At 38.3% G+C, this 71471-nt stretch overlaps 4 protein-coding genes across 6 annotated transcripts; 1 reads left to right on the top strand and 3 right to left on the bottom strand.

Annotated features, from left to right (window-relative positions):
* Window positions 1–8376: 8376 nt before the first annotated feature.
* LOC126709381 (protein LIFEGUARD 2) lies at window positions 8377–11191 on the top strand. The gene is made up of 4 exons (XM_050409594.1): window positions 8377–8842; window positions 8949–9062; window positions 10519–10676; window positions 10800–11191. The coding sequence occupies exons 1-4, from the start codon at window positions 8593–8595 to the stop codon at window positions 11004–11006; spliced, it is 729 nt and encodes a 242-aa protein (XP_050265551.1). The 5' UTR covers window positions 8377–8592; the 3' UTR covers window positions 11007–11191.
* A 25543-nt stretch (window positions 11192–36734) lies between these two features.
* On the bottom strand, window positions 36735–41723 carry LOC126708943 (VAN3-binding protein). Its single transcript, XM_050408972.1, has 8 exons — window positions 41033–41723; window positions 40611–40736; window positions 38538–38970; window positions 37619–37849; window positions 37498–37547; window positions 37357–37414; window positions 37025–37228; window positions 36735–36990 (listed from the first exon to the last, which is right to left on the bottom strand). The coding sequence occupies exons 1-8, from the start codon at window positions 41435–41437 to the stop codon at window positions 36980–36982; spliced, it is 1518 nt and encodes a 505-aa protein (XP_050264929.1). The 5' UTR covers window positions 41438–41723; the 3' UTR covers window positions 36735–36979.
* Window positions 41724–44220: 2497 nt separating this feature from the next.
* LOC126708944 (uncharacterized) lies at window positions 44221–47264 on the bottom strand. Its single transcript, XM_050408973.1, has 2 exons — window positions 46922–47264; window positions 44221–45581 (listed from the first exon to the last, which is right to left on the bottom strand). The coding sequence occupies exons 1-2, from the start codon at window positions 47174–47176 to the stop codon at window positions 44487–44489; spliced, it is 1350 nt and encodes a 449-aa protein (XP_050264930.1). The 5' UTR covers window positions 47177–47264; the 3' UTR covers window positions 44221–44486.
* A 565-nt stretch (window positions 47265–47829) lies between these two features.
* Window positions 47830–66561, bottom strand: LOC126708635 (serine/threonine-protein kinase Nek2). 3 transcript variants are annotated; one of them, XM_050408463.1, is made up of 16 exons: window positions 66337–66560; window positions 63945–64262; window positions 61459–61599; window positions 61308–61374; window positions 60824–60889; window positions 60633–60679; window positions 60472–60517; window positions 59924–60004; window positions 59789–59831; window positions 59614–59663; window positions 59444–59525; window positions 59314–59363; window positions 50329–50402; window positions 49993–50044; window positions 48937–49401; window positions 47830–48734 (listed from the first exon to the last, which is right to left on the bottom strand). In XM_050408463.1, exons 3-16 carry the CDS (start codon window positions 61542–61544, stop codon window positions 48102–48104), a joined length of 1842 nt encoding a protein of 613 aa, XP_050264420.1. In that variant the 5' UTR covers window positions 61545–61599; window positions 63945–64262; window positions 66337–66560; the 3' UTR covers window positions 47830–48101. The 3 variants fall into 3 exon arrangements, with proteins under 3 accessions (XP_050264420.1, XP_050264419.1, XP_050264421.1); XM_050408462.1 differs by lacking the exon at window positions 63945–64262 and having other exon boundaries at window positions 66337–66558; XM_050408464.1 differs by lacking the exons at window positions 49993–50044; window positions 50329–50402; window positions 63945–64262 and having other exon boundaries at window positions 66337–66561.
* Window positions 66562–71471: the final 4910 nt, after the last annotated feature.

Below are 71471 nucleotides of genomic sequence, written 5' to 3'. Positions count from 1 at the left end.
AGCAAAGCCTAAGAAATCCTTGGTCCCAACAAATCTGAGGAGATCCTTTATTCCAGCAAGGTTGAGTACATCTTTAATTCCAGCAAAGTCTAAGAGATCCTTGACTCCAGGAAAGCAAAGCCTGGGAGATCCTTGATCCCAACAAAGCTGAAGAGATCCTTGATCCCAACAAGGCTGAAGAGATCCTTGATCCCAACAAGGCTGAAGAGATCCTTAATCCCAACAAAGCTGAGGAGATCCTTTATTCCAGTAAGGCTGAGTACATCCTTAATTCCAGTAAAGTCTAAGAGATCCTTAACTCCAGGAAAGTAAAGCCTGGGAGATCCTTGATCCCAACAAAGTTGAGGAGATCCTTTATTCCAGTAAGACTGAGTACATTCTTAATTCCAACAAAGTCTAAGAGATTCTTGACTCCAGGAAAGTAAAGCCTGGGAGATCCTTGATCCCAGCAAAGCCTAAGAAATCCTTGGTTCCAACAAATCTGAGGAGATCCTTTATTCCAGTAAGGCTGAGCACATCCTTAATTCCAGCAAAGTCTAGGAGATCCTTGACTCCAGGAAAGCAAAGTTTGGGAGATCCTTGATCCCAACAAAGCTGAGGAGATCCTTGATCCTAACAAAGCTGAGGAGATCCTTTATTCCAGCAAGGCTGAGTACATCCTTAATTCCAGCAAAGTCTAAGAGATCCTTAACTCCAGGAAAGTAAAGCTTGGGAGATCCTTGATCCCAACAAAGTTGAGGAGATCCTTAATTCTAGCAAGGCTAAGTACACCCTCAATTTCAACAAAGCCTAAAAGATCGTTAGTTCCAGCAATGACGAAGTATTTCCACGAATCCAGCAAAGTAAAATGGTTGTGAAAAAAAAAAAATGGAGGCATCCGGAAAATGGATAGAACTTCCATAATAGTATCAAGAGAAGGTGGATCAAGCATGATTCAACAATCGCCTCATGTCTTGGGGGCTAAAGCCTATTATGCAGTGGACCTTAAATATATTTTGAAGAAAATCAATAGAAACACTATATTGCAAGTCAGTAGCAAAATCAACATTATTGAAAGCTCAACAACTATACAATACATCTATCATTTCTTACAGCTCAATAATTGGGCTCACCTATGGAAATAACAAGATTTGGAGGAGATACAGAGACTATTGGAAGACACCTACAACTAGCTCTAAAGGCCAACCATGACATCACAACTATTGCCTAATCCTCTCAATGTATCACTAGTATGTGAAAGAGGGATTGAATGGGAAGCCCATAAAAGTCACTGCCAATCTTAGTCATTTCATCCAGCACAAAGTAAACTTTGTGGAAAATATACTTTATGATGAATCGGCTCCAGCTGAAGAATATCTCATTGTTAGGATCCCGGGGAGCTCTCATATTTGGGATCCCGGGGGTTCCTATCGCAGAAGAAGAAGAAACCTGGAGGGAAAGCAGAATATTGCTTATGAAGGCATGCGGGACCTGAATGTAGCCTACAAGAGGATCTCGGACCACCATCTTACATGATAGCCCAGGAAGAGATCCTGGAGGAACCTGGGGATATGATGAGTCAGAATTTCCCATCTCCAGGATCCCGAGGGGTGCCCATCCTAGAAGAAGGAAGCAATGCCCATGGTTTGAGGGATCCCTTGGACAGAAAAAGAAAGAAGGAGGAAGGCTAATATACTGTTTACGAAGATCCTGGAGAAACTTACAGATATGAAAAGAAAGACATAAATCCTACCAAAGGAAAAACTAGAAAATGTGAACTTGGGGGCTGACGCAAGGAACCCAAAGCCCATCCTAATCAGCAGTTAGTATAGGAAAAGAGCAACTGGTGGAGCTATTGAAAAAATATGAAGATTTATTGGCGTAAACTCCTTCAAATTAAATAAGGCACATCCAAAGGATAAATTTCCTTTGCCTAACATCGATCTCCTCATAGATCCAACTAAGGCAACAACAATATCAACCATGAAGAGGCATACCACGATCAGGGAACTCAAGAGCTTCTTAGAAAGAGTTTCTTACATTAGGAAGTTCACACCAAGACCAACCTTGGTCATTAGTGGATTATCCAAACTGTTGAAAAAGGAGAATGTTTTTATATGGGGAGTTGAGCAACCAAATGTCTTTCATAAAATTTCAACAGATCATGAGTCATTTGCCTACTATATGGGTACTAGTCCATGGCAAAATCACTATTGTTATACCTGAGATTTTGATCCCAAGCATACAAGGCATTGAAGGACACTGAAATGAGGTATCCCAACATAGAAAGGGCATGTATGGCAGTCATGCATCTCAACAACTGAATCATTACTTTTCATCCCACCAAATTCTATTGGTGACAAGCTCTCATCCAATAAAAGCCCTCCTCAATCAACTCCTGCAATCTTGAAGAGTAGCCCGGTGGTTAATATTAATTTCCCAATACAACATAGGTCTGAAGGATCCCCAGAGCTATCAAGAGCTAAGCTGTAACAAACTCACTGGCCCAGTTCCTCGAAGATGAGAAATACCTATTAAATGAGAAGATCTCTGAAAAAGTAGTAGCGGCAGAGATCCTTGTAAAGAAACAGACTATGAGGTTTGTGAAGACAGCCTTCAACGAGCATGCCTAGAGGAAGCCATCCTCTTCCAGGATCCCCGTAAGAAGATCCCCCACTTGAAGAAAACACCATGACAGAATCATTTTGGTGGAGCTCCTGGCCATCAGTCCACCAGTGAGAGCAACCTTAGATGACTCATAAAAGAAGATTATTTCCATAAAGGATTTGTTCACAACTAAGAGAGGATATTTTAGAAGATCTTCGGAGAAGAAAACAAATCCTCAATCCTTTAAAGAAAAGAAAAGAAATCAGTTCAGTGAGCCCACTTGAAAACGAGGGGCTATGAAGGAACTTTTTCTGAAGATCGAAAAATTCAATGGTCATGAACAAATTTTCCAAGTGGCATGGCCTAGGACTTGGGAAAAGGCAAATTTTCCATGTACCTAGCCCAGAACTTGAGCAGAACAGAATTTTTTCCAAATAGCATGGCCTAGGACTTGGGAAAAGGCAAATTTTCCATGTACCTAGCCCAGAACTTGAGCAAAATAGAAATTTTCCAAGTGGCATGGCCTAGGACTTGGGAAAAGGCAAATTTTCCATGTACCTAGCCCAGGACTTGAGCAAAATAGAAATTTTCCAAGTGGCATGGCCTAGGACTTGGGAAAAGGAAAATTTTCCATGTACCTAGCCCAGGACTTGAGCAAAACAGAATTTTTCCAAGTGGCATGGCCTAGGACTTGGGAAAGGAAAAATTTTCCATGTACCTAGCCTAGGACTTGACCAAAACAGATTTTTCCAAGCAACATGGCCTAGGACTTGGTAATAGCAAATTTTCCATGTACCTGGCCCAAGACTTGGCCTAGAACAATTTTTCTAAATACATGGCCCATAAATTGGCCGAGAGCAAAAGTTTCCAAGTACGACCAAGAAAATGGTCAAAAGCAAAAGTTTATGGGTACAAGCTGTAGCACATACCAGTGCAGATTGTAAGCATATCCCAGTCTTGGCTACAACTTGTAGCACATACTAGCACTGGGTACAAACTGTAGCACGTACCAGCAATAGGTACAAGCCATAGCAAGCATGTACTACAATGCATAGAATATCTTTGGCAAAGTTCATGGGGGATCCCTTCATTCAACCTATTTTGTAAAACAAACAAAATCTTGTTGATAAAGCTGTGCTATCTTATATTAAGATTTAATATGCATTCAACATGATTTTTGTATGCTACTTTCAAAAAAAAAAAAAAAAAGCATATCCTAGAATTGCTAGCAAAAAACGTTAGTGTTAGAAATATACTCTTAGTATCAAATGCGATACCAATATAATTTGGTTATACATATATATCTGCATATATTATTGATAGTTTGACAAAGTTGATTTATTGAATACCAATCTACAGCCTAATACTAATATGAAGGTGAATTCTAATCTTTCGCAACATGTTAGTACATCCCATGAAGGAAGTGTAGCAATTCCTTTGGAGTTTCCCTCAAAGAATTATTTGATTTACACATTGATTCTACAAACCAGAAAAGTGTCCAAAAACAATTTATTTTCTCGCGCGTGGGCTACAGGTAACCCATGAGCTCAGGGGGCTAATGTTGAAGGCCAAAATTTCACAAGAATGCCCATTCCATGAAAAGTAAAGAAGGCCCAATTCAAGCAGCAAGAAGAATCAACATTAAGGCCCTATTTATGTTCAGATTTTCAGCAAAAAGGTCATTAAAAAGGTCATTAAAAAGTCCAGCAAAATTCAGTGAAAGAACTAGGCCGGGATACCCAGAGGCTGCCAGAGGGCCGGGATACCCAGAGGCTGCCAGACACTCGGGATCCTCAGGTAATGCAGGACAGCTACTGTAGGATTGAGACAATTCAAGAAAGGTACTACGAAATACAAGAAATGAAGAACAGAGATGTCCTTCTCAAGTACCCACTGGTGCAGCAAAGAATTAGAAAGTATAAAGCAAACATTCATGAACAAAGGAGCTGTATCACAGGGAACCAAGAATGAGAAAATCATACGTAGAAGCAACTGGAAGAGAACTTTCAACCCAGCAGTAAAAGATTTCAACTATTTGGGAATAATGACAACAAGGAAATAACACCGACAGCTAAGTCTGAAAAATGAGAAACCTTGAAAGAAGAGAGATTGAAGGCTAATTGTTGAGGATGCCCCGGAATGGAAAGTCAGTAAATGACTTTTAGAGAAACAGTATTAAAAGATGAAAACCATGAGAAAAAAGGGAAGAGACCAGCCCTTAAGAAAATGTCACAACCCGAGCTCTAAGGGGCAAAAGAGAGAAATCACTAGTACCTCAGAGCCCTAGAAAACACGCTATAAAAGGAAGAGAAAACCCATGTTGAAGGGGGAGGATTTTCAGTAGGAAGAATATCATAACAGAGTCATTAGAACTCTGTAAAATTTAAGAAAAATAGAGGAATGTCTCCCGGTATCCCAGAAACAGCCACTATAGCACATACTTGGATTCAAAAGGATTCAAACTTTGCAAGTCTTAGAGGCTTGAATAGCCATCAAAGTCTGTAATTTTTGAGCTTATTTGAACCTTGTATCACGTCTTAGTGAGCACATTTGTAATCCACAATCAAGAAAAATAATGAAATATCTCATATTGATTTGAGAATTTCTAACAATTACTTTGCATATTTTTTTACTGCTTCTTGCTGCTCAATACATATATATTCTTGCTTGAAAAGCTGAATCCCTGCCCAAGCAAAGCCACTCAGACTTGAGTTCCAAATCCCACAAGTCTTGTGCAAAAGCATAAGTCTGTGAGAATTGGGGCCAGGATCCTCGTGGCTGAATCATTCTTATGAAATTCATTTACATATATGTATATGTATTAATATATATATATATATATATCCTAATCTAAGAAACTAACAATTATTTGAAGATATGTGCATTGTATAGTTGTTCTTGTATAGGACCTATAGAGGTAAAAGGAAAGGACAAAACTTCATTGCATAACAAGCATGGAGAAAGATTGTATAGTGCATAGAACCAGAGATTCTGGGTTCTTACAGGCCTAATACGCCCCGGGATCCCACGACAGTACGTCTTGGGATCCCACGACAGTACGCCCGGGGAGGAATCGTATTTTTGCCTTGAGGAGATTTATGTGACTTGTGCACAATTTGGTTCGTAATCAGCCCCCATTTAGCTGTGGTGAACCAAGCCCAGTCCACCAAAACACAACTATTTGGCCCAGGATCCTTGGGCCTGTGTGCTAAAGAAAAAAGCACTCTCACAAACTTCAATCATGATGCTAGGTAAGTAATGAAAGCTTCAATGATGCTAATGGATGTGTGATTTTTATTTTCTTTTCAAGTAAGCTTTTTTTTTTTTTTAGTGGTTTTCATTTTATAATGAGACATATTTTTATATAAAATTTCTTTCTGCTTTCAATTTGATCTTTGCTTCGTTTTACATAGGATATACAAATGATTTTTTATTGATTTTACTCATTATACAAATTGTTGTTCACAATAAAAGCCTAAGAAGGATGCACTTTTAGCATGCAAGACCTCGCCAAAAGGTATTACTACTCAATTCTCATCTTATGTTATTATTAATGGAGGTGTTTTTAATTATCCATGAAAACTTATTGCCAAAGTTATAACTCTTAATAACATGCTTGCAGTTTCGAGTGATTCAATTTTTGGCTATGATCTTCAAATTTCAGGTAACATACTACAAGTATTGCAACCCTTCTCTATTTTTTCTTATGTCATTAGTGTTATTTCTATATAGATATAGAAGTGGGACACTATGAAGCTTTGGGTTAGAATACTTGGTGCACTTATCAATGGTTTTGCTTAAAGGGTTTGGATGCTTATTGTTCGTAGTTTGCTTCTTCATTTTGGTATTGGATGTGCCAATTAGGTAAATTAAACTTGATCTCTATCCTTGATTTTCATCATACAAAAATCACTTTGTTTTAGTTTCTAATATTTAGATTTGCATCTCTTAGTGCATTGCCATTTCTTTTTAGAAAATTTAGGTAGATTTATGCTAAACATAAAGGTATGGTGTTTCATAATAAACCCTAATAAAATAAAAATTCTAATCAATAACAACCAGAATTATTGTCATGTTGATTAGGTTTTGTGCATATAATAAATTTCATGTAGTTTGAAATACTGGCTTAACTTTCAAATTTGTTTATAAGAAGTTATTTCTATTTTGATATCTTCATTCTTCTTCTTTTTTAGGTATTTTAGTTTATTTCATGCAATTCATGCTTTGTGAATTAAGCCGCACGAGAGTATATATATATATATATATAGGGTTTAGGTATTTTTTTTATTCATTTTGCTCCTCATTTATTTTATTGATATTTATAAATATTTAATTTTGCAAAAACATTCGTAAAGGGTTCTATGAAGCCAAACATGTGGAGCATAAAGGCGAGATATTTTTCATTTTTAATTTTTTTTTTTAATATTGGATATGTCATATTGCATTTTTTTCCTCCATTTTTTGGGGTATATTTTACTTATTTGATCATTACAAGTTATGGGAATTTTTTTTCTAAATAACAATAAATATTAAAAAATTTAGTTTATTGTCACGTTTCAAAACAATGTTGAAAACTAGCATCTCGAGTGTCTAAAACTCGAGTTCCAAGATAAAAATCGAGTTTTTAAGTCTCGATTTGTAAGTGGATTAGTGTAAAGCGGAAAAAAATTAAGCTGAAAATCGAGTTTTAAAGACTCGACTTTTATAAATTGAATAAAAACGCCGCTATAGGTCTATAAAACGTCACTATAAGGGTTAAAAACACCACTTTAGGACTCCATAAATCTGTACTTAAGAAAAAAAAATTTCCAGGAAAACGCCGTTGTAGGGCTTTAAAACGTCACTGAAAGGCTTAAAAACGCCACTATAGGTGAAATTTTTTTCGCATAAAACTCGAGTCTTAAAGACTCGAGATCTATGTGGCCCTTTTCTAATATGGATCTCGAGTTTCTAAAACTCGAGATGCTACTTTCCTTTATTGTTTCAAACGTTGCCTAACTAACTATATACAATTTTTTTGCATTGCTGTTTTGCACATTACCTCCAAGTTATGGAGTCATGAAGTTTCTAAAAAAAAAGTTACGAAGTCATAAAGTGACTCAATTATATTTATAAATTAATGTGGTTTTATTCCTATGGTTCATTAATTATGATTTATTTACATATAAGTTTTTAATTAAACTGTGTATTGCATGGGTATAAATACTAGTATTTTATAATAATTAACGAGGGGCCAAAAAGGCATTAAAGAAACCAATTTGTTTTTTTTTTGCTGGAAAGTTGAACAGTCCAAAGCATTTTGGCTGGAAAGAGAGTCCAATCTCCAAAAGAATATGCTATTCTCTAGTATCTCTCCTATATTCTCGTTCTCTCAGAATATATACCAAGTGCTCAGCGATCGAACTTGGCCCCGAACAATTAAGTGTTAACAAGATCGTCAGTTTATTCGTGATAAAATTATGGTATACATAATATTAGCCTATAAAATATTATCTTTAATTTATAACCATAACCAGCCATGGAAACTAATTTCTTAACAAAGTTTCATCGTACTTAATGCATAAGACTCTATCTTCGACATAAAATTTGAATTTCATAAGTCAAACTGTAAATAGATTTACATTGCACCAAGCTTCAAATAAAAGCTTTTTTTGTTTGATCTGAATTAAGTAAAAGTTTGTTAACCAAGTTAAGCAATAGCTTGCGTTTCCTTCTCTACGAAGTCTAGAACATTTCGGTTTCTTCCACTTCTCAAAAGTAAACTCTCATCCGAAAATCAGAGTACACGTGTCACTCCCTCCTCCAATTGCCATATAAAAACCACACGTGTAGTCCCGACTCGTCACGAACTTTCTCTAACCCTCCAAAAAATTCGAAACGCCCATTTTTATTAACCAAACTCCCTTATTCAAACCCCCCAAAAAAAATCAAATTCCCTCACTTTCCTGAGAAAATCCTTACAAATCTAACTAAAATTCTTGTTTCTTGAGAAAAAAATAATAAAACATGTGGACCAGGCCATTTCAGAAGAGTGACGTGGAGGCCGGAGCGAGGCCTCTATACCCAATGATGCTTGAAAGCCCAGAGCTCCGGTGGGCCTTCATTCGCAAGATCTATTCGATCTTAACCGTCCAATTGTTAGTCACAATAGCCGTTGCCGCAACAGTCGTTTCTATCCCTCCGATCGCTCTCTTCTTCGTCAGCAGTGGGGCCGGCCTCGCTCTCTACATCGTACTCATCATCACTCCCTTCATCGGTATGTTTTACTGTTACTTTTTCAGTTATTCTGTTTTTCAATCTTTTCTTTGGAAGTACTTTTGATTTTTTACTATGATTTTTTTTTTTTTTTTGGTTGGTGTTAGTGTTATGTCCCTTGTTTTATTACCACCAGAAGCACCCGGTGAATTACGTATTACTTGGGGTTTTTACCGTCTCGCTTGCCTTTGCGGTTGGATTGACTTGTGCATTTACCAGTGGTAAGTAATTGGGAGTTTTTTTTTTTTTTTTTTTTGTGAATTGAATTTGAAACCCTAATTTTAAGTTTAGGATCTTCTTAATTTTGGTATTAGGGTGAAAGTTAAAGAATTGGAAATGATATAATTGTATGCAGTAATGTAGGGACTATTTTGAGTGGGGTTTATTGCATTCTTGATGCATGACACATATGGTGTTGAGTAATTTGGCGTCAGCACAATGTGTAAGATGTAATCGTTATTATATTAAAACATGAAATTATGATAGATGATCGAAACAATTAAGTAAATAATCAATTTTTTAAATTATTAAAAAAAATCTTTAAACTTTTGTTAATAGAATTTTAGTTGGAGTGGAGTGGCATTTTATATTTTTTGAAACATAGGGTAGTTGAGTTTTACGAGCTCTTGTTCAATCGGCATCTCCTCCTCTTATAAGTTCTAGGTCTAGGTGAAGGGTGAGGTCGCTAGTTCAAAACCTATTGGGTCGTTGGATGTGTGTATAACGTACCAATATTAATAATATGTTTTTTTAGAGTAAACTATATTAACAATTAATAAACTACTTGATATTTTGGTAGTAGAGTTTATTTAAAGTAAATTATCAAATATCTTGATAATGAGCAATATGGTGAATCCTATTATTTGACATGTAAGCACATACATGGGCCATTACAACCACAGATTTAATGATTCAATTTTTATTATGTGGTATGTAGTTCATGGCTCTAGAAGTATTATTCTAAAAAGGGTAATTAGTGGCAAAGCTTTTTTTTTTGGAAGAAAAAAAAAATCAATTTTAGGAACTCATTTGATCTGATTTAAAACCTTGCAGAAGCAGGAGCCTTTGTGCATTGGGTAAGACTTCTATTTAGTCCAATGCAAAGCTCTTAGAGCCTTTTAATTCCTGCTAAAAATTTAGCAGACTAGACTAGATGGAGACTAATGCTATCTCACCTCTTATCTCATTTCTTATCTCTTTAAATTATGGTTACGAAAACTGTATTGTTCCAATTGTCAAGTCATCAAACCATTGTGCTGAATTTGGCTTTGGCATTTTTGAATCATCAATGCTCAAATTGTTGAACTGTATTAAGTTTTGATTCGATGGGAAAGAAGTGCCATATTTGCAAAACCCTACTAAACAACAAAGAATTATTTGTTTGCTATAAAAATACAGCCTGATTATTATTCAACGAGCAATGACTCAATAGTTGAACTAATAAACCATTCTGCCTGTCCCTTAATTGTCTGATGCTCAGTACCCTTTTTATAATTATGTGTATTTATTTTTAATCATTTTTAACAATTATGCTTTGAATATAAATAAAATAGTAAGCACATATTGCTCGTGGTTTCTACCTAGCAAGACTGGTGTCTACTGTCTAGTTGATAGTTGATTTACATAATATTTAATTTGTCTAATCTTGTGAGATCTTTGATTTTTAACCACAAACAGGGAAGGTTATATTGGAATCCGTCATTCTAACAACTGTGGTCGTTGTGAGTCTCACTCTATACACATTCTGGGCAGCAAGGAGAGGCCATGATTTCAACTTCCTTGGACCCTTTTTGTTCGGTGCTGTGCTTGTTCTTATGGTCTTTGCAATGATTCAGGTATGTGGATTATCCGGCATTAGTTACCTGTATATTTAAGACACCATTTGCTATTTGTAAGTGGAAGTGAAAGTATTTGTTGCATTTGGTTTTGTGGGTTGATATTCATATATCTGGCTGCAGATTCTGTTTCCGCTGGGTAAGCTATCTGTGATGATCTACGGGTGCTTGGCATCGATCATATTCTGCGGGTACATTGTTTATGACACAGACAACTTGATCAAACGCTATTCCTATGATGAGTACATCTGGGCTGCTGTCTCCTTGTATTTGGATATCATCAACCTCTTTCTATCTTTGCTAACTATTTTCAGAGCTGCTGATAGCTGAAAAATTCATGTTTACTTGTATATGTTTTGGAATATCTCTGTATGGTAGAATGTCAAAATGTTGTAAACCACTCTACTCTGTAAGTTGGTAAATATTTAATCGAGTGGGATTTTGTTCAGTTGCATATCTGTTTCTTGTTTTCTGTTATTTGCCCATTTTGCTGATAATGGAAGCAATTTGAATCAGTTGTGTATTGCTATGTATGAATTGTGAATTTTTTTTTTTTTTTTTTTTGGGGAGAAATATGAATTGTGAATTTCGATTTCTAATAAAAAGTGAAAATTATGCCATCTGGGTTTATATTGACCTTGCTAGATAATTGTTCTATGTCGTGGACTAATGAACATTCTGTTTGCTTCCATTCTATGAGTGGTCATTTGGTGAAGGGTCTGACTGAACCTTGAAGTAAGAAGATTTTTCTCAATAAACTTGGGGAGACTTCCGTATAAGGTTTGCTTAACTTGGTTTCCATCTTCGCTGCAATCCGTTAAGTACCTTATCAAAACTTAGGGTGTGCAACACCTCTCTCTATATGCAACATTTCTGTCTGATGTGTGCTGGGTAACGTGTTAATCAACTGAAAGGATACCATACTTCCAAAAAAAAAAAAAAAAAGTTTCTCGGAAATTTAGATCCCGATTGATTTAAATTATCCGAATTGATTATTATTAAACAATACTTTACTAGTTATTATTATTATTCAATAGGTAGGGGAGAGGAGGATAAGGGCGGCCCCCCCCCCCCCCCCCATATTAGGGGCTCAAAGCACGTCGCTACTGATGCCAGGCATTGTTTAAAACTCTTTGTACACAAAACACTACTATCAAAAATTATCATCATAAATATTGTCCAGTAAGTATTTAAATCACTAAATTGATGAACAAGTTACTGATAAACTCGAAGATATTCATTACCATATCTTTGAATTCATTTTGCCTATATATAAACCAGCAACCTTCTATCCAGATAACAAATATTCATTCGTTACAAATTCTGAGAAAGTCTGTAGGATCATAGGATATCTTTTGACAGCTAAAAAACCAAGTACACCCACAATCCACTAAGGAATATCCATATAACTTGTTTATTATTTAGTCAAAAATATCCCTTTTTTTAACTTCAAGACCAGTTCGTTTAACCTATGTATCCTTTTTTAGCTTTTTTGAGATAACAAAAAGATCATCTAAATTAATTCATTGAGTGGATGGAATTGATAAAATCTGGTAGGATTTGTGTTAAAATAAGAGAATGGAAAATAATTATAAGTGGATCAAAACTTTTTAGTTTCTAGACTTGTACAACCACGCAAGAACTAACGTACTCCCAACTCTTAGGTGGGCTATATATCATATCATATTTTATTTTATTTTATATTATATATAATAAAAGTTGGGTTTAGACGCTGTGATTGTGCTAAGTGGTGACACCAAATTGTAGAAATTTTATTAAATTTTTAGATTTTTAAAGAACTAAAAAGGAATAGTATACTACCAGGACTCTAATTCATTCTTATCATTAAGTAAAATTAGATTAACATTATTTTTTTTATTTGTTAGAATATATTTCTTAAATTAAGGGATAACATTTTTCTTTTTGTTAAATTTGTCATCTTTGCAAGTTGTCTTTTATCATACTTAAATAAATATTAATATTATAATATTAATATTGTAAATGACATTAATGGAGTGTTTGTATCCTAATACTAGCTAGGAGGAGAAGTCTGCCACGAAATTGCCATTGTCTTTATCAGCTTTACAAAACAAAAAAAAAATGTACCTAGGATGTTTTATCCAACGGAGTCCTTAGTTGTTTGGTCCTTTATTTTAGTTTGAGTCCATGATTTTAGGATCTATTTTTTTTTTTTTTTTCCCTTGAAAAGCATCTGATTGTTGTCAGCTGATAAGTAATAGTTGATTTTAGCTTTTGTACGTTACTAGCATATAAAGCAGGTCAGGTTGTTAAGAATTATGAATTATTATCATCCCAGATAAACTTAAGGGGGAATGATAATTTAATTATACTCTGAAAACATAACATTATTTATGTTTTATTGGTCAATCATTAATGAATCCAAGTGTTTGAATTCAATTAAAACAACAAAATGTACGACACTTAAGGTGATGTAATGTATATAAGTCTCAGATTACCTCAGATCAATCCATCTATCTTCTAGTCTATATATACCTCAGGTCAATCATTATATATTCTCTCTCTCTCTCTCCACTTCAATTGGTCTCCCTCCATCTTGCTGTCCACACTGTTATCGGTATTTTTTATCCAAGCGTATGCAATCTTTTTTTTTTTTTTTTTTTTAATCCAACATATGCAATCTTTTGCAAGGACAAGCTGAGCACTTTCATTCTAATGCTTGCTCTGTTGCCTACGTTTGCTTCCCTCGCTTATGTCTTTTGTGTGAATCTATAAAGCAAGCAAAGTTGATGACGAGAAGCACTTGAATGCTTTCCCTGCAGTTGTGGCGGTATTTTTTTTTATCTAGATTATGATTGAATTTGTTTTGATTTAGGCTTTGGTTTGGGCATGTGATTTTTTGAAAGAACTGTTTTCTCTTTTTTTTTCTTCTGTATTTTTCTTTATAGAACAGTCAAATAAATAGTACTGAGACTAACGTAATGTTCTTCCCTTTGATTTTTGAATTTGATTGCTATTGTCAATTTTTCATATACTTATTGATATATTTTGGTAGTAAGTGTTCGATATCCTTGATCTCTTATGAAACTTTTCGTGAAGCAATTAGGATAACTATTCCATCTAAGGAATATGGTAAGGCACCTTTTAGAATTGTAGGTTCATGCAATGGCATCTTGTGTCTAAATGTTACAGAAATTGGAGACAAATTTTTTATTTAATCCTGCCACTAGTGAATTCAAGGAGCTCCCAAAACCTGATTATCCAGTACATGAACTTAAGGAAGATAAAGTAATCTGTAATGGGTCTTGGATTTGGTTATGAACGGGAAAGTAATGACTACAAGTTGGTCAGAATTTCTTTTTCTAAAAAGTTAGGAAAATCAATTTTATTCTGGAGTTGATGTGTATTCATTGAGGGCTAATTCTTGGAGAAGAAAGAATAGGCTTGTGCTTGGAACTGTTGTGGTGAATTCTTTTTCCAAGGTATTCATATCATTTGATATACGAAGTGAAGTGATTCAGTACATAAAGATACCTTATAAAATTGACATGGCTACAGAAGAATTGTGGCCTTTTGTTAGGAATGGATCACTTGCTGTTGTTATTAGATCAAAAACTACAGAGTATCGTTATACATTTAGCATATGGGTGATGACAGAATATGGGGTTAAGGAGTCTTGGAAGTTGGATCAAACAATAAACTGTTGGACCTCTATGTGTTGCAAAATTGGTGGAATGTGGCATGAATGAAGAACTCCTCTTTGCGACTCACACAACTCTGTACCTTTATGATCTACAACGGAAAAACCTCCTCATGATGAAATTATATACGCTGATGTTATTGGTGATAATTTTATACCCAACATTGAGGTGGTTAATCACATTGAGAGCCTAGTTACAATTGAAGGAACAAAAGTCCAGGTCAAAAGAGAGCGTAAAAAATCTTGGTTCGGGGAGGATTTTATTTACTTTCTAGGCCTTCCTATTTTGCTAGTTACTATATGTTTGCTCCCCTTAGTGTTCGAAAGGTATTCAACAAGTGCAAGCGAATAAAGAAGCTGGTGGCTGCCGCTTAATGTTCTCCTCTCTCTTTCTGACATTATGTTTTACGTGAAAGCTTTGTCATTCAAAAGAATGAATAATTTATTTGTTTCTGTTTTTTCTTTTGTTGCCTATTTCACCCATCTTATTCAAGGAAGAAAATAGAAAATATCTTTACTTTTTCTTTGTTCTTATGTATACTTTTCAACGGTGGGAGGAGATTCTTGATATACTGTGTAGTATTGGAAGTTGCAAGTTTATGCAGGACAATTGGCACTCAAACCAGATCGGTGTAAATTCTTCTAACTATTTGCTTCATGCAAAATCTTTGAATTGAATCCATACATATCCTATCATGTAGGAGAATTATTAGGAGTAATGCTTTTCTCCATTCACATAATAAAGTTTTATGTTGAATTTAATTAATGAGATTTATTAATAATAATTCTTCCTTTTATATGAACAAGTATTGTAGTGATAAATGCAATAAAATAAGATGGAGAGAGAAAGGAGCTCTGAAGAAAGCGACGCGCTGGAGAGAAGTACCAAGAAATTCAAAGACAACCATTGTGAAGGGGAGTACCAATCTGGAAACTCTGAATCAAATGCGAATGCATTTAGGAGTTATAAGGATAAGCTGGTGGGGGATATTCCAAGGGCGTATGAACAAGCATTTGGTTTTGATGCTTTCATGGAGGATGAAGCAGACTCGGACTGTGAGGAGTCTAGCCTATGTGATGGTATGGTCGTGATATCTCTGTCAAAAGAAGAAAAGGTCAGAATCCGTGAGCCTTGGGGGAATGCTATCATTGTCAAAACGCTTGGGTGGAAAGTGGGTTTTCTTTTCCTGTCAACCAAACTGCGGACTATGTGGATGCCTTCTGGTAGAATGGATATAATTGATTTAGGTAATGATTTTTTTCTTATCAAGTTTGAACTACAAACGGACCTAGAAGTGGTTTTGAAAGGGGGCCCTTGGTTTGTTGGTCAACAGTTTCTTGCCATTAGGAAAAATGGGAGCCGGAGTTTAAAGCGGAGGAAGCTTCTCTTTCCTCTGTGGCTGTTTGGATTAGGTTGCTTGGTTTACCCATTGAGTTCTACGAACCCACCATTCTCAAGAAAATTGGTCGGGCCATTGGACCTGTTCTGCGTATCGACTCCTATATAGCAAATGGTGTTAGAGGCCGTTTTGCTAGACTCTGTGTTCAGGTTAATATTGAACAACCTCTCATCAATACTGTTAAAATTGGTAAAATGGTTCAGCTTGTCCAGTATGAAGGGATCAACATGCTTTGCTTTGCTTGCGGCCGGTTAGGTCATCGTAAGGAAAACTGTCCTGCGTTGATTCGAAGCTCTGTTGAGACTACCAAGAACTCCTCTCCGCAGTCATCACCGAGGAACCAAAGCTCCTCTGTTTCGTTGGAGAGTGATCAGGCCGGTGATCTTTTGAAGGAACGTTCTATTCCCAGTGCTGTTATGACGTCGGAACATGTGGGAAAGGCGTATGGTGAGTGGATGGTTGTGTCGCGTAGGAAAAAACCCAACGGGAAGAATAACGCCCACTCAAATGGAACTAGAGTTGATGAGACTAGGGGGCAAGATGTGCCACCGCAATCAAGGGATCCCTAGGCAATCCCTCGAGATGTGGTCCCTGACAATAGAAAAGATATGAAGCGTAAGGCTTCTACGTCTAGTGCTGGGAAAGATAGACACAACGGAGGAAACAGCCAAGAAAAGCCAATATCTAGTCAAGGTCTTCTCAAGGGCAAAAAGGGGTTTTCCTATAAAGCAGCCAATACTTTATCTAAACCAAACCATAGGAAAACAGTAGTTGACCGTGTGAGTAACCGTAGTTTGGGTTGGGAACAAAACAATTGGCTTCCTAAGACCCCACTCAACACTAACACTATCTTCAACTTTGGTGCTGGATCCTCTGAGAATGACCTCTCAAGACTTCCTCTGGGTGAGACTTCTGAAAGGGAAAATAATCCCAATGGGGAAATCAACTATTGCAGGAATTCAAAGGGACCCAACGGAGATCATGGGGTGGTACAACACAGAGGAAATGGAGGCGTGGAAGAATATCTTCCCTTTAACGAAGGTCAGTGCACGGCTGGGTTACCTTCCGATGATGGACGAGGCATGGTTCACCACTCCGAACCCATATTGGCACTTCCTGACGGATTAGCCAAAGTTTCCTCCATTGATGTCCCAACCGCAAGGGAATCTATTTAAGCAACCCCTTTGCGAAAAATCTCTAAGTGCCCTGGAGAAAATATTCTTGGAACCAGTGATAACGCAAAGGAAAATTCTTCTGGAGAAACCCATCAAAATGGCCATCATGGGAAATTTGTTCAAGGTGAAGCTTCTGCAGTTCTCAGTCCCTTCAATAGCACTCACTCTTAATATTTGCAGTAGTCTGGGTTTGTTGGGTGTACTGAAGCATGCGGTGAATCTCTTCTCGGAAATTATTCGGGTGAAGAGAGAGTTGAAACAAACATGGAAGTTGAGGGAGATGAGTGAAGACCCTTCCCCGACTTATTTTGATGCTCGATCCAATCCAAATCCCATTATGAATATTTTAATTTGGAACTGCAGAGGGGCTATGAAGCCCAACTTTAAGATAGCTTTTGACTTTATTGAATGGCATTAACCAGCTATCTTTGTCATTACGGAAACCAGAATTGATGGGCCGAGAGCGAACTACATTATCAGGGGCTTGCCTTTTGATGGGGCTTACTCGATTGAAACTATTGGTTTTGCTGGGGGTATATAGCTTTTATGGTGTTCTGATCTTGTTGAAATGGACACCCTCTCTGCCACCGAACAGGAGATTCATGCCATTGTTCAGGTTAGATCCCTTTCTCATTCTTGGCTTCTTAGTGCTATTTATGGGAGCCCCCGGTTTCAGGAGCGTAGCTTGTTATGGAATAATTTAAAAACTCTTTCAGTTAGACATAATCTTCCGTGGGCGGTGATGGGGGACTTCAATGATGTTACCAAAGAAGAAGAAAAATCTGGGGGTAATGGGATCAATAGTAGAAGGGTTTTTGCTTATAATGAGTGTATGGATTTTTGCGATCTTATTGATTTAGGTTTTTCTAGTCCTAAATTCACCTGGTCAAACTGCTGAGATGTCTCTGATTTAATTCAACAAAGGCTTGACAGAGTTTGGGTTAATTCTGGTTGGAAGCTTTTATACCCTGAAGCCATTGTTTCTCACTTGGCCCGTATCAGTTCGGACCACTGTCCTCTTCTCTTATCATTGCAATCTAACCTTGGTCAAAGGGGTCTTCGCCCGTTTCGCTTTCAACCTATGTGGTTAAGTCATGATGGTTTTCCTGGTATTGTGAGGGAAGCCTGGGAAGGATACAGTCAAGATATCTGCCGTGCAGTTGAAAATTTTACTCTAAAGGCTAAGGTTTGGAATAAAGAAGTATTTGGAGATATTTTTTGGAGAAAAAGGAATTTGACTGCAAGACTCCTTGGTGCAGAGAAAGCCCTTGCAAATAACCTGTCGCAAAGATTGATTGATATTCATATATTTCTCTCTGGGGAAATGGAGAAGATTCTTGGCTTGGAAGAGGAGTTATGGGGGATGAAAGCTAGGATCAACTAGCTGATTCAGGGTGAGCGCAACACCACTTTTTTCCATATTACTGCCCTGAATAGAAGGAGCCGAAATCGCATTGCTGGCATCAATGATCCTAATGGAAATTGGATTGTAGATATTGATAGAGTTAAGGAGATTTTCCTTATGGGATTCAAAAAACTCTATTCTTCTGAACAGGTTTGGTGTGAGAGAACCTTATTGACTCCCCTTCCTTTTGAAAATTCCCTTTCGAACTCTGAGGCTCTTAACTTGTCCCTGCCGCCCTCAGATGCTGAAATCCTGTTTGCCCTCAATTCTATGAAGGATTTTAAAGCCCCTGGACCTGACGGTCTTCATGCTGGGTTTTTCCAGAGATCTTGGTTAGTTGTGGGGGCCTTTGTTAAATTAGAAGTGAAGAAAATTTTTCAGACTAAGAAAGTTCCCCCTTGGCTCAACAGAACTCTTATAGCCCTGATTCCAAAAAAACTGGGCCCTGAAACAATCAGTCACTTTAGACCCATTAGCCTCTGCAATACACTGTATAAAGTGGTGTCCAAAATTCTTGTCCTAAGAATGAAGCATCTCATGCCTAATCTAGTTTCCCCCTCATAAACTGCCTTTGTTGCGGGCAAAAGAGGTACAAATAACGTTATCGTGGCCCAAGAACTTCTATATGCAATGGAAAGGATGAAAGGGCGGACAGGCTACATGATAATCAAGATTGATCTTGAAAAGGCCTACGATCGTTTGGAATGGGGTTTTGTGAGAAACATGCTTTCTAGTCTTAATTTTCATATGGACACGGTGGAGTTGATATTGAGTTGTATTTCCACTACATCTGTTTCACTCCTTTTTAATGGAGAACAACTTGGAGAATTCCAGCCTTTGCGTGGGCTGCGGCAAGGGGATCCACTATCTCCCTACATATTTATCCTATGTATGGAATTTTTAAGTTCTTTGATTAATAAAAATTGTGATGATGGTGTTTGGGGCAGGGTCAAAGCCTCAAGGAACGGACCGGGGTTCTCGCATATATTTTTTGCAGACGATCTTTTTTTTTTTTGCCAAAGCTACTCAAGAAAATTGTGAAGCCATTTCAGAGGTTTTGGAGGAGTTTTGCTTGGTAATGGGCCTTAAAATCAACTGTGAGAAGTCGAAAGTTTTTTTCTCTCCAGTAGTGTCAGTTGAAGATAGGGCGGAGTTAACTCACCAGCTGGGTATCTGTGAGACAAACAATTTGGGTAACTATCTTGGGTTCCCCCTTAGACATAAAAGCATGAATAGAAATGAGTTCCACTTTGTTATTGACAAAGTTCAAGCCAAATTAGCTGGTTGGAAAACTAACTGTCTTTCCCCTGGTAGACTTGTTCTCCTCAAGGCTGCGGTCACCCCCATTGTTGAATACTACATGCAATGCTGCAAACTACCTGCTAGAGTTAGTGAGTGAGTTGATAAGCTCACCCGAGACTTCCTCTGGGGCTCAAACGATGAGAGACGGAGACTTCACATGGTGGGGTGGGATAAAGTGACCAATCCTACCTGTACTGGGGGACTTGGCTTATTCCAAGTCAAAGCTAGAAATGATGCCATTCTTGCAAAACTATGCTGGTGTATAGCTTCAAATCCGGATGAGGCCTGGTCCCAAATGCTTTGTAGAAAATATTTGACTCCAGCTAGATTGAGTGGAAGGGGTAGAAAGTATCTTGCTTCTCGTACTTGGAAGGCTTGTAAGGTAGGGGGAGTAATCTTTAATAAAGGCTTGAAATGGGCTATCTCCAATGGTGAAGGAGTGAATGTTTGGAACGATTTTTGGTTGCTGTCGGGTCTACCGAGATGTCAGATTCAAGGACCATTGGCGGAAGGGGAAGAAAATTGTACTGTGAAGGATTTTCTATCAGATGAGAAAAGCTTTTCTTTTGTTCTCCCTGAGCTGATTGTGCAGGAAATAAGAGGCATACCCCTCGCGCTAAATTCTGCCTGTGAAGACATTCTTATTTGGACATACTCAAAAGACGGTAATTTCTCCTTAAGCTCAGCTTACTTGCTTGCAAAAGGTTTAAACCCTCTGAATTTTGGTACTTCTAAACTATGGGCTTGGAGATCTAAAACCACACCTCGCATCAAATTTTTCTTGTGGCAGTGCTACCATGGCAGTATCCCTACTAAAGGTGTCCTAGGTTCACGGGGTTTTAATATTGACACTACCTGTGAACTGTGTGGTTGTAATTCTGAAACTATTATTCATCTATTACGTGATTGTGGTGTTGCGAGGAATGTTTGGACGAAATTGGGTATAAAAGATGCTGATAAGGAGTTTTATAATACTCCTCATGCTGAGTGGATGAGGAAGAATTGCGAATCATCTATCTCTTTTGCTCAATATCGGATTCCATGGAGTTTCATATTTCCACAAGCTGTCTGGATCATTTGGCTCCATCACAATAACTATGTTTTCAGGAATAAGAGAATTAATGAGTCTGTACATTTGCAGTGTATTAAGAAAGGTGTTTAGTTTTATGCTATTGTTCCCGGTACTTCAAACAAACCTCCCAGATCCCAAATTCAAGTCAAATGGACCAAACCTAATCTGGGTTGGGTGAAACTAAATACTGATGGGGCAATTGGTGGCGTCCCCGGTAAGGCTGGTGGGGGTGGAGTGCTACGTTGTAGTAGAGGAAATTGGATCGCTGGTTTTTCTAGAAATCTTGGTGCGGTGTCTAGCACTATGGCAGAGCTCTGGGCATTTAAGGATGGACTTTTACTAGCTAAACAACTTAATCTAGGGAATATTAACATTGAGCTGGATGCTGAATTTATTGTTCATTTACTTTCTAACCCAAACATTGTTAATCTGATGCTAGAACCTCTCCTAAATGATTGCAAGACCCTGATCAACTTGATGCCTAACTGCACTGTGACCCACATATTCCGAGAAGCTAACAGATGTGCAGATAATATGGCTAAAATGGGAGCTGATTTAGTTTCTGACTTCCAAATTTTGTATGAACCACCGCCTGTGGTGGATAATGCGCTAGCTTTTGACAAAGCTGAGCTATTTTGTAATAGACTGATTGTGTAATGTTAATTTCCTCCCGTTGTTTACCAAAAAAAAAAAAAGAACAAGTATTGTAGTTTTTTATTTTATTTTATTAGATGAGTATAATTATTTAAGGGTTGACTAGTATTACTAGTCACAGACTCACGCGATGCGTGGAAATAAATAATTATTTTGTATTGTAATATAATGTTTGGTTTTTTCTCTAAAATTTTTTGAAGATAATATTTTCTTCCTAAAAACTAAATAATTTCTATTCGATCCAATTAGGTCTACTTTGGTTCAATTTGGTCCACTTGGTCAATTTGGTCCCCCTTCAGTTCATTTTATACTAATTAGGCCTTAAATTGATTCTTTTTGTAGGTTTTCTTTTCAAATTTAGCTCAAAAATTCTTTTTTTTTTTCTTAATTTTTGGATCGAAAAGTATGAAATTTTATTATATTTAGAATAAACTCTAGTTTTGTATTAAAAAATACATTCAAAATACTAAAATAGACATTAGAAAATAAAAATATGAGCCCTAAAAATGCAATAAAAATGATAAAGATTCAAAAGTCTTATTCGGTCCACATTGGTTCTATTGATCTATTTTGTCCTTTTCGATCCAATTTGGTCCTATTCAGTCCATTCGGTCCTATTTAGTCCATTCTATGTACTAAAGTTATATTCAGTTCAATTTAGTCCATTTGGTCTTATTTAGCCCACTTCAGTCCACTCAGTCCACATTGGCCTTTTTGGGTCCTATTCTGTCCACATCGGTCCTATTCGGTCCACTTTGTCCTATTCGCTCAATTATGTCTACTTTGGTTCTATTTGGTCCTATTTGGTCCATATTGGTCATATTCAGTCCATTTTGTCTACTTTGATCCACTTCAGTCCTATTTGGGCCATTTGGACCACTTTGGTCCTATTCGGTTCATTTTGTCCACTTAGGTTCTATTCTGTTCACTTCGGTCCTATTCAGTCTACATTGATTCTATTCAGTCCAGTATGTCCACTTCAGTCCTATTCAATCCTCTTTGGTCCTATTCTATCGATTTGGTCCACTTTGGTCCAATTTGGTCTATTTGGATCACTTCAGTTCATTTTGGTCCACTTAGATCTATTTTTGTGCACTTACATAATGGGAAAAGACTTGTTTGAGTTGAAAGTACCTAATCTAAATCCAAATTTATTAAAAAAAATATATTGCTGCTACGCTTATGCGCTTGCACTTATTGTTGCTACGTCTTTGTTGGAAAAAGACTCGTAATATCTAACTTAAGTATAACATTTATTATTGTTACGTTTTTGTTAAGCCACATTAATGTAATATTTCAGTCCACTTTGATACGACTAAATTTAACTAAATTCTTTCTAAACATAAAGGCTATGAATATACAAATGTAATTTTAGGGCAATTATTCATTTATTTTAACATTTTTAATTTTAAATGAATTGCACGGAGTTGATTATATATTTAAGCAAAATAAATAAATAACTATACTATATATAAGAGAATTCCCCTCTTTGAATTAAACTTTTAAATGGTTCAAAAATAATCTTATTAATGAAGGGTAACTTCTTTTAGAAATAGAGTCATAAATGTCAAATAACAAATTTAATTTTGAATTCAAAAAGAGAACTTCTAAAATTTAGGATTTTTTTCCCTTCGCATTCATCTTTTTATTCCCTAAAATTTAGCTTTTTTTAATTTCTTTTTTATAATAGATGCAAATTATTAACCTTTACTCAAAAAAATAGAAGAGCCTCTAGACATGCACAACGCACGTGCTTAGAGACTAGTATACATATATGTGTATGTATAATTTTTATTTAAATAAATTATTCAAATTATTCATTCTTTTAAAAGAGATTATCATGATAATAAAAACTCATATCAAACTTATACTAAATATGTATACTTTATTCTCTAATTTTTATTGAAGAGAGAGAGAGACTATTTGTGATGGGGAACTAAAAAATATAACACCAAAACATATGAACCCAAATTACAAAACTTAGAGAATATCAAACTAAAAAAAATACAAAAACTTATAGAATATTTTAACAAAACTCTATTTTGGGTTCATACATTTTGGTGTTATATTTTTTAGTTCCTCATCGCAAGCACTCTCTCTCTCTCTAATAAAATTTAGAGAATAAATTATATGTATTTAATATAAGTTTGATATGAGTTTTGATTATCATTATAATCTCTTTTAAAAGAATGAATAATTTATTACAAAGTTAGTTTGAATAATTTGAATAATCTCTCTTTTAAGAGAATGAATTGTGGGGCTCGGCCCAAAAATGATGGGCTATTCCAAACTCAGGCCCGTCCGAGGAGCGTACTGTCCGAAGAGAAGCCTCATATGAAGCGTTACTCAACCCAATAGCGCCAAGGAAACCTGTCCGAGGAGTAACTCCTCCTCGGACATCACGAAGTCCAGACGAGGAACTTTCCCCAGCCATTTCAGCTCATCTTCCCAACATATAAAATGAATTAAATCCAAAATATCTCATGGAAGGCTACCACCACATTAATTGCGCCCCAACCACCCTCTTGGCCGCATTAATGAGGAAAAGACTCCTGAACAGTACCGCCTTGGCCTCTGCAACTCATAAAGGGTCTGATGAGGGCGTCTGATGGGACAGATGCTCAAGTGGATGCTTGGATGATTAACAGGTGTAAGGTTGAGATGAAAAGAAGAGAAATATATAATGTAGTGGAGTCCCTCAAAGAAGGGGACGGGAGAACTGTATCAGGAACAAAAAAAGAAATAAAATCAGACTTGAGAAAGGTCCATTCTGGTGTTTTTATTTTCTTTTTGCAAACAATATTGTCCATGCATTAGACCGAACAAGTTCACTGAGGCTAAGCTCTTTGACCCATCCTCTACAAATAATTATTGTGGGTTGCGCTTTGGGCCAGGGCCTAATCAACATAAGTTGGGCCAGGAAAATCGTGCGACTACAATTGGCGCCGTCTGTGGGAAGAGCTAAGGCATCAGCTAGCGCAACGGTCGAGCATGGAAGAACTAGATCCGCACCAGGAGGATCCTCACCAAGCTAACTCCCAATGGACACGACCCGCCGAGTCCCAGAGGCAAAATAACCCAACCAACCCAGGCGGCAGGGGGAATCGTGAGGGAAGTGTGCATACTATCCGGACGAGCCAGAGTCACACTCAGACAGGAAGTCACGTGTCTCAGAGGCGAAATAGTCACCAGGCCATGCAGCGAGAGATAGATGACTTAAAAAGGAAGTTACGACGTGTACAGCGAAGACGATCTCCCTCTGACTCAGGCGAGTCTTCTAATGCGGAGGACATGAGTTACAAACGAAGGTCAAGGACCCCCCTAAGTGAGACATTTTCTTACGAAAAGGAACCACGCCCAGTACGGAAGTATGAGAGCCCATCCAGCAAAGGTTTGGGGAGCGACGCCATGAAGAAGGCGTTGGATCAGGTCTCAAGGTCACCCTTCACGAGTAGAATCGAAGGGGCTAAGCTACCAAGACGCTTCAACCAACCGGTATTCGCCATCTATACCTGCAGAACAGACCCGGTAGAGCACGTGAGTCAGTTCAACCAAAAAATGGCGATCTATTCGCAAAACGAAGCCCTAATGTGCAAGATCTTCCCATCCAGCTTGGGATCGATGGCAATGAGGTGGTTCAACAGCCTGAAGACAAACTCCGTAGGCTCCTACAAGCAGCTCACTCAAGCTTTTTGCTCCCGTTTTATTACAAACACCAGAGTCCCTCGACCTCTCAGTTCGCTACTGTCCTTGTCCATGCATGAAGGAGAAACTCTGAAAGCATACTCGGATAGGTATTGGGAGGTGTATAACGATTTAGATGACAACCATGATAATGTTGCTATCAGCACGTTCAAAAGCGGCCTCCCCACCGGGCATGGCTTAAGGAAATCCCTCACCGGAAAACCAGTTACTGACGTCCAACAGCTAATGGATAGGATTGACAAGTACAAAAGAGTGGAGGAGGATCAGCTGCAAGGGAAGGGAAAGAAGAAGGTTGTCCCCCTTAAAGCAAATGATTTCAGGACGGAACGTCACAATCCTGGTCAGCCGAGGAGAGATTTTCCGCGACAGATGGCCGGGAAAGATGGCCGGGAAAGATGGCTGGAGACCCTGCCAGACGTAATCAGAACTTGTATTGCCACTATCATCAGGACCACGGGCATACTACTGAGGACTGCAGGAATCTGTGGAATCACCTGGATCAATTGGTCCGAGAAGGAAAGCTACGTCACCTGCTGCACCCATCGAGCGGCCATCCCGGCCAAGCAACACAAGAACCTCGAAGGGACATGTCTCTAAAACCCCCCACCGGGACGATACATGTCATCTTCGCTGCACCGGGAAGAACTGGGCCACCCATCCCCAGGGCATTAGCCGTGGATCGCCTTCCCTCCGAAGGCAGGCAAAGGGAGCCCAAAAAGTTAAAAAAGGGAAGCTCTTTGATACTGGGGTTCTCGGATGAGGATAAGAGAGGAACAATTCAATCTCACGATGACGCCTTGGTGGTCACCCTGCGGATTGGGGGTTTCGATGTGAAAAGGGTATTAGTAGACTCTGGAAGTGCGGTGGAGATAATGTACCCCGACCTATACAAGGGGTTGAATTTGAAGCCGGAAGATTTGACAGCTTATGACTCCCCCCTTCTCAGCTTCGAGGGGAAGCTTGTTACGCCAAAGGGGCAAATCCGACTGCCCGTACAGACTGGGGCGGAAGTGGTGGAGGTGAATTTTATTGTGGTCGACGCTTATTCACCCTACACCGCGATAGTTGCAAGGCTATGGATCCACAGCCTAGAGGCCGTGACCTCCACACTTCACCAAAAAGTAAAATACTCATCCAGAGGACGAGTGGAAGAGATCCGAGGAGATCAGGCCGTGGCCAGGAAGTGTGTGGTGGCCGCCATTTTACATCGGCCCTTGGACGAGTCCTCGGTCCCAAAAAGCTTATAGCAACCAGCCTCCTCGGCAAAGCAAGACGAGGGGCTGGCCGAGGAGATAAGGTGTGAAGGTTTAGATAAGGTTGCTGTCAGCGATGACCCGGAGAAGTTCTTTCAGGTCGGCTCTGAATTTCCCTCTCAAGAAAAGGAAGAACTGGTCAGATTTCTCAGAGAAGATTTCGACGTATTCGCTTGGGACGCCTACGATGCCCCTGGAGTTGATCCCAGCCTCATCTGCCACCACCTGAACGTCAACCCCTCTTCCACTCCGAGGCAGTAGCCACCCCGATGCCCTTCAAAGGAACACGCTAGTGCCGTAAGAGACGAGGTGGCCAAGTTGAAAAGAGCAGGGGCTATCAAAGAGGTCTTTTATCCTGAATGGTTGGCGAACACAGTGCTGGTAAGGAAGAAGACGGGAAAGTGGAGGGTCTGCGTGGACTTCACGGACCTGAACAAGGCGTGCCCCAAGGACCCATTCCCTCTACCCAAAATCGATCGATTGGTGGATGCAACCGTGGGGCACCCTCGAATGAGCTTCCTGGACGCCTTCCAGGGCTATCATCAGATACCCCTTGCGCTAGAGGACCAAGAGAAAACGGCCTTCATGATGCCCATCGGAAATTATCATTATAAGGTGATGCCATTCGGGCTAAAGAACGCGGGCTCAACCTACCAAAGGATGATGACTCGGATGTTCGAGCCACAACTGGGCAAGATCATTGAAGTGTATATAGACGATATGGTTGTGAAGAGTAAAAGGGTGTCCGAGCACGTGAAAGACCTTGGAACAGTCTTCGCTATCTTAAGGGAGCACCGGTTGCGGCTGAACGCCTCCAAATGTTCATTCGGGGTCGGGTCTGGGAAGTTCCTAGGGTACATGGTCACCCATAGGGGAATAGAAGTAAGTCCCGACCAAATCAAAGCCATTAACAGTCTACAGACTCCTCGGAACCCGAAGGAGGTGCAGAAGCTCACTGGCATGATTGCGGCATTAAACCGGTGGAAAGAGTTTAAATGGTCGGAGGATTGCGTTCAGGCTTTCCAACAGCTTAAGGACTACCTGTCCCGACCACCCATCATGTCCAGTCCGGAGGCAGACGAGGTGCTGTTTGCCTACATCGCCGTAGCTCCCCACGCCGTAAGCCTGGTACTGATACGGGATGATAATGGGGTGCAGCGACCGGTGTACTATGTGAGCAAATCACTACATGAGGCCGAGGTGCGATACCTACCCTTAGAAAAGGCAATTCTGGCGATAGTGCATGCAACCCGGAAGCTTCCTCATTACTTTCAGGCGCATACGGTCATCGTTCTAACTCAGCTTCCCCTTCGAGCCGTGCTTCGAAGCGCTGACTACATAGGAAGGATCGCCATATGGAGTGCTCTTTTGGGGGCTTTTGATATTAAATATATGCCCAGACCCTCCGTCAAAGGACAGGTCCTCGCAGACTTGGTAGCGGAGTTTGCTGAGCCTTCTATAGAAACGATGACCGAGAAGAAAGACCTGGGTGGAAAATTGGTTGGCGCAGTTTCAGCCGGGGAGACCATGCATTGGAAGGTCTACGTGGATGGCGCGGCCAACCAGAGAGGATCAGGAGTTGGGATAGTGTTAATATCGCCGGACGGCGCTGTCATTGAAAAGTCATTAAGACTCGGATTCTCGGCTACGAACAATGAAGCCGAATACGAAGCCTTACTTCAAGGAATGGCAATGGTTCAAAGATTGGGTGGAAGAGTAATAGAAGCCTTCTCGGACTCCAGATTAGTGGTCGGACAAGTGATGGGAGAGCTAGAAGCTCGAGATACTAGGATGCAAGAGTATCTGGGACAAGTCAAACGGCTACAGGCGAGCTTTGAATCCTTCAGTCTGACGCACATCTCCAGGAGCGTAAACACTCATGCAGACTCGCTGGCCACTCTTGCCACGTTCTCGGCACGTAATTTGCCACGAATGATCCTAGTCGAAGATCTAGTCAAGGCCAGTCCCACCAGCGGAAACCCGACCCAAGTCCATCAGATTAGACAGAGTCCCAGTTGGATGGACCCCATAAGGAATTTCCTCCAAGACGATATCCTACCGGAAGAAAAACTAGAAGCCGAGAAGATACGTAGAAATGCTCCTCGTTTCTGGCTATCAGAGGACCGCAAACTCTATCGGCGCTCCTACTCTGGACCGTATTTGCTCTGCGTACATCCAGAAGAGTCCGAGTCTCTTCTTGAGGAATTGCATGAGGGAGCATGTGGAAGTCACACCGGAGGAAGATCGCTGGCGCACAGGGCACTCACCCAAGGATACTGGTGGCCGAACATGCAGAGACAGGCCCAGGAATACGCTAAGAAGTGCGATCAATGTCAAAGGTTTGCCCCGAATATCCACCAACCCGGAGGGGTTCTCAACCCACTCTTCAGTCCATGGCCGTTCGCGCAATGGGGTCTTGATATTGTCGGGCCTTTCCCCAAGGCTGCGGGGAACAAGCGATACATAATAGTCGGAACCGATTACTTCACTAAATGGGTGGAGGCTGAACCTTTGGCCAACATCAGGGACGTGGACGCCCATAAATTCATCTGGAAGAACATTATCACCCGCTTCGGAATTCCGAGAACACTCATTTCCGACAATGGTCTTCAATTTGACAGCAAGAATTTTAGGGAGTATTGCCGTGAGTTTGGGATCATTAATCGATATTCCACCCCCGCATACCCCCAAGGAAATGAGCAAGTCGAGGCCGTAAACAAGGTCATAGTGAACGGATTGAAGAAAAGACTGGATGAGTCAAAGGGGAGATGGGTAGAAGAACTACCGCACGTCTTATGGACCTATCGGACAACGCCGCGGCGTTCAACCGGTGAAACCCCCTTCTCAATGACTTATGGGGCTGAGGCTGTGCTTCCGATCGAGAACAATTTCCCCACGTTGAGGTCTAGCTCGTTTACCCCAAGCGATAACGATGAGTTGCTAGGAAGAAGTCTGGACCTAGCCGAGGAAAGAAGGGAAAAGGCCACGATTCACATGGCCTATTATCACCAGAAGCTAAGACAAGGGTATGATGCTAACGTCAAATTGCGGCCTCTGGGTCCAGGTGATCTCGTGATGAGGAAGATTCTTGGCAGCGCAAAGAACCCCTCTTGGGGCAAGTTGGGGCCCAATTGGGAGGGACCATACCGTGTCACATCCGTGGCCGGAATAGGCGCCTACTACCTAGAAGATTTGGATGAAAAAGCTGTACCTCGACCATGGAATGTAAATAACCTCAGGAGGTATTATTATTAATAAGAATGGCTTAGCATACGTTTTCTTCTATGACTATTTGCCGCTTGCCAGTCTACATTACAATTATTTATAAGTTTTAAACAGAACCTAAGTCCTGCATGGCTCCTCGGACCACAGACTTTTGGGGAAATTATTACTCATGACAGTTCATAGTTTTAAACAGAACCTAAGTCCTGCATGGCTCCTCGGACCACAGACTTTGGGGAAATTATTACTCATGACAATTCATAGTTTTAAGCAGAACCTAAGTCCTGCCTGGCTCCTCGGACCACAGACTTTTGGGGAGATTATTACTTGTGATAGATTGGGAGATTATTACTTAAAGGAAATCATTTTAATGCGTGCGCGCAGTTTAGTACCATCGCAATCGTCAAATGCGCAGCGCCAAAAACCCATTTTATTTTGACCGATTACCCATATCCACATCGATCGTAAATGTTTAAAGAAGAGTGCTACTAACGCACATCCGTAGTAGGCAAAACGAACATTTTATATTAATATTCCGAGTACATTAGAAAGAGAGGTCCTTACAAAAAAGGGAAAAGTAGGATAACTCTCATTTAAAAGAAAAATAAAATAAAATAAAAAATAAAAACTATTTACAGAGATTGAAAGCCTAAAAGGCTAAGCTTGAGCAGGAGGATCTTCTTTCTGCTCGGGCTGAGGAGGAGGAACCTCGATGGTAGAGTCTGCGGCGGGATCCTCCGCCATATCAGGCACAAGGACGGCATCAGGCACCGCCAGGTCCTGCTCCGAGGCAACTTGGGCGTCTTCCGGATTCGCACGGATCTCCTTAGGATAGAAGATGCTCTCGGGCAGTCTTAGTGCCGAATCCGCAGGAACTCCTGCAGCGTCGAGAGCATGAGCTCATGAAATGCCGCAGTACTCCCTACATACCTCGGGAATCTCCTCAGACAGCCTGGCCTCCGTCTCTTCAGCCCCGAGCTGGCGAGCAGCATTCTTCTCGGCCTCTGTAGCCTCTCGGATCAGCTGGGCCTCCTCCTTTACCTGCCTCAGCTCATCCTCTACTTTTTGCAGGGCAATCTTGAGATCCTACATTGCCTGCCTCTCGGTGATGAGGTTAAGCTGCGTCGTGTACAGCTCTTTGCGCTGGTCCTCCGCCTGGGTCTCAGCACTCTTTAAACCAGCCTCTGCACTTTTGCGCCGGTTCTCCGACACCTTTTAACTCGTCCGTGAGTTTAAGGTGCTCGTGCTTGAGGGACCCCAAGGCTTTCTCCATCTTTGCCCAAGCCTGGGTCTCAGCCTCAACCCGACTACGGCTATCGCGGCAAAACTCATCAGCCACGAACACCTGCTGGGTAATCTGCGAACGAAACAAAAGTGTTAAAGAAATCTAGCAGGGATAGGTAAATTAATAAAACAGTAAAAGGATTACTTACCAACGGGAGATCCCTTTTTAGGGATAGGAAGAGCTCGTGTTGAGAGAACCGCCTATAAGCCTCCATGTCTCGAGGAAGGAGTAGGGGTTGCTCTAAGGCGTCAGCCACGTACCCTGCTCGGCCTCGGTTATACTCTCGGACCGAAGCATTGGAAAGGATGGCCACCCCATCCAGTTCCAACTTGGGGTTCCATGCACGAGGGGCAGCGCGCACTTCAGCAACGTTCTCCTCATCCCGGCTCTCCGAGGAGTTACCCCTTCTGCTCCTTGGCGCCCGCGTGGTCTTTCGCTGCTTGGTCGGCTGGGCAACCACCTCACCTTCCTCAGTAGTGTCAACCGGCCTCTTCTTCTTCAGGTCCGGATTAACCTTAAGACCAGGGTCCGAGACGCCCAGAGGGACCACAGGGGGAAGGGTTTTGACCTGTGGAGGAGTTGGTCCCTTCGATGACTGACTCTTCGATGACTGAGCTTTCCCTCGGGAGGACATCAGCTCTTTTAGAGTCTTTCCCTTTCCTGCCATGGGCTCTATCTCTTCGTCTGAAGTATCGTCCGAGCAGATAACGATTGAGGGAATACCAACTGCGGAATGTTGGTCCTGCTCTGCTTCGGGATTAGAAAGCTCCACCAAGGGGTTTTGCTGAATTTCCTCCTCGAAGTAAAACTTATCTATCTCTTCCTCAAGGGAAAGACGAGATGATTCAGCCTCTTCTTCAACCAAAACAGCAGCGCCAGGCTCGTTTACCGGAGGTAGTTGCTCTGCTAAGTAGGGATTTCTGACACCTGGCAACACAACTGGTGGCAAATCGTGGTCAGCTAGGAATCCATCCTGGGACACGTCAATTCTAGCCAGCCTCGGACTGCCAGCCCTTATAGCGTGACCGACTGCCTGAAAAGCGCTGCTCAGAGGTTGGTAACCCAGAACCAGATGGGCCGCATGCAACTGTCCGTCCTGGGCGACGTAAATCTCCAACCTGAGAAGATAGTTTAGCGCTGGCACGTTCACAAGGCTTATCCGAGGAGTAACGTGACTTTTGTCTGCAAACAAACCAAGAAAAGTGAGGTTAGACCATGAAATTTTCCAATTACAAAGAAAGCAAGAAAAATAACCCCTCAACACTAAATCCTTTCCCCAAAAAGGATCAATCCTAAAAGCGCCGCACCTGGGTTTCCTGCCCGAGTTGGACAATGAATACCGTCGAACCACTCCCCAGAAGCAATGAGGAGGTCATTCTTCACGGTCTTATTGGAAACTGGAAGACAAGAGATCAACCTAACGTCCTCGTTCCGGGATTTAAGATAATACCCATCATCCCCGAGGCGGTGACATTCGTACAGATAAGCCACATCGTGCCAAGTAAGGCCTAGATTCATCCGCTCGTTTAAGACATCTACACAGCCTAGTATCTTGAACATATTCGGGGCACACTGATACGGCGTCAACCTATGGTTGAACAGGTATTCCCTCGTGATCCTACGCCTGGGAAGTGTCATCCCTCCCTCTATGAAAGCAATCATGGGGATAACGACTTCTCCCACAACTCTATCTGTCAATACTCCTTCTAGAGGACAGTACCGCAGCCCAACCCCAGGGGGAATGTGATATTTAGCCCTAAAGGCCTCCATAGCGGCTGGAGTTTTTACTAATTTTTCGAATCTACCCATCTGAACTGAAAGGGGGAAATGAAAGTAGAGACCACGAAGAAAAGTAAAGTCCGAGGAGGGAATTGAAATGGAGAGAAAAGCGAAATGTACTGGTACCTTCACAAAACGCTCAAGGGGACGCCTGGAAATCTCTCTTGGACAAAATGCTTCACAAAAACGGCTACGGCGGCGTAACGGACGCAAGTGTTCGTATATCTCTGGGATTCGATGGAGTTCTCTAGAGTCTTTTGAGGTTTGTGAAATACAGATGAAAGAAGGAACTGAACCCCTCTGACGTCTTATATAGCCGGGAGGAGAGAGAAAAGATCATCCCTGCCTAAAAATACGGGAAAAAACGATGGCCGTCCGATCCACGCCAAGCCGTTGGATGAAGGGAACATAACGCCTCCAGAAGTTAATGGCCACGCCTCGTAAATTGTAGCGCGTCAAAAGTAACGGTCCGCACGCGCGCCCCACGATCTCCTTATTTCCCTCCACTCACAAACATCAAAACCCCGCTTTTCCCCTCGGAGGGAGGTAAAAACCGGAGTTTTGAGGGGCTATTGTGGGGCCCGACCCAAAAATGATGGACTATTCCAAACTCAGGCCCGTCCGAGGAGCGTACTGTCCGAAGAGAAGCCTCATATGAAGCGTTACTCAACCCAATAGCGCCAAGGAAACCTGTCCGAGGAGTAACTCCTCCTCGGACATCACGAAGTCCAGACGAGGAACTTTCCCCAGCCATTTCAGCTCATCTTCCCAACATATAAAATGAATTAAATCCAAAATATCTCATGGAAGGCTACCACCACATTAATTGCGCCCCAACCACCCTCTTGGCCGCATTAATGAGGAAAAGACTCCTGAACAGTACCGCCTTGGCCTCTGCAACTCACAAAGGGTCTGATGAGGGCGTCTGATGGGACAGGTGCTCAAGTGGATGCTTGGATGATTAACAGGTGTAAGGTTGAGATGAAAAGAAGAGAAATATATAATGTAGTGGAGTCCCTCAAAGAAGGGGACGGGAGAACTGTATCAGGAACAAAAAAAGAAATAAAATCAGACTTGAGAAAGGTCCATTCTGGTGTTTTTATTTTCTTTTTGCAAACAATATTGTCCATGCATTAGACCGAACAAGTTCACTGAGGCTAAGCTCTTTGACCCATCCTCTACAAATAATTATTGTGGGTTGCGCTTTGGGCCAGGGCCTAATCAACATAAGTTGGGCCAGGAAAATCGTGCGACTACATGAATAATCTCTTAAAATTTTAGATATTCTCTCAAGTTTCTGTTAAGTTTGTTAAAATTAGTTACAGAGGTAGTTTTAACTGTAACAGTAAATTGAATTAGTTAAAATGGTAGCCAGAAGCCAAAAAGAGAAGATAAAGAAGAAAGAGAAGATAAAGAAGAAAGAGAAGAAGAAGCCAGAAGGCAACAACAGCTTAAATTCTAAAGTTGAGACGCTATTTTTTATTTTATTTTTTTGGGTTAGAGATTTGGGTAAAATTGGAATTAAAAAAAAAGGGGTAATTTAGGGATAATATGCAGAACTAGCAATGGTAACAATGCAAGCTTGGAGAGCGTTTTCGTATTCCATCTCAGATGGTCCATTACCAAAATGTGTTTTTGGGTTGATTGCTAGGGATGATAATTTTTCCCTGTCCTGCCCCGCCCCACCCCGCACGGTTTTCCCCGCCCCGCAAAGGTGGTGGGGCGGGGATGAGGCAATATTTTGTCCCCGCACCCCGGGGTGGGGCGGGGATGGGTTTAGTATTTTTATCCCCGCCCCGCCCCATCCCCGCCTCACCTCGTCCCTGCCCCGCACTAATAAGGACTATAATTGTAAATTTAGTAAACCCTAAAGCACTAATATTTAAAGTGAAACACAAGACATTAGATAAAATATTTTTTTATTCTAAACCTACTGCTATTGCCGCTAACCCTTCTCCCTTCTCTATAGCCTATGCACGTTTTTCAATTTTAAGCCAAACTCCACTCCAAGTCTCCAAGTCCAAGACGTTGCTTTTTACTTTTTAGGTTCATCTCATTCCTTTTGTTTTAGTCTTTCTTAAATCTGTTTTTTTAGTTTGAATTTTGGTTCTTTTTTTCTATCTGAAATTAGTATTTTTGTTTGTAGCTATTAAAGGAGCACAGTTGAAAGGAAAAAAAAAGGCTGGTCACTTATCCTTGATGATTTTGTTCATGCAAAGACAATGTTTATTTTGTTATAAGAAATTTTGAATTATGTTGTTACGTATTAGACTATTTAAGTACTTGGTTTATTTAAATGCTTGGATTTTAAAACATTTTGTTTTGTTGTGATTTATATTATTGTAGCAAAAAATTTATTTATATATATAAAATTATATTAGAGGCGGCCACACCCTGGGGCGGGGCGAGGCGGGGACGGGGAAGGGCAACAACCATGCGGGGTGGGGACGAAGATCCCATCCTCCGACCCCACCCCGCCCCATTGCCATCCCTATTGATTGCGATTTTAAAACGCACGATTTGGAAATCTTACCAAATGCCAAAGATGAAAAAATCACAATTTAAAATCACAATCGTGCATTTTGGCCCGAAAACACTGAACCAAACGGGCACATTTTCTCTCTTTCTTCCCTTTTTAGCTACATATGATTAGTAAGAGCACTCACAGCAGTGGTGCTATATAGGTATAATGCTAAAATTTAGCTCCACAAACACAAAAAGGTTGCTACAGCAGTGGAGCTAAATCTAAAAATTTTAGCTCCACTGCTACAGTGCACATCTATAAATAGATGTGCACTGTTCATGAGAGCAAAAAAAAAAAAAAAAAAATTTATTATTCCCCACCCATTAAAAAATTACTTAATTCTCTCTCTCTCTCTCTCTCTCTCTCTCTCTCTCTCTCTCATCCTCTCCCAAAACTCTCTCAATCTCTCAAGCGGTCATCCTCTCTCAGTCACTCTCCTCTCACCGTCGATCGCCTCACCGTCCCAAGCCACTGATCGCCTCACCTTCCCAAGCCACCGATTGCCGATCGCCTCACCGTCCCAAGCCACCAATTGCCTCACCGTCCCAAGCCGCCGATCGCCTCACCGTCACTCTCCTCTCTGCCGACCCAGCTCACTGACCCACCCCTTCTGCCGACCCAGCTCACTGACGTTGTGCTTGTTTGTGATTGGTGATTGTTGATTTTGTTTGGTCTTGGTTGAGGAAAAAAATTGGAGATTTGGGTTTTTTTTTTTTTTTTTTTTTTTTTTTTTTTTTTCCTGCTGTGGACTGGTGGTGGTGGTGGCTATGGTTGTAGCTATGGCTGACGGTAGAGGTGGTTGTGGTTGGTATTGTGAATGTTTTTTGTGTAGTAGGATATATTATTTTATTGTAGTGGTTATATTATTTTATTGTGATGTTTATATTATTTTATTATGTTGAAAGCTAAAATAGATCTACTGCTACAGCATGTGTGTAGGTAAAATAGATAATGTAACTTTTGGTAGAGCTAAATTGCTAAATTTTTAGCTCCACTGCTATGAATGCTCTTACATACGCTATGTCGTGGTTGGCATAAGCTAAGAAAACAGCTGTCGTATAGTTAGCACTGCTAACTATACTGCTTCATGTCTCTGTACTTGTGACAACGATACACCACAGAAGGCATCTCAACTTTATATGAATCCAAGCAACTCCAAATGGTTTTAGCAGCCAACTTTTGAAGCACGTACAATTTATGCCCTTAGAATCAGCCTTCATCCCTGACACATTTCATCTCCTATATTTTTCAAACAATGAAAGCTGAATCACATGATTTTTATTTTATTGCTTTTGCTTTAGCTTTTACTTTTGCTCTTGCTAGGACCTTTTTCAAATGCTTCTAGGATACTATTTCATTCTCATCTATAAACAACCTACCAAACTTTGAATATCTCTTAATTTAAGTCAAGCACCAACTCCAAATATTTTAGCTTTCTAATTTCAATTGTTCACTATCTTGCATGTGATTCAAAGTTGCTTCCATTTCCTTTTATCTTAAAAGGGCATATCCAATGGGGTTAGGGGACAAAGCAAATTCCAACTAGATTAACATGCACCTGTTTGATTGAAAACAATATGAACAATAATATACACCCATAAAATAACTAATTGGTATGCCCACATATAATTTAAAAGCAGGCCAAGTGGCCAACTGATTGATTGTTTACCCTTACCTCAACCCAAAGCAAACTTTATACCCTTCCTATTACTGTTTTCTCCTTTCCTTCTAAAGCATTGAAAGCTGAATCCTATTATCTTTTGCTTATGCTTGGGACCATTACCTATGTCCCTACTTTAATAAAATTAATTGTCCTAATACTTATTGTCCAGCCAGTTGGCATAAACTTCATGCAACTTGTTTCTCAAAAAAAAAAAAAACTTCATGCAACTTTTCCGTTCTCTCTTTCTGCCACAATGGAGAGAAGCCTTGAAACTCCTTGAGTCCAGATATCATATTCTCTCTGGTTCTTGCACTCGAACTCCACAATACCTCGCAGTTCAGTCTTCAATCCGAAGTAACGACGCTGCTCTCCCCCATCAAACAAGTGTCTTCCCGGCCATGCTGGCATGTCCTTGTACACTTCCATCACCACATCTATAATTCCAAAATCACTACTTATAAAACTAGCTATTCTTGACTCCTTACTTATCAAATGGAGAAATCTGTTTGTACTGAAAAAAGAAAAAGATGGAAAAGACGATAAAGAAAGCAGTGATTTTTACTCTTTTTCTTTTTGGTGATGGTCCCTGCGACATGTTTGCTCTTCATCTTTAGCATTACCTGCAGAAAGTGAGGGCAGAGTATAGTACTACTCACTGAGTGTTATCATTAGTTGTTTTTTACTTTTGATTAAGAGAGCTAACCTGGCCTGTTCGATGAATATAAACAGATACAATCTTCCAATGAAGATCACCTGCAGAATTAATTCAACATTAGCTTATGTCTAGGATTTGAGTATCATAGAATTCAGTTTTTGAAGATTACCTTTGCGCGTGCGTTTAAGGAGCTCAGTTCCCTTAGCAAGAAAGTCTTGGCTACAGATGCCTAGATAATTCTCTCCAGGAGCAAGTTCTCCACTAGAGCTACTACTAGGATGACCATTATTGACTTTACCACAAATTCCAATTCCCATTCCTTTCTCCAGAGGTGTAACTGCTGCAATATTCCACACTTCCTTTAGAGCTCTTGCCTTCAAGGTAGCTGCCCCACGTAGAGCTGCATACAAAGTAGAGTGTAAGAACAGGAATAGCATTTTCTCCCATAATGCCATATCTATAGATTCAATTCAACGACAAAAAAATAAAACTAGATGCTTTAGGTATGTGTCCAAGATGCTGATACTCAAGATAACAGCTAATGCATTATGAAAGTATTCTGTGATAACTAAAGTTACAACCTAAAAGATATCACTCAGCCTGTTTTAGAGTTGGCTTAGTGTGTCCTATTTTATATGAAATAGAAATGCATTGAATTTCCATCACTTAAAAATTTGAACTCTCACTATGATGTAAAAGCAAGCTGTGCAAACAAGCCAATATCATTGTCACTAAGCTCCAAAATCGATTTCTTAAATACTTAAAAAACTTTTACCTCCCATGAGTGCAAGGTGGTGAGTAAGGTCACACGTTTATGGACAGATGAGTTAATTGCCAAGAAAAAAAAATCCTTTAAGAGAAACATTTAGGGTGCTAAATTATATTACATAAATATTATAAATTGAGATAGTATTATTTTGTCTAGTCATGTATATCACAGCTGGTCACTTGTATAAATTTAGTAAGTGAATACCACACATTGTATTTGGCAACATAATAATTAACCACACAAATATATAATTAAATTATAGAAAATTTTGTAGCACTTTAAGCATAGCTAATTTAGCTTATCACTCATCAAACCTTACCTGTAGCTGCTGCTGCATTAAGAGTAAGGATATCATCATAAGAACGCACATTGACAGCAGAGCTGACAACCGAAGCAAGGTGATCACGCTCAGCTCCCATGGCTTCTGCAGCCTCCACACATTGTGCAGCTACTAATGTTGCGGCTGATGCCACAGCCATGTCAGTCTTGGCCAACTGCTCATTCTTTGCTGAAGCTGAAGAGGCTGCTGTGGCTGCTGCAATGGCTGCTATGGCTGAAGCCACTGCAGAAACTGAAATGGCTGCATGGAGCTGAGCATTGTGGGCTCTGGTTTCCTCTTTCTTTTTCTCTTTCCTTTCCTTCAACCACCTCCCAACTGTCTTGGCTCCACCACCAGGGTTGCCATTAGCATTGCCAGCACTAGCACGACCACCATTGAATAGGGGCTGTATGGTATTGTTGGCACGGAAAAACTACATGCACAAAATAAGTAAAACAACAACTAAGCCTTAATTCCTAAACTTTATTAGGAGCGACCATAAATAATCAACATACTAATCAAGGTTTGGCTAACCTCAAGTATAATATATGTTCTTATCAGTTGAATATAATTCAAGAATCATTGGCAAAAAATAAAAGTGTGGTTTTACTTGTGAAAGGTCTCAATAAAAATTAAAATTGTCATATGCATTTTACATAATTCATCATATTAAATAGGACAATCATTAATTGATCATATTCACAGCAACAGTACTAGCAATTCAATCATTACTTTTTTTTTTTTTAACAATAGCAATTCAATCATTACACAACCATCAGTCTACTGGATAGCTTCAATAATTCCATATCCTCAATGGTTGAACATAAAATATTATTATTTCTTTGAATAAAGTACTATAGACACTTTTTTTTTTTAACAAAGTACTATAGACTCTATAGAGTACTAAACTACTACTAGTTACATTCATGATCTTTTTTTTTTTTTTTTTTGGGTAAAGTATGATCTTTTAATTTTGATTACTTCAAGGGTATATCCGTGAAGGAGATAGAATAGAAGACAAAAAAAAGAAAAATTGCTATCGTCACAACAATACTTCCCCTACGTAACCAAGTCAAGATGGCTGATTGGCTGGCTTCCTCTAACAGTTTTCACTCTCAAGTGAAAGGGATTGATTTACATGAGCAGGGACTGCTTTGAGATCAACGAGGGCTTTCATATTTCATGTCTATTTCAGAATTGCCTTAAATCATTGAGCATGTGACTATGAAAGCCAAAAGATTATGGAGATACTACAGTACAATACAGCTAGCTAGCACCGTCAGAAGCAAAAGATATTAATTGTTTATCAGGTGTGATGAGATGGGAGAGAAGCGGATAACTATGCAGAATCAGTGCCGGTTACTCTATGACTATAACCAAAACAGGCAAAAATTGCAGACAAATGTGACAACATGACTGATCCTAGCATAGTAATTACCTAGCTTCACTACAACTTGCACACATTTGGGTCAGTTCTTGCTTAGCTAAGCTACAACTCAATTCACCTAAATGAGTGAAACAATTTTTTCCTCAACTTATTTCATATCTTACTGAGATGTTAATTATATTTATGACTATGATATCATTTTTACTATATGTATCAATAGCAATAGATTGCCTTAGAAATTGTGAGAGAATTTGTGAAAATATGTGTCACTATAATTATTACACAAATTATAGTCCGAATCTAACTAGAATTTGATCAATTAGTGCTGAGCCCATACAGCCCAACCTCAATAGCAACCCCTCTCTCTTTACAAGGAGCCTTGGTTCATAGGAAGATTGTAACCAAAAGCTTTTATTGAAAGAAGATTTATTTAATCATTTGTGCCAAACTAATATTCTTTTTTTAAAGAAAAAAGAAAAAGAAAAGGAAAAGGCAAAACAAAACCAAAATAGCAACAATTATGTGTGGCAGAGAGAGAGAGAGAGAGAGAGAGAGAGACAGTAAAAAGCTGAGATAATGGTCTCTTGTTGGATACAGAGAAAACCACACTAATATGAAATACTGTATTATTTTGAAAAGAATATAATATAGCACGGTCTTGTAGAAGATAAGAAAAAGTGAAAAACCTTAACAACGTCGTCGAATTCCTCAGATGGAGAAACTGGGGGACTATCTGTTCCTGTTAAAGAACCAACGCCATTCAAAGGTTCGCTACTGTGAGATAGCCTTCCTGATGTTAGTGGCGACACTTCCTGTTAAAACAAAAGAAAAAAACAACCCCATTTAGAAAATAGAACCCAAATGAAAAAGGAAGCCTCCTAGATTGAGTGCTCCTCTACATTTTATTATGTTCTGTTTGGTTCCCGGGAAAGAATGGAAAAGAAAAAGCTTTAAAACATACATGCATTTTCTTTTTGTTCCTCTCATTAGTGCAAAAGGCAATGTATGCGGGAAAGAAATAAATGGGATTTTCTTCTTTCTTAAGCATTTGTACTTTGTGTTCACATTAACATTAATATTTATCATGCTATAAACCATTAAAAAGTACCTCTCTCACAGACTGTGACATAATGCGCTCAAGAACTAGCTGAGAAGTGGCACATGAAGCAAATGAGAACTGGTTTGCTGAGAGACTGTTATCAGTTTGAGGAAGCTCCTCACACTCTCCAGCTATGTCTTCTGGTATAGAGTTGGTGGTGCAAGAAGAAGCTCCGCTAGTAGACTTGGAAGCCATGCATGAAGAAGTAGTAGCAGTAGAAGAAGAAAGAGCAGGAGGAGGAGCTAGAGCTTTGGAAACTTCAAGAGCAGAAGCGCTCCAAGACCTTGACAGAAACTCCATTGGGGCTCGTGGGCTCTCCGGCAATTGGGTCCCTCCACGAGGTGTAGGCCCAGAAGCCCGGCGAGAATGTTTTGGTAGAAGTGTCTGTTCCATGAGAGTGAGTGGTTGTGGCATAGAGGTGTGGTGGGGTTTTGGTTATGTTATATATGGGAGGGGTTGGGTTTGGAAGTTCGTGTTTTTTGGATGTTTCTTATGGGATGTGGCCAATAATGGCTAAAGTTGGTCAGGATGTGGTCAAATGGTTTGAGGTGGTGTAGCTTTCAACTGCCACGGGGATGGTGTTGGGGCCCATTGACAATTCTCCTCCTATTTCGAAGATCAGTGGTAAAAGAAATAAAATTCCATTGAGAAGCTTTAATGGCAAAAGTATAAAGAAGAGAATAAAGAAAGCTTTGTTGATCAGGTGATCAATCTTTGTTAAAAGAAGGATGCCCACATGGGTTTTATTACATTTCCCATCATGTGATCAAATCTTATTGTAGATTATTGAAAGTCATTGTGGTTCACATTGATGTTTTATTTGGGATGATGCAACCTACACCCCACATATTTGAGACACTTTTGGGCTAGTATATCCATGGGGAAAGAGTCCAAACTGGATGAACCATATCTAAAGTTTTATTGGACGAACCATTTATTACAGTAAAGAATAAACCGGTTAAGATAGAGTTTCTAAAGATAATAGGCCTTAATGATCACAAACTTATATGTCTTAATTGTTCTATATACACACATCATGAATGAAAATTGGCACTTAGAGAAGATATTTTTGAAGTCGCATGCTTGACTTGTGCCTTTCAGATTTTGAGCTTCTTGTTGGCTGTGTGGACCAATTCGTTCCCACCTTTTTAAATGGGGTTCGCCCTTCTAATTCTGAATTCTGACAGTACTACATAACATGTCAGAGAGGCAAGTAATCTAATATATATATACAACAGTGCAGCGACCCTAGGTGGTGACCAAAGTGATTGTGTTTCTTACATGTCTTAAGGTCTTGGCAATGTCCAAGGCCGACAAGCTAAGAGGTACAGACAAAATTTTAGCTCAAGCATTTTTTTTATCTTCCACCAGAGTCTTGGACACAAAGCTGAGCACCAGAGCCCAGAGGTAGACTTGTGCTAAAATGCGCGTGCCATTGAACTAGATACGTCATTTTCCTACGCTTCTTCATCCCCAATAGCATACTTTATTTTTCGTTTCTTTAATTTTTTGGTCAGCTTTGTTTTTTAAAGGTCATGATTACCGACCATGTAGAATAGAGACCCTTTATTCCTTTTGCCTCGTTTTCTCAATTATCATTACCGCTTTTCGTTTACCATTGCATTTCAAATGTGTATGAGACCCCTTTTGTAGGACAATTCAAATAGCCTAGTGTTCAGCTTTTTCTATCTAAGAATAGGAAAAGGAGCCATTGTGTTAGATTACTTGAGTATTTCATCGAGACAGGCAATAATTAGATGCTAGTTACCAATTATAGTATGAAGGTTGTGTTAATTTTATTTGTACGGAATGGAAAATGCCCTTGATTAGAAAAAATCAATTCGGAGTTTAAAAAGCTAGCTTGAGTTTCTTTTTCTGAATTGAAGCCCGATCCTTGATTGCAAGCTAAACATGTACTTTGCACACTCAATTGCCCATTGGGCATCAGCATCTTGTTATAAAGCTACAGGAACAATCTCCATCTTTTCGATTAAGAGTCTAAGACAAAGACAACTTTAAAAGAAGTGAGAAAAATTTTTAGTAGTACTATCAAACGGTAGATTTTAATTCAGGTGGAATATTGGAAAAATAAAATAAGTTAGATAGTGCTTCTTTTAACAAGGAGATTCAGTAAACAGTACTGTCCAATAAGATAGATTTTAATATAAACTTAAAAGAGCATTAACTAACGGGGATCTAAATCTAAACCATGCTGAGCAAAAAAATACCACATTAAAAACAGACCTAGCTTACAAGCACTCAACCTTGTCCCTAGACACCCAATTTGAAAAGGACTAGACACCCAGAGATTAGCCCATTACCTTAAAGTCACCACAAAGATTATTCCCAATAATTACTCATAATGTATGGGACAGAAGTACTACACACCCTAAAATTAGTCATGAAGAGTCCTAGACAGGAAAATGAAGAAAGAGCATAAAATGCAATTCACAATCCAACAAGAAAATCAATTAAGGACCTGTTTAGATACCACTTATTTTGCTAAAACTAAAAACTTATTGCTAAAAGTACTGTAGATAAAGGTAAAAGTTAGTTGAAATAGTACAGTGTGACCCATAAATAGTACCAAAAAGTGCAGTAAGACCCATAAATAGTAGAAAAATTAAATTGAATAGTAAAATAATTTATAATTTTCATCTAAATCCAAACGCACACTAAATGTACATGATTGCATAATTTATTTTCTTCAGTAATAACAACTAATTGCGGTTCAACCACATGTAAAAAAAAAAAAAAAACCTAAATGTGAAATCCCAGGAGTCCTCTTTGCTTCAGTAACCCTCCCACAGGCTATACCCTGCAACATGAACCCAAAATGGTTCTCTTTCCTACCACTTCTTTCAAATAACATCAAGTGTTGGGCGTTGTTAAAAGCTCGCCTGACCTTCAAGTGTCAAACAGTTGAGATCAGTTTAGTTTGATTGCTGGCAGTCTTTACCTTCATTTTTAAATATTTTATAGCAGTCTTTTGAAAGCAGCATTGAAAAATTCCAAACTTGCAAGTAATACTCTAGGAGTGGGGTGCCAATTCAATCAAGTACAAGAATAACATCTACAGGCAATTAATTGTTCAGATTAGAGGCTTACTAAACAGCACTCACCATTTCTTAGCTACAAAAATAAGGGAGCACACACCATATGTGAAACAAGAAGTTTCTGCAACAGGGAAGCATTCCCTTGAGGGGTTCCCCACCCTTTTTTTTTTTTTTTTAATATATTTAAATCTTAGGCAACATATATAAAATGGTTTTCTCCACATAAAAATGGGGCAACTAGACAGCTACAAACAACACGAATGTGTAAAGAAGTGAGAAAGATTGAATAGAATCAGAAATACACATTAGGCTGGAAAGAAAACCAAAAATCAGCAATGCAATTGCAGGATAGCTATTGAAAGAGGGCTCAATAAAAATAGCATTCTGCAGAATATCATAGGAACTACTTATCTGTTAGATTGCAAACCACTGCCACCATAGTATTGCTTGGTGGTTTCACGTGAGAATTCCGCAAATGTCATCCCATCCTTTAATCGTGATGATAGAGGGGGAATTATTTTTCCAATTTCTTGAGTTATTTTATTATGGTCCTGCTCAGAATGATTTGTTTCCTCATGACATGACATAAATTGTTTCATAGGATAATCTGAGATTGAGAAAGTTTTATTCCATGCAGGCTGCAAGAAAACAACAAAGGTTTCTCTGCTCAAACTTCCCAACTTGGAAGGTCTAGAGACAGAGTGAAGGGTTGAGCGAAGCTTCCCTTTTGATATGATATCAGCCGATTCACCCACCTGAATGATAAAACTTTCAGGAGAGGCCTTCACCATGCAGATATTATTCTTGTAGGGATTGAAAATTTGCAAATATGTGTGGCCACTAGGGGATGGACATTCTTCATTGCAGGATAATGAAAATGGATCATTTGGTTCTGTTGCTTGTGAGGAAAGAAATAAGGGAGATGTCAAAACAGTGAAGATACCATAGTCGTAATGCCATTGCTGCCACAGATTGGAATGAATTCCACTGGATCCAACTTCACTACCATTTGAATCTAAGTTAACTACACCTTTTGATTGACCTTGTCGATTCCTTGTGGAATTCTTATCACCCCTTCTACCATTTGCCTGTCTTTTTGTGGTTGCCTTGCTCTCCCCAGCTTCACTTAAAACAAGATTGTCCAGAGCAGAGTGATAGTGTATAAGACGCCCTTTAGCTGCACAGGACTCCAATAAGCTTTGCTCAAGCTCTTGCCCACCAATGGCCTTGTCACATATACGCGCAATGCGAAGCCCTAGATCCATCATGCAAAATCCAAGCTTTCTAAAAGTATTTCCAAGATTTTTAAATTCAATGTCATGAATTTCTCCCGTTGTACCAACATCCAGATGTTCTTGTTCTGAACTCAATAAGGTATCTACACTATGACTTGGTTTACTTTGAACAGATTCCAGACCTTGCTCGTATCTGAGTTGCATAGCAAAAGATGAGACACTTCTATCTGGATTTTTCAAAGGAACATCACTCCCCAAGTTATGCTCCTGAAAATAGGTGTACAGAACAAATAGAAGTTAAGAACAATGAAATACTTGTTAAAAGAAATTACTTTAGAACAAAACATCCATCTCTGTGTTGAGAAAAATATCTAACTTAACAAATTGCACACAGAAATGACAATGTAAAGCAATAGGAAGAAGTTATATGATGGTGTATGAGGCATCTCATTGAGGGCCCTAAACACAATCTATTGCTAGAGAGAACCATAGAAATTTACACCTAAAAAAGAATAAAATTGTTATGAAATGGGCCAATGATGTATATCAAGCACACAATAACAATCTTGATAAAAAAATTGTAATTCTACATGAGCAAGTTTCCTTCTTTTTCAAGGACACATAAGTAAAATATAAAAATAATGACATTGACTAGATTTGAAATGAATCAGATGTTGGACTAAAGCCTCCTAATTTGCTAAATTCTTTATAATCACATCAAATAAATGTGTGCTGAATCCCAATTTCCCTTTAAAAAAAATATTTAGAATAAGTAAGTATTTTAATACTAAAGCTAAAAAGATTAAATAATTATCATCAACCCAGGAGACAAGACAGTGATGACTCAAAAACTTTCAGGGGCGTTTGGTTCGCTGTGATGTGCATGTGCCCTTGATGTGATGCACATTAAGATGATGTAACATTAGGGATTTTGGTTTATTTTATTTTTTCTAACATTACCATAATCTAAAATTACAAAATATATCACACCATCTTAATCTCGTCACCTTCCTAAACAATATAATATTGTATTCTTGTATTGAGATTACATTAACGTAAGATTACAATAATATAATATTACCCTACAATGTAACATCACGGCGAACCAATCGGCCGGCCCCTCGAGGGAAAGCATAAAGAGTGCAGCCAATTTCTGGTTTGCAAGCTTGGCATATTTACCAATCCTACATTTAAATTTAGTCCATTGACATGATCTTTTGGTAGTGGAAAAGGAAAACTAGGAAAGATGATATTATTATTATTACTATTAGTCAAAATTGAATGGACAGCGATTCTTAGTCAATGAATAATCCCATTTCAAATGGCTCTAACAATACTTGTCCACCCACCATGTAAGTTTAATCATAAAATGCAGAGTTTATATAATAAAATGAAGTGCAATACTAATCTCTAAGCGTAAATCATTGCAATTTGTTTCCTTTACCAATACAATTCTAATCACTCTTCCTTTGTTTCACCATTAAATACCAGAAATGATCAAAATCCAATGCTCACTACAAGAATTGAAATAGACAAAATGGGCACTATATTACAAATGTAATATATATATATATATATATATTGAAGAAGAAGAAGAAGAGGTTGACCTTGAGGATGCGAAGACGGTGATCGGGAGAGAGAAGAGCGAGGTTGCGAGCCAGAGAGAGGAGATGGCGGCGGAGAGAGGTGGTGGGGTTGGGAACGCCAGTGATTGAGAGCAGGCCTGGGCCAGTGGGCCCTAGGGCTTTCATTATCTCTCCGATTTGCCTGCTTTGGCTTAGTTGTTCTGAAACAAGCATTAGATCCGAATAATGGAGCTCATACAACTCTTCTTCTTCTATCAACTCTGTTTCTTCTTCCATTGAAAGAAACTCGGAGAATGTGAGGCACTGCAAATATTGTGGATTTAACTAGGAAAGCGGAATGTCATTTTTTTTTTCCCCCCAAATCGCCCTTTTTATTTTTATTTATTAGTTTGGAAGTTCCATGTTTTTTTTTTTATTATTTGTTTTAGTAAAATCACTGCTTATAATTTTTTTTTTTCTTTTCAATTTGTGGTTGAAATGTCTTTTAATGATATGGAAAATTTGCTTTTCCTAGTGATGAAATTATACTAGTGAGAGATATATTTTATGGTACACTGACATGCAGTGAACATAAGAATCCCTCAACTGCCACCATTCTTACAATTCACCGTCTTGTGATACATTGTTTCACATGCAATCACATTACACAAGGCGAATTAGGTACAATCCTAGACTCAAGAACCAGCTTGGATTGAAAGAGCAGAAACCAAGCACTATTCTAAAAAATGAAATCAGAAGATTTTTTTTTTTTTTTTGATAAAGAAATCAGTAGAATTTTGCCAAAGCCTATGGATCTTGAGAATGATATTGCCAAGGTTGAGAGACACTCAAACTATCACATAGGAAGGATGATCTTTGAGTAATTTATTCTTGATTATGGGTTTCAAATAAGCCTCCATCCTCAATCACATTGTCCCTTTCTTGAGGAATAAGAAAAAAACTCAATTCACATTATCAGTGTGCATTTGGCAAAGCGCAAATAAAGCCAGCTTTCGGCTTATTTTGGCAGGCCTCGCGCGCACACAAAATCTTTTCTCCCTTCTTTTCTACAGTACTTTCATCAAATAAGCAATCATACAGAACACAGCAGACTTACATATTGCCTTCAAGATGAAGACTTATAGATACTTTTTCAATTTTCAAATGTCAAACATAGAAATAACGTACATCTGCAAGAATCACATGGCAACAGTATTTTCAGTTAAGCTGCTGTCTCCTTGAAGCTCTTAGTCAACCATATTGCAGTTTCCCTTGGAGAAACCTTCTCCGGCCCAAATGGCTTCAACAGCACGCCAAGCTCCTCAAACCTTTCTTGTTGTAGGAGTCGTGCACTGAACTCAAGCAGCCCTTCCAATGCCTCAGCACGTTGCTGGAACGAGGAGGTGTCAAAACGGCGCTGTTGTGATTCAGAAGAAGAACGACTTGAAACACCAGTTTGTGGATTATGCTCAGAGCATTCACTGCCATTCCTTGCAGCTCCATGGCTGGCATCAGTGAAACTAGGCTTGACAAAGTTTTTTTCCACTACTTGGACAGTGCACTTGTCCTTTGTGATTGAACGATTAGCACTATCTGGTGAGGTAGAAGAGTACTGTGCAGATGATGAAGTTTGGCGGATTGGAAAGAGAGGGTCTTCAGAAGAAGCTAAGGGGAATTCAGCCATCTTGTCAATCCGTGGGGCATTGACAGAAACATCTGGAGAGTCCATGCTGTGAAGGAAACCAACGTTGGCTTTGTAAGGAGTTTCTGAAGCCACAACTCTTGTTGGCAATGGAAGAGATGCTCTTCGTGTTGGATGAGTAGATCTTCTCACTGGAGTTTGTGACATCGGAAGCTGTAAACATAAGCATTTGGTTAAAATAATCAACCACTGACACATAACACAAAGACAAGAGTACAAGACTTAATATTTTTCTCAAGATGGAAATTTTAAGAAATTGTATCAAGCACTAGAAGTCATTGAATAAGAAACCATCAGCCACCCCTAGTAAGAAAAAGAAAGAATTCTAGAGCTATATTCATGCATCTATACTTACTGAGTCACGTTTTGAACCCATGTGGGATTTCTTTGATGGCAGTGTCTGTTTCCTTGGTGTAGCAAAAACTGTTCTCGGTGTCAATCTTGGGATTTGGGAAACACTAGAAAACTTTGTGGTTATTGACTCGTCAATATCATATTCTTTGTACAGGCCACAACCAACAGATAATTCTATGAACTTTTGATTCAAGCCTGCAAAGTCATCTGCTCTTTGAGAAGAACATAGGGAGTCTTGTTCAGTTCCAGATATACTAGGATTCAAGGTCCTGTCATTGCTGAATGACCTCCCCTTCTCTTGGACAGAATGAATAGAAATTGTTTCTGGCTCCACAAATCTTGTTCTCTTTATGTAGTTGGAATCAGACCATTGAACTGGGAATGTATTCCGTGTAGGGCTATTCAGTTTTAAATGAATTTTAAGGATGTATGGTTGAAGATGTGGGTGAGTGAGCAACTCTGCAGCCTGGCAAAACCAAAATTATATTTTGGTGAATAAGTATGAAGAAAGATTGCTGGAGCATATACACTTGAATAAAACATATTTTCAATCAAAAAGCTGTGGCAGTCAAACGACAACAAAGAACCCAAGCCCAACGTGACATAACATGGACTTGGGAATGGGTCTTAATTTGGGAAACTTAAAATTTGAGCCCTACTTTTACCAGTGTCTTAAAACTTGGGTTAATTTTGTTTATAGAACTGCAGAATGTTTCCATACCTACAGTAATTACCAGAATTTATATAATATTACCGATCTCATTTGTTTTAACACAATCCCAAGCATCATACCCATAGGTTTAATTATTAATTTATCAAATGGAAGTGACTCAGGCAACTGTATTGACAGTCCAGAGACATGTGCAATATTACTTCCGTGACCATCTATTACTTTCAATGTGAAATCCAAATGCCTGATCAGATGAAAGAAAATACACTACAGGTGTATCTCTTGTTTCAAATAATGAGATTCTTGAACTGTCTCTTTGTTTCCATATCTACATGAATGTGTTGATAAATGAAAAAAGTCTTAAAAGAAAGAAAAAATAGAGCATACACTTGGTCTGAGTTCTGGATTTTTCCGCAGCATGCTTTTGATGAGCCCTCGACTGACCAATGAAATCAAGAAATGGGTCAGGGAAACCACAGAGGTGATCAAGGCCCATTAGTGTATGGAAAAGAGTGCAAATAATTTTTTTTTTAAACAGCTGTTTATATAAAACCTAAATATTTATTGTATACTTATTTTTTTTAAAGTAAAAGAGTGCAACAACATCGTTATTTTCTAATGAGATTGAAAATGTCAAGACATTACATAACAGAAAACAATGTAGATGGATTTTTTTTTTCAGAACTTAAGCTTGTAATGCAGATGGAGAGGAAGAGGACTCACAATCCACCAGAATACATGGCTGGAAGGGGGGAAACAATAGATTTGTTTATTTTGTTAATCAGAGCTTGCATATCCTGTCCGGTAAAAGAAGACAGAAACACATAATGGTTATAGTAAGGGCAAGAAACCATTATAATTATACACAAAAATGGCCAGGGAAATGGAATCATTCATTATACTCTAAAATAGAATCTACAACAACTCCAGTTGATTCTAATCACATCTAACAGAAAATTATCTTTCCACGGTTTAAAGTCCTTATTAGGATCTCAAAGAGATGTATCTTATTGACAATTTGAAATCTTGGTAAACACCCTGACGCGGGAGACCCAAGAAAATTATTATTTAGTATTATTTATGTTTGCAAGTCAATTGTATTTTTATGTTTCAAGTCCTAGTAGTTTATTAGGCTATTAGTATTTTAGGGGGTGGGTTGTGTGGTTTAAACAACAATTTTCGTTGTTTAAACAACAAAACATGTATTTCCGCAACACTTTTTCACCCATACGTATTTCCACAATACTTAAACAATGTTGCTAAAACAACATTACCAAACGGGCTCTTAATTTTGGAAGCAAGGTTTTTTTTTGTAATAAAACAATTTGGGTTTCTTAACCAATTAGAACTAGGGTTTAGTAATCCTACATTAGCAACCTCTTGTACTCCTTGAGGAGATAGATAGTTGATATTTTGATGAGTGAAAAAATGGTCGTTTGGTCTGGTGCTGACTCCACGTCTACCCTAAGTGTTAACTCTTAGTGGTTTCTCCGCTTGGTGCTGACTTCAAGTCAGGCATAGGTGCTGACTCCTAGGTCATATCCTTTTATTTTATTGTTGCTTCAGTTTTGTTTTGATTGTCCTGCGTTAGTTTTGGTATCAGAGTAAACACCAATCTATTTGAAGTATCATCCCAGTCACGAACCACAAAATAGTAAGTTAGAGAGAAACACAAGAAATCCTGTGGTAATTCTCAATAATTGCTATCTGTAGAACCCAACATCTTAATTGTATCCTGGGGACAAATTTGCAATAATCCTTAAGCAATAATAGTGTGGGGGCAAATATTGTTTAAGGAAAACAATATAGTACCTTCAAATTATCTATTTTCTATTTGTCTTTTGTGTTAATCTTGTTCTTCCATTATTACTTTGTGTAATATCCCCAACAATCTTAGACAATATTTCCTACAATGGAAGAAACAAGTGATTTTTCAACATTGAAGATGTTGAATCATGAGTTGGTGAAATTAGATCGCCTTGATGGAACCAATTTCTCTCAATGTAAAGACAAGATGAAATTCCTACTTATTGCACTGAAACTTTTCTCTGTCTTGGACCCAAATTTGATGTCTTTTCCTACTGCAAGTGTTGAAGACACTGATGAGATAAAGGCACAAAGAAAGAAACGGGAGGAAGATGAACTGATTTGCAAATGGCACATTCTCAATCCTCTTTCAGATCGTCTCTATGATCTCTACACATCGATGAAGTCACTAAAGGAGATTTGGAATGCTTTGGAGGCAAAGTACAAAACTGAGAAAGTAGGTACGAATAAATTTATTATTCAAATGTATTTTGATTATAAAATGCTTGATAATATCTCAGTTTTGGATCAAGTGCATGAGTTACAGATTTTGGACAGTAAACTCCGTGATTTGTCAATCAATATTCCTGAATTATTTCAAATGGGTGCAATCATTGCGAAACTTCCACCAAGTTGGAACAATTTTAAGAAGAAGTTTCTGCATATGTCGGAAGATCTCACTTTAGAACAATTCAGACAACATCTTCAAATTGAAGAGGAAAGTTGGGTTAGAGATGGGACTAACACCTATTCTAAAGTAAATGTAAACAATGTTCAAAGTGGGAGTTCAAGTAAGACTAATAAACACTTGAAAGTGAACAAAAGTGGGAGTGGTTTCAAGAAGAACAACTCCAAGAATCCCAACAAGGATAAGAAGAACCGGGCTTGTTTCCATTGTAGAAAGAAAGGTCATTACATTTGCGAATGTAAACTCTTAAAGAACAAAAAGAAGGATGAAGAAAGCAATGCCAATGAAACAAATGTCATTGAGGACATTGTTGCTATAGTGAGTGGCATACATATTGATATGATCACTGTAATTCATATGGTTGTGATTGCAAATCTTTTTGATTGATGGTTCGATTTGGGTGCAACAGTGCAAGTGTGCAATAACAAAGAACAATTCAAGACTTATGATGAGTCTTCCATAAAACAAGAAGTGCTAATGGGCAATCATAATAAAGCAAAGGTTCTTGGAAAGGGCACCGTTGAAGTGAAGATGAGTTCCGGCAAGATGATCTTGAACAATATTTTTCATGTACCCAATATCAAGAAGAATCTTGTATCTACCAATTTGTTATGTAAGAGTGGTGTAAAAGCTGTACTTGAATCGAATAAGTTAATCTGTCCAAGAATGGGATATTTGTAGGAAAGGGATATGCTACTGATGGCATGTACAAATTAAGTATTATTAATAAACAAGTTTCTAGTTGTTCTTATATAATTGATTATTCATATTTGTGGCATGCTAGATTAGGACATTTAAATTTCAAATATTTGAAATTTATGTCAAACATGATATGATTTCATATAAGCATAATGATGAAAAAAAATGTGAAATTTGTATTCAAGCAAAGATGACAAAGAAACCTTTTTCTAAGTCCGATAGAAATTCTATTATGCTTGAACTTGTGCATTCTGATGTATGTGAATTGAATGATGTATTAACTAGAGAAGGTAAGAGATACTTCATTACATTCATTGATGAAGTTTGGAGAGAAACTCTTCAAACTTCTCATATATTTCTTTTTTGGGTGTAAATTTTGAAAATCTAACTGTTAAATTTCATGTTCCTTATGTTCTTAACATGCATATCAAATTTTATTCAAATCGTACACAATAGAATACTTTCCAAGAATATTAAACTATCTCCATATGAGTTATGGAATGGAAGGAAACCAAACCTTGATTATACCAAAGTGTGGGGATATTTAGCCTTTTATAGAGTGGTTGATCCAAAAAGAACAAAATTAGGACCAAGAACTATGAAAAGTATGTTTGTAGATAATGCTGAAAATTCAAAGGCATATAGATTATTCAACTTAAGCTCTAATACAATGGTGGAATCAAGAGATGTTAAATTTATTGAGGATAAATTCAGTAAAGATTCCATGGATGCCTTGATACCTACTCAAACACAATAAGGTAACTCTAATCCTAATACTACTTTGGGAGGTACTAAAAAGATCGAAAGTGGTTCACCAAGTGAACAAAGAAAGAGTCAAAGAATAAGAAAAGAAAAAACTTTGGTCCGGATTTCATTTCTTATCAAGCTCAATTGTCCTAAATAAAATATCCAGTGCTTAACACGAAGGATGATCCTAAAACAATCGAAAGAGCTATAACTTCTAGAGATTCAGCCTTTTGGAAAAAAACTGTAAATGATGAGATGGACTCAATATTATCCAATAATAATTGGGTCCTAGTGAATTTACCTATTGATTCAAAACCAATTGATTGTAAATAGGTATTTAGAAGAAAATATAATACTAATAAATTAATTCAAACCTTTAAAGCAAGATTGGTGGCAAAAGACTTTAAACAAAGGGAAGGAATAGATTATTTTGATACTTATGCACCGGTAGCTAAGATCACGTCTATTCGTATGTTGTTAGCACTTGCATCCATATACAAATTAATTGTATATCAAATAGATGTAAAGACAGCTTTCCTAAATAGTGATCTTGATGAAGAAGTTTACATGGAGAAACCTGAGAGTTTTGTACTTCCTAGAAATGAAAAGAAAGTTTGCAAATTAAAGTCCTTGTATGTCTTGAAACAAGCTCCAAAACAATGACATGAGAAGTTTGACTTAGCAATATTGTTGAATGGTTTTGTGCACAATAGTTCTGACAAATGTATGTATTCCAAATTCATAAAGAAATATAGAGTCATTGTATGTCTTCATGTCGATAACATGCTCATATATGGTACAAATATGAAAGGTGTACGTGAAACCAAAAAGTATCTTTCTTCTTTTCTTCTATATTTCAAATGAAAGATTTAAATAAAGTAGATACTATTTTAGGAATCAAAATTAAAAGACATAGTCAGGGCTTTGCACTGTGTCAATCTTATTATGTTGAGGAAGTGCTTCTAAGATTTGAACATCTTAATATAAAGGAAGCAAATACACCTTTCAATCGGAGCATAAAACTGGGTGAAAACATTGGAAGAGCAATAACACAGCTCAAGTATGCTAGTGCTATTGGTAGCATAATGTATGCTATGCATTATACAAGACCAGACATATCATTTTCAATGGGCAAACTTTCTAGACTTACAAGTAATCCAAGTGTGGATCACTGGAAAGCAATTGGTAGAGTTCTTGATTATTTAAAGAAAACCATAAGTTTGGGACTCTTTTATTCCGAATTTCCAGTTGTGTTGGAAGGTTATTCGAATGCTAGTTGGATTACTAGTGTAAGTGATAACAAATTCATGTTTGGTTGGATATTCACTCTTGATGGGGGTGCCATCTCTTGAGCATCAAAGAAACAAACGTGTATTGCTCACTCCACCATGGAATTATAATTTATAGTTTTGGTAGCAGCGGGCAAGGAAACAAAATGGCTAAGAAATATGTTGTTAGACATTGAGTTGTGGCCACAACCAATAACAGCCATTTCGGTGTATTGCGATAGTGAAGCCACTTTGGGCAGAACATACAGTAAAATGTATAATGGTAAGTTTAGACATATAGGTTTAAGACATGATTACATAAGACAATTAATTGAAACTGGTACCATTTCAATTGTCTATGTAAGGTCAAATAATAATTTGACAGACCCTTTTACCAAAGCAATGTCGCGAGATATGGTTGGAGTAACATCAATTGGAATGAGACTAAAACCATTCTATTAAGAGAATCACCAATAATGGGAACCCAACCTCGAATTGACTTAATTTAAAGAGGTTTAAAGACTAACAACAAGCTATTGATATGTGGTTAGTAAGAGCACTAATTTTGTGCTTCATTCAGGATGGATTAGTGCAGACTGTTACAATGTAATTGAAGATGAGTTTTAACACTTTTAATGAAGTTCATAAAGTACAAATGTCTATGTAATAGGAACATAAGAAAGAACTTCACCTTTGTGAACATAGAAGTGGTGCCGCTTCTAGCAAGAGTAAAAGGTTTTCTCTTGTAAATGTTTACTAAACCAGAAATAGCACAAGACCATAATAGTGCTAACAACAGTGGATTTCTAAATGTGTTGTGGATTATTCGCATGTGTATGTTGTTTTTGATTTTAACACATAAGAGTTTTGGTTTAAGCACCAAACCACCATTAATTTTGTTGATTTCTTGAGCAATTACACAAAGGCGAGATTTAATTTGAAAGACACCTTCCATCATGCACAATAGAATATCAATTAAGTAAAACATACATTATTAATTTATTACAACCTAGTGGGGGATTGTTGTATATATAGGTATATACATGAATAAGTTTTAATAATGATGTTTGAGTTTGGAGAATGTTGTTTCATAAAGTAAAAATTCAAGTTCTGAAATTTTCTAAGTGAAAATTCGAAATTCAGCATTTTTTATTGGTCAAAACTTTGGTTCGATCGATCGAAATGATAAGAATATAATCTTGGAGCCTCTGGATGAATCAATCGCATTCGATTCCTATTCGATCGATCGAAAGAGCACTCGATCGATTGAAAGGAACTTTCAACCTATCGAAAAGTTGTAAGACAGGATTTTCTGTAGAATTTTCTGGTGACTATTCTGAATGTTTGAAAATGTATCAAGTTTTATGAACGGTTTTATGAAATATTTTGACTCTCCATACATGCTTTTTTATGAAAATAACCCTATGGGTATAAATAGTTAGAGAGAAACACAAAAAATCCTATGATAATTCCCTAAAATTGCTATCTGTAGAATCCAACATCTTAGTTGTATACTGGAGACAAATTTGCGATAACCCTTTAGCAACAATAATGTGGGGGCAAATATTATCTAAGGAAAACGATATTGTGCCTCCAAGTTATCTATTTTTTATTTATCTTTTGTGATAATATTGTTCTTTCATTATTACTTTGTGTAATATCCCTAACAATTCCCAGACCCACCGTGAATCACCAATCTCTCCTTCCTCAAGCCATATCACCACCATTAACATAAACAACCCAGCCACTCCAAGACCCCAACCCCACTGCCACACTCAAATCACCAACCCTTCGCAACCACGAAGACAGAGAAGAAGTCATGTTGCCGCCGACCCAAATCATCAATTTTTGCCCTCCCTCGCAACGGCGATCCACCTCCATCGATGCTTGCTTGCCACCATAACTACCACTATACACACTCGCAAGCCCCAGTTGTAGCGACCCACCATGAGCACCTTCCATCCCTGCCTTGTGCCGCCATGACCTTCACTTGCTAACTGCCGTTCCACTGCAAGTACCCCATTGACCCAATCTCAACTGCAAGTACCCCATTGACCCAATCTCAAAGGTAGCCCAGTACAATCCCTTTTGTGTTATCCACTTTCTTTTGCCAAATATATATATTCTAACCAACCTATTTTAGAAACAAACCCTATCCCGACCCATTTGTTAACAAGCCCAAAGCCCGCACTTTACAACACTAGTTTTCTTTAAAAAAAAATACAAGACCCAGCCCACAAAATCCAAACTTGTCAACCAACCTAGTCCCAACAACTATTTGAGAGAATAGTCTTAGAAGCCTATTCCAACGATTTGTCCAGAGAACATCACAGCAACCCTGGTTCTTGTTCCAACTTCCAACTATTTGTTGAAGCACTATTTTAGAGAATCATGGTAATATCAAAAACACCTTATTTTGATAGTTATAAAAATAATCCAAGGGATTTTGTCAACTAGATGAACGAGATGGAGCAATTCTTTGAGCAAGAAAATTTTGCGAATAACATAAAGGTTAGGTATGTAAAGTTGAAGTTAAGAGGTGGAGCACAACTATTTTGGGAAGATTTTGAATATTTCCGCCATATAAAGTATGAATCTGCCATTAGTGTGTGGGAAGATATGAAAGAAAAGCTTTGTGACGAGTATTTGTCACCATACTTTCGAGCTAAGTATCTACTCCAATCTCACTGTGGTACTTTTCAAGTTGAAACAAATAGGATGAATCATCATCCCATTTCATGTCCTCAGTTTTGAACAATTTACCAAGGAATTAAAGAAATTATCTAAAAAGCTCATGAAATGTGTTCAAGACATGATTGCTCAAATGAATCAAATGAAGACTCAAACTAATTCAATTGGGAAACTAAAGATAATTGATCACAATGAAATTATTGCTGCCCCCATAGAAGACAACATTGATGATGATATGTTGGTAGTGGAGAAACCTCAAGTAACACCAAAGCCTAATGTTGACAAAGACACATACATGCCTCAACAAGTGTTGCTTTAACATGCGTGCAAGGAAACGAATCTATTGAAGAGCAGCAAGGTGAAGAGATGGTTTTTAAAGAGAGTATTATGTTAGAGGGTACACATGATGTGATATTGGAAGCTAATGAATCTACTTTTGATCAGCCTTCCATGGTGCATGAAGACTAAAAGTTTGCTAAAGTGGAGAAAATGAATAACATAGTGCTTCCAATGGTTCAAGATAAGATTGTGTTGATTCCACACATTGATTTTGTTATTCCAGAAGAGTTTGACATGGTGGAATTCAAGGTTTTTCTTCTCTGTGCTCCCTAAGGTGATTCCAGACTTGAAACAAGTGTTACTTGTCAACATCCTAATTCTTCAATGCTTTAGAACTCGAGGTGGAGTTTTCCCCAACTAGAAGAGAATGATGCGGGAGATGTAAGAAAATTATTATTTAGTATAATTTATGTTTGCAAGTCAATTGTATTTTTATGTTTTAGGTCCAATTAGTTTATTAGGTTATTAGTATTTTAATTTGGAAGTAAGGTTATTTTTGTAATAAGGCAATTAGGGTTTTCTACCCAATTAGAAATAGGGTTTAACAATCCTTTATAAGCAACCTATTGTACTTCTCGAAGAGATAGTTGATATTTTGATGAATGAAAAAATGTTTGTTTGGTCTCTTTTGGCCTGATGCTGATTTCAGGTCTACCCTAGGTGCTAACTCTTAGTGGTTTTTCCGCTTGGTGCTGACTCCAAGCCAAGCCCAAGTGTTGACTCCTAGGTCATATCCCTTTATTTTATTGTTATTTCAGTTTCGTTTTGGTTTGCGTTACACCCAATTTTATTTTCATAAAGGACACATTTTAAGGTAGGCATTTCTTCAATTACAATGCAAAACTAAAATTATTCATTACTAATTAAGTAATAAATCAAATTGTCAATTACATTGCAACACAATCAGAAAGGCATGCCAACCTCACTGTTTTACACGGTTCCTTTCTTTCTTCTTTATTCTTCAATCCCCCACTCTCCCACCAGTTTTTCCTTTCTGTTTCCTAGCTAATTTTCCTAACGATGGGTGTGAACAACTTTGCAGCATTATGAGTAATTGCTCAAAGCTCAAAATCAATGCTTTCCAAACAGAATTATCACAAATCAAATCATAACGAACTCTTATATAAGGTCCCATATGGTCCAAAACTTGATTTACTATCATTATCAAAGAGCTCCTGAAGCCTACTTAATTTGAGGGGGGAAAAGTTGGGGGGGGGTTGTTCAAAGTGATCGTTACATTAAATGCCTTGTTACTTGACAATGTCACTATGTATGGAAAAGAGACAACTTGATTTACTGTCATCGTCAAAGGGTTCCTGAAGCCGACTTAATTTGAGGAAAAACTAAAAAAGGAGGGGGCGGGTTGATCATTACATTAAATGTCTTGTTACTTAAAAATGTCACTATGTATGGAAAAGAGATAATATAACAATAATCCATACTTTAAGTAACTGCAAGTCAGAAACTTACATAAGCTTTAAATGGAGGCCTGTGAGCGGTCATTTCATATATACAGCATCCTGGAATATGCATCATATTATATATGCACATGAAAAGAAAATTCCAGCTAAAGTTCAACAATGATTAAAATTTAATTCACCTAAAGACCATATGTCTGATTTGGAACCATATGGTATATCAGCAAGAAGCTCAGGGCACATGTAGCTTGGGGTTCCCACAACCTGCATATGGAGAAGAAAATTCACGGTAACTATACAAAGCAGAGGGTGGAAAAAAGATGTATCTATATCTTCAATGATAATGACTTACCGAGGAAGCAAGATCGTCAGAAGTTAACATCTTAGCAAGGCCAAAATCACCTGTGACCAATATGTATTTTAAATTGGTAACACTAATTAAAACATAGAGCTATAAAACAGGGCATATTTGAACAGATACAAAAACAAATTTACAAAGTTCAACAATAAAGGGATCAACAACTTACCTAGACGTATGTCTTGATCTTTTGTTAGAAATATATTTGAGCACTGAAGCAATTTGGAACACCATCAGTGCAAATCAGCTTTTGGCTTTCACATATAAAATCTAGCTAGATTTTCTCAGTCAGTTTGCCACTAACCTTGACATCACGGTGAAGAATATGGTTAGCATGCAAGTAATCAAGTGCCATGAGGAGTTGAACAAGCCACTTGCAAAGTTTCTGCACTTACCAAAATTTCAAGAATGAAACATAATAGAGTACCACAGTATTCACCCAAGTTTCTAACATAGAAAGACCTTTCTTGTTTTTTCTTTTCTTTTTATTTGTAACTTACACACCCCGTGGGTCTTAAACTCACAACCTTACCCTCCATCTCATTATCAAAGGAAGAGAAAGCGCCATTTGAGCTAGAGCTCATTGGCTGGTCAATCATATTTCAAAAATAATAAAAAAACTAGACTCAAGTCATGTATCAACCTTCATTTAAAGCTCAATACAGTTATGAGCCTGGTAATCAATTATGCCTATAATACAAACGCCTTGATGCATTTCGTTCTGGCATCTTTTGCCCAAGCTCTACACATTTGTACTAGGTCTACTATCAAACATATATAAATATATATATATATATATATAATAAATAAATAAAAAAGAGAAAGTAGAAGCTCGGCAGCAATAGTGACAACCTCTTCAGGAAAATGAACACCATTGGCCCTTTTGATAGCCTCTGCCCTGTATAACATATGGCAATTATGCAAAGGTCAGAAAAATGCCAATAACAAATCCTGTCCAAGCAGGTAGCGTGACATTATATCAAATAACTAATTGAGCAAGAATTATAACTTACATGTCTCCTCCTTCACAATATCCTATGACAATGCATACAAAGCAACCCTGGAAGTGAAAAGACAAAAATGTCAATTGTAGAACTGGTAATAAATGAGGACATATGTTCTTTAAAATGCTTGGGGGGTCATAATAAAAAATTTACAAGGCTTCATTAGACGTAAAACAATTAAAGCACAAATTGATGCTAACCCTTTCCACCCAGGAATCTTTGTACTCTACAATAAATGGATTCCGTACTTTAGAAATAAGCTCCATCTGAAGAATTAAGAAAGAAGAAAGCATATTACAAGCTAAAATCATAGATAGAGGTACAATAAAGTCATCATTCTTTTAAATACCAACCATTAGGGAACATTATGTGTTTTAGTAGTTAGTATATCTTATGAAGAACCATATCAGGATCCAAACATCAAGCAAATATAAGACTTAATATTTTGCCCAAAAGCACCAAATAAGACTTAATGGATGGTTCCCATTTATGTTTTACAATCAATTGACAACAAAATATCTTTCAGTATTGAACAATGACTCTTAAATTTCACCTTTCAGAAATTTCCTAGCTTAAGAGAAACAAATTCTGTCAGTCCATTAAACCTTATATGGAAAGAGATAATGACCTTGATAATAGCTGTTTTCATTTTCAGAAAATGAAGAATAAAATGAAAACACTGACCTCCTGGTGCGCAGATCTGCGAGACCTATCAGTCTGGCGAGCAAGACGGATCTTTTTCAACACATACCTGAATTAAAAACAAACATTTTCACCTTGAACATAGTTCAACTCTCAAATCAAATTTTAAAACATAAACAGTAAGTGTCCTCACTTCTTTTTTTCTTGTCTATGCCTCACAAGAAGAGCAGAACCAAAAGAACCTTTCCCAATCTGCTCTAGAATTTCATATTGCTCCATTATACGTGTTCCCACTCTCCCCACTTGGGGTCTCCGTCTTAATGTGCTTTCGGTCCTAGCAAGTATTCATAGAAACATATAAATATGAAGGATCATACACAGACATTATAACAAGAAGGAATAGTGAGATAATGGCTACATTCTCCAATGATAGATTAAAAAAAAATTAACATTATGTTTGCTAGCTAAACACATATCTACTATAGAAATACAAATAAAACCAAGCCGAGAGTACAGTAAATTTACAAAAAGTATCACCTGAACCCCAGACCACTTACCAACCTGCTTAAGACTGTACATTACATGTCACGTGACATTACCACATGCCACAAGAAGGCATATACATGAGGATGTAACAGACCCCTAAAGGCCCATGATTTGAAGACCACGGCATAACTATACAGTTGATGTCCCAGGGGTTTAACTAGCAGGTCTAAACTTCACCTAGTTTCCCATCAATTTAAGTATGACTATGGGTATACAAAACAATTGTGTGGAGTTTTGGTCTTCAGAACATAGGCTACTCTTACAGACTTCTCCATGCCAGACTGTGATGCAGGACAACCAGAACAAAACTGAAAACAACAATAAAATAAATGGATATGGCCTAGGAGTCAGCACCAAGTGGGGAAATCACTAGGAGTCAGCACGTAGGGTAGACCTGAAGTCAGTATTAGACCAAAGAAAGACCAAACGACCATTTTTTCATTCATCAAAATATCAACTATCTCCTCAAAGAGTACAATAGGTTACTTATAAAAAATTGCTAAACCCTAGTTCTAATTGATTAGGAAACCCTAATTACCTTATTACAAAAATAATCTTACTTCTAAATTAAAATACTAATAGCCCAATAAACTAATAAGACCTAAAACATAAAAATACAATTAACTTGCAAACATAAATAATACTAAATAATAATCTTCTTGCGTCTCCCGCATTATTCGCCTCTGGTTGGAGAAAACTCGACCTCGAGTTCTAAAGCATTGAAGGATTAGGATACTGACAAGTAACACTTGCTTCAAGCCTGGAATCACCCTAGGGAAAAAAAAAAAAAAAAAAAAAAAAAAAAAAAAAAAAAAACCGTTGAATTCCACCATGTTAAACTCTTCTGGAATAACAAAATCAATGTGTAGAATCAACATAATCTTATCTTGAACCATTGGAAGCACTATGTTATCCACTTTCTCCACTTTAGCAAACTGTTTGTCTTCATGCACCATGGAAGGCTGATCAAAAGCAAATTCATTAGCTTCCAATATCACATCATGTGCACCCTCTAACATAAAACTCTCTTTAGACACCATCTCTTCACCTTGCTGCTATTCAATAGATTCATTTCCTTGCATGCATGTTAAAGCAACACTTGTCGGGGCATGTACGTCTATGTCAACATTAGGATTTGGTGTTGTTGGAAGATTCTCCACGACCAAGATATCATCATCAATGTTGTCTTCTATTGAGGCAGCAATAAGTTCATTGTGATCAAATATTCTTGGTTTCCCTATTGAATCGGTTTGAATCTTCTTTTGCTTCATCTAAGCAATCCTGTCTTGAACATCTTTCATGAGCTTTACAGATAATTCCTTTAATTCCTTGGTAGATAATTCTTTGATAGATTGTTCAAAAGTGCGTTGAGGACATGAAATGGGATGAGAATTCATCCTATGTGCTTTAACTTGAAAAGTACCACACTGAGATTGTGATAGATACTTAGCTCGAAAGTATGGTGACAAATACTCATCACAAAACTTTTTTTCATATCTTCCCACACATTAATGGCAGGTTCATAATTTAGATAGCAAAAATATTCAAGATTCTTCCAAAACATTTGTGCTCCACCACTTAACTTCAACTTCACATACCTAACCTTTTTGTTATCTGCAAAATTTGCTTGCTCAAAGAATTGCTCCATCCCATTCATCCAGTTGACAAAATCTCGTGGATTAGTTTTACAACCATAAAAAAAAAGTGCTTCAAATATTACCATGATTCTCTAAAATAGTGCTTCAACAAATAGTTGCTATGATTTTCTTTGGAAAAATTGTTGGAATGGGCTTCTAAGATTGTTCTCCCAAATAGTGGCTGGGATTGGGCTTGTTAACAGGTTTGGATTTCGTGCTCTTTTTTCTTTCTTTCTTTTTTATTTTATTTTTTTTATTTTTTTATTTTTGGGTATAGTGGGTGAGCACTCACTTAAAGGCTTGGGGTAAAATCTGACTTGGGTTGGTTTGTGAGATTTAACTGGACTGGGTCAGGGAATATTAAAATCCAAAAGGCTTCCTAATTGGGTGGGTCAAAAACAAGAGGGGGAACTTGACTAACAAATGGGTCGGATGAGGGTTTTCAAAGACTAAAGGGTACTTGAGTTAAAAAGAAAAGGACCGGGTTAGGCATTACCTTTGATATTGGATAGATGCAGGTTTGGCGTTGCAGTAGAACTAGCGGCATGCGAGGCTGAGGCTTCCGATGGTGTTGTGGTTGTGGCGGCTAGCCCTTCTGGCAGCTTGTGATGGCTGTGGGCAACAGCTTTGGAACGATGGGGTGAGATCAGTATTAACGAATTCTTGCGGTACTGTTCTAGTGGAGTGGGTTATGGGTTTTCTGAATCTGGTTTCTTTTATGGTGGTTGGCTTTTGTGTGGATATTGTGGTTTGATGGGATGAGAACCACGGCAATGAATTTTTTTTTTTTTGGGTGATATATTCTGGTTCTTTCCTGCGGTGATGGTTCAAAAGATCAATGTTTGCTCTGATACCAAAACTGACGCAAGACAAACACACTATTTCAATGGAGCAATTAAACAACAATAGAACAAAGGATAAACCCTAGGAGTCAGCACCTAAGGGTTGCTTGGAGTCAACACCAAGCAAAATTGGAGTCAGCACTAACGTAAAAGAAACACACGTTTTTAATAATTCTCAAAAGCTGTCTTACAATAATTAGAAAAATTCTTAAATAGCTAACAATAAAATGCATAAAAAAAACCCTAATTATTAAATGCTCGGGCTTGCTTAATCTCAAGCCCAATAACTAATAAGTTCCATCTATAAGGCCACAGGTTGGGCTGTCTTCTTTTTGCTCTTCCTCCCATACATGCATATAATTGGGGGCTTGTACCTTGTATCCACACCAGACTATGATGGATGCCATTGAACTACAACTGTTGTGAAAGGACAAAATTATCATAATCCTAGTATATTTTCAAGTTCTTCATAAAATATGTGTGCCATGGACTTCCATGGGATTCATTTTTTCCTATTTCCACCAACCCATTAACCTCTTTTGTTAATAAGCAATAATTGCTTAACTTAAACCCACTAATTTTTCCACAAGCAAACAAAACTCAAATACCGAGATTGAAATGAAACTTTATCCTCACCCTCCATCCCTTGTTCCATGGGAGGAGGAGAAGCCATTTGGTCCAAAGACCATTTGCATTACTCTCTGTAGCGTTTACATATATCTGAGGGAATTACCAATCTTTATTGGGTGTATGCATAGCAAGAGAAACACTTGGTTATTAGGTGTAAAACTCAGACAAATAAATTCTTGAATTCCAAAGGCATATATGGACCATAAGAAAGGAAAGGCATAAAGAGTTACATCTTTATGATAAGAAATGATGGTAAAATTCAAGTGCATCACGCTGTCCAAATTCCAGAACTATAAACATCACAACTCCTCTTAAATAGACAAGAACTATATCCATACAGAAGAAACTCCTTATAGTAAGCCAAGCATTATCACACCGTGGCTAATGAAGAGTGCGTAGGACCTACTTCATATTAAATCTTAACAAAACTATATATGAATAGAATGATAATTCTTTGACAATTAATGGAAATCTAACAATTATATTGACATTACTGAAAAGTTTAAAATGAATTAATTGGATCTATTAAAGCAGTAAAGTCAGTTTTCTTTGAAAACACTTAAAGTAAGAAAAGGACTTATTTTTATTAAGAAAATGACATTTATTTGAACCTAAAGCAAAAGGCCACATTTTTATTCAAAATAGTTGACAATGGTGTATGTGCCTCCATTTACACTTCCAATGCCCATACAATTCCAATCTAAACATAATAAGCTAATGAAAGTTCCACTAACACCATCAAATTTGAACAAAATGTACAAAATAATTGAAACAAAAACAACATAGTGTCCTTTTGGATAGCTTATTTATTGCCGGCTTATTTTACTATTCAATTTATTTTTGTAACTATTTATGAACTCCATTGCACTTTTTGATATTATTCATTATTCTCACGGTATTATTTCAATTAACTTTTACCTTTATCTATAGTTCTTTTAACAAAAAGTTTTCAGTTTTAGCAAAATAAATAAATCTCAAACAAAGCTAACTAGAAATTATTTTCGAGTTACCAATATGAATTGCTGCAGCACCAACAAGTTCAAGTAGATTCCAACTAATGTAGTAGCCACTACATGTAATGCATAAATCTTAGCAGTTAGGACCCCCACCAGTAAATACAAGAAATTTGTCAAGGAAAATCTCAAAGATGAAAGATTTAACACTCATCAAGAAAACTGAAAGAAAGCATTCACTTTTTGAAGCAGAAATTAGTGAAGAAACTGAAAGCAGTAGAACCCAGAAACAGTAACAATATTTTATAGCTGAGAAAGGTAAAACCATAAGATAAAAGACAAGAAAGTGAGAAAACCCACATAGGAGAAGCTGAGACTATAACAAGAAATTTTCTGGGTATAATGAAAAATAAACAAATGTTATAGGAAGTGGCAAAATGTTAAAGAAAAAAAATGGAAGTACCTGAAAGTTGAAGATAATTGCGGTGATAAAGATGACCCAGTTGTTGGGTTTGAGAGAAAATGGGAAGGAGCTCCAGTTTAAAGCATTTGAATTTGCAGAGCTATTTGAAAGAAAAAAACAACAGGAACTAAAAAAAATGGTCTCTTACCTACTTCTTGTTTTTTTCTTATTTTATTTGCTAGAGAGATGAGAGCGGCAAAAGAATTGGAAAGTAAGCAAAAGTGATACTGCTACTACTGTGTTATTTGTGAATTCAATTCAAAAAATGTGAAGAGAGAGAGAGTGTGGGGTCAGAGCATTTAAGATTTTGTTTGATTTTGGTGTTTTTGAGATTCCGGAAAGCGACAGGAAAGTGGAGGGAGTGCACGGGTGAAGGAAAACAAACAGGTCCCGATTCTGTATAACTGTATGTAGTACTACATTACAGGATACCTTTGTGTTCCATGATTCCATCCTCCATGTTAAGATTTTTTTTTTTTTTTTTTTTTTGTCTTTTTAATTAAAGACTTTCTTCTGTTTTCCATTTTTTATTATGAGGAAAAAAATTTTCCATTTTTTATTAAGGGGAAAAAAAAGTTTTAATCACAATCTATATATACATGTGTGACGTGGCAGACATATTTGCATATTATTATTTTAAGAGAAAATATTTTCTTAAACTTAATTTACAAATACCATTTAAAAGGTGAAAATAAATGTCCACATTTAAAATATGAATTTCAGGTTGCGTTTGTTTCAGTAGTAAACTAAAATCCGAAAACAATTTACACCCGGGTCTGTGTTTGGCACAACTTGAAAATAAAGTCAAAATAAAAATAGAATTCAATTTGACTGTAAAATTGGCTACACAACCAGTAAAATCATTTCAACCCTTATTTTACCTTTAATTCATTTCCATATTTCCTCACTCCTCACACTTTCCTCTCACACGGTCTGAATACTCCATTTAACTATCCACTCAAAGCTCACTTCAACTCATCCCTCCCTCCTCACGTGAAGCCACCGCCAGTCCAAGCTCCACCCCACGCACCAATGAGAGAGAGAGAGAGAGAGAGAGAGAGAGAGAGAGAGAGAGAGAGAGAGAGAGAGAGAGAGAGAGAGAGAGAGCTTCAGTTGTTCGTCGACACCAGTCTGAGCTCCACCCCACACTCTAACGAGCAGCGCCGCCATTTTCCCCTCCACGCTAGTGAGTTTTCTCACTTTTCTTCTCTGTCTCGGTCAACCTCACCTCGAGCTCTGCATGTACCCGATCCATAAAGCCATAACTCTCCCTCACGCCGGCGAAGCCCTACCCTCCTCCAACATCTCTGATTTGTGGCTCTATCGTAGCCTGCGAAGCTTTACTCTCAAACCCACCCTCTACAATACCCGATCCACATCCCCTCAAACCATTTAGCCAAATCCACCCTTAAACCCATCGAAAACTCCTATTTTCCACACCTCCTCTTCCCTTGTCTTCTCGGATCTGATATATATATATATATATTCATATAATTATATATATTTATTTAAATATATATTTATATTGTGGGGGTAGGAAGTTCGAGCAAGCGTGTTGGGCTATGGGCCATGCCCGAGGATGGTTAATGGGATTGTTGGGCCTAGGTCAATGGGCCGAGGACAAAGGAAAAGAATGATGGGTCAGCTCTAATTTTCGAAGACTTAGGCCACCTCAGGTGAGCTACAGGGAAAGTAGCAAAAAAACTCAGTCAATCATGAAAGATGAAATATCTAGGAAGAAGGCTGCCACCACCACATTAAATGCATTATACCTAATGAACTGGCCGCATTTATGGAGAAATGACACCTGGACAGTGGCAACTCAGCTCACAGCTACTAACAAAGTTTCGAGGAGGTCCTGATGGGACAAGCATCCAAAGGATTTTCTGCTAAATCAACAGGTGGAAGGCTAGGATGAAGGGGTAGAAGGACTATATAAGGAAGGGATCACCATGAAAAGGAGGGAGGTGATCTGAGAAGAAAGAGAAAAGGAAGAACATATTGTATTCAGATAAGCTTGAGTTAATATAAGAACTGTTAGGTTCTAAAGACTTAAGAACTAATGTATTTAGAACTTTAATGTGTATTGTTGGCAAATCATGATCAAAACAGGTTGTTTAGTCTTGTTTAGACTTGCTCAAAGTTGTGTCTTTTATGTAAAGTTGGATTCAAGTTGATGCAGAATTGATAGTGCATTTCGGCCTGGTTCGATCGATCGAAGCTTAGGCTCGATCAATTGAAAATCGAGCAGAATGCGTTTTTCTGCAGAATTCCAACTTAGCCCTAGTTCATTACAACGTTTAGAGTTTTATGTTTTTTCCCTAGGTAGATAAGGCAAACCCTAGCCACGTTTTAGAGGTTGCTCATATTGCAATTTGTGTAAATCTCTTGTGAGATTTGTAAAGAACTTCCTTTACACAGGCTTAGGATTATCAAGAAGGAGATTTGTTCAAGAACTTGATGATCATTCAATTGTTGCCATAGAAGTTTAAAGAAACACAAGCGGGTGTGCTTGTACTTGCTGAAGAATCCAAGAAAGAAGTAGTCCGTGGACTTGGAGCTATCATAAGGTTGTGGTAGTAAGTTTTCTACTCGAGGTAGCAATAGGATGTTAGTGATCTAAGTCCTATTGTAAAACTTCGATTCTTTCATAGTGGATTCAGGTTTCCTTGAGGATAGCTAAGTTAAATCCTCCCCAGGTTTTTACCGGTTTGGTTTACTAGGTCATCATATTATTGTGTTATTTATCTTTCCGCTGCTTTGCATGATATGATTGTTTAATTTTGATAACCTAGATCTGGAATTTGGACTAAGTAATAACTTGGCTAATTAACTAGGTTAATTCAATTGTGTTTTAAGGGGTCTAAAAACTCACAAGAACATCTCATTCTTGGACTTGACCAAAGAGCATTAATTCTCTCAATTTGTGTTTTCAATCTTATTGGTAATGAATCCTATTAGCTATGACCCATACTTAATTTGCTAAGACGTTTTCTTGTAAAACTCATTCTATAACAAATATATTATTTTGGGCTTGTTGGGCTATCATCCATTGTTCTTGGTGGGTTGAGGTTCAAACGCTAGTCCTTACAGAGAAGAATCTGTAGGATCACAACGTGAAGACTAGCTTGTTAATCTGGAAAGAAGGAGAGACCGTGAAGTCAATCGGACTCCTAGCGTACCAACAGGTCATACCAACAGGAGTCACTCTAGACCTAGAAGCCATGTTTCGCAAGGGTAGGAAACACAGAATCTCAGGTTGGAGATAGACCATTTGCGCAAGAAGTTACGGTGTAATCAGTGAGAAGCATCCCCTCTTAGTTTAGGAACTGATTCAAGTGGAGATGACAGCTACAGAACAAGGTCTAGAACACCCCTTAGTGAATCCTTCTCTTTATATTCACAGTTGGATAGGGAGGAGCGATATCATAGGAAGAAGAATAAAAGCCCAACCCCTAGGAGTATGGGGAATGACGTGATGAGTAGGGCATTGCGATAGATCTCTAAATCACCGTTTACACGCAGGATTTACAAGGTTAAACTTCCTCGTCAGTTTACGCAACCCATTTTTACAATTTACAATGGGAGGACCGACCCAATTAAGCATGCTAGTCATTTCAATCAGAGGATAGTTGTTTATTCTAGGAATGAAGCTTTGATGTGCAAGGTGTTCCCCTCTAGCTTGGTACCTGTCGCGATGAGGTGGTTTGATGGGCTGGATGAGGGCTCAATTAGCTTTTTGAAAAGCTCATTAGAGCTTTCGAGGCCCAATTTGTTACATGTAGCAAGGTTTCTTGTCCCCTAGATTCCCTGCAATCTATGGTAATGAGAGAGGGTGAGACCTTGAAAACTTACTCGAATAGGTATTGGGAAATGTTTAATGCGATAGATGGAGATTTTGAAGACGTGGCCATAAGGACATTTAAAGTTGGCCTCCCTACCGAGCATAAGTTGAGAAAGTCCTTGACAATGAAACCTACGTGAAGCAACTTATGGATCGCATTGACGAGCACAAGTAGGTTGAGAAGGATTAGCAGCGGGGGAAAGGGAAGGAAAAAATTGCTCCTCCTAACCAGAGAGATTTTAGGTCGGAGAGATATAATAAGAATCGACCCCAAAGGGATTTTGCTAGACATGCTGGGCACCCCAGTGCGCGCAGGTTGTTAATATAGTGTTCAAGGAACCTGTTCATCAAATCCTTGAGAAGATAAAAGTTGAGTCATACTTTAAGTGGCCAAACAAGAAGGGAGGTGACCCCATGAATCATAATCAGGGTCTTTACTATCAATATCACAGGATTGTGGGCACACCACCAAAGATTGTAGAACTTTCTGTGATTACTTGGAGCAATTGGTAAAGGTGGGGAAGCTAAGACAGTTCTTGCATTAGCCCTCTGGGCAGGGAAGTCAGGCAAGGTCGGCATACCAGAGGGAGTCTGCCTCGAAACTGTCCCTGGGAACCATTAGTGTAATCCTTGCAACCCCAAGTCGGATTGGGGGATGCCCTTCTGGGGTTATGTCTATAGTGAGACTAGTTACTGAGGACTCAGTCCTAGAGTTTGAATGTGGGAGATTGGAAGTCCGACCAACGTTGAGCTTTTCCGATGAAGACAAGGCTGGGACTTTTCAACCACACGATGATGCCTTAGTAGTAACCCTTCGGATTGGAGGGTACGATGTGAAAAGGTTCCTGGTCGACCAAGGCAATAGGGTAGAGATCATGTATCCCGATCTGTACAACAAAATTATTTTGAAACCCAAGGACTTAGTTAGCTACGATTTCCCTTTTGTCGAATTTGATGGAAAAACGATCATCCTGAAGGGCCTGATCAGTTTGCCTATTTAGACAGGATCTGAAGTGGTCGAAGTGAATTTTATTGTAGTGGACACCTATTCACCTTATACTGCTATCTTAGCAAGACCATGGCTCCATGCCATGGTGCTGTTTCTTCAACTTTGCATTTGAAGGTGAAGTACCTTTCAGGGGGGCAGGTCAGGGAGTTGGTTGGAAATCAGGACATGGCAAGGTAGTGCTTGGTTGTCGCTATCTGACGTCAATCTGAGGGAGGAGTTTCGGCTACCCAAGAGAGGGCCTTGTAGCAATTAGCAAAAGTAATTGAATCCCCAGATATTGTA

The sequence above is a fragment of the Quercus robur genome, chromosome 12, assembly GCF_932294415.1.
Source record: "Quercus robur chromosome 12, dhQueRobu3.1, whole genome shotgun sequence".
NCBI lineage: Eukaryota > Viridiplantae > Streptophyta > Magnoliopsida > Fagales > Fagaceae > Quercus > Quercus robur.
The sequence above is the reverse complement of the archived record's forward strand: the minus strand, read 5'-3'. Positions and strand labels throughout refer to the sequence as shown.

What these genes read in the sequence shown, in the direction of transcription:
- LOC126708943 (XM_050408972.1), bottom strand. Translation starts at nt 41,437, where the DNA reads ATGCCACAACCACTCACTCTCATGGAACAGACACTTCTACCAAAACAT. An exon ending in TGTCACAGTCTGTGAGAGAG is followed by an intron (nt 40,737 to 41,032) that starts GTACTTTTTAAT and finishes TTGTTTTAACAG; the next exon opens with GAAGTGTCGCCACTAACATC. An exon ending in ATATTCATCGAACAGGCCAG is followed by an intron (nt 37,415 to 37,497) that starts GTTAGCTCTCTT and finishes CACTTTCTGCAG; the next exon opens with GTAATGCTAAAGATGAAGAG.
- LOC126709381 (XM_050409594.1), top strand. Translation starts at nt 8,593, where the DNA reads ATGTGGACCAGGCCATTTCAGAAGAGTGACGTGGAGGCCGGAGCGAGG. An exon ending in CATCATCACTCCCTTCATCG is followed by an intron (nt 8,843 to 8,948) that starts GTATGTTTTACT and finishes GGTTGGTGTTAG; the next exon opens with TGTTATGTCCCTTGTTTTAT. An exon ending in TGGTCTTTGCAATGATTCAG is followed by an intron (nt 10,677 to 10,799) that starts GTATGTGGATTA and finishes ATCTGGCTGCAG; the next exon opens with ATTCTGTTTCCGCTGGGTAA.
- LOC126708635 (XM_050408463.1), bottom strand. Translation starts at nt 61,544, where the DNA reads ATGGAGCAATATGAAATTCTAGAGCAGATTGGGAAAGGTTCTTTTGGT. An exon ending in TTCTTCACCGTGATGTCAAG is followed by an intron (nt 59,832 to 59,923) that starts GTTAGTGGCAAA and finishes AAATTGCTTCAG; the next exon opens with TGCTCAAATATATTTCTAAC. An exon ending in GGCCTCCATTTAAAGCTTAT is followed by an intron (nt 50,403 to 59,313) that starts GTAAGTTTCTGA and finishes TTTACCGGACAG; the next exon opens with GATATGCAAGCTCTGATTAA.
- LOC126708944 (XM_050408973.1), bottom strand. Translation starts at nt 47,176, where the DNA reads ATGGAAGAAGAAACAGAGTTGATAGAAGAAGAAGAGTTGTATGAGCTC. An exon ending in ACCGTCTTCGCATCCTCAAG is followed by an intron (nt 45,582 to 46,921) that starts GTCAACCTCTTC and finishes ACCTATTTTCAG; the next exon opens with GAGCATAACTTGGGGAGTGA.